The sequence below is a fragment of the Micromys minutus genome (assembly GCF_963924665.1).
Source record: "Micromys minutus genome assembly, chromosome: 1".
Lineage (NCBI taxonomy): Eukaryota > Metazoa > Chordata > Mammalia > Rodentia > Muridae > Micromys > Micromys minutus.
In genome coordinates this window covers 43,695,022-43,767,110 of record NC_137969.1, presented here as the reverse complement: position 1 = coordinate 43,767,110, position 72,089 = coordinate 43,695,022, and the positions used below count along the sequence as shown (strand labels likewise).

Below are 72,089 nucleotides of genomic sequence, written 5' to 3'. Positions count from 1 at the left end.
CTTGGTCACAGACCTGGAAGGACTAGCTAGAGTCTGTTCAACTAAGACCTGTGCTTTACAATATGGAAAGGTCTCGGTGTTTTTATGTTTGGCTGGTGAGTCAACAGGGTCCTACAACACAAACCAATTCCTTGTTTAAGGAAAAATATACTTACTTTTTAAAAAATGTGTTGGATGGCTCAGAGGCTAAGTGCACTGACTGTTTTTCCAGAAGTCCTGAGTTCAGTTCCCAGCAACCACATGGTGGCTCACAACCATCTGTAATGGGATCTGATGCCCTCTTTTGGTGTCTGAAGACAGCTACCGTGTGTTCATATACATAAAATAAATAAACAAAAACCGTGTAGGAGTGTTTTGCCTTCGTGGATGTCTATGCACCAAATGTGTGTCTGGTGCCCACAGAGTTCAGGAGGCAGGCTGGCCACCTGAAACGAGTTACAGATGGTGGTAAACTGCCATGGGGGGGTGAGAATTAAATGCGGTCCTCTGGAAGAGAGCAGCCAGTGCTCTGAACTGCTGAGCCATCTCTTCAGCCCCAACTTATGATTTTTTTTAAAAACAATTATTTCAAATTTAAGTGTAATCTTTTCTGTATTTTCTAAATAATTTCTGAGTGTCAGCTTGACTCAAGCTAGGGTCATTGAGGAAGAGGGACCTCAATTAAGAAAATACCTCCATCAGGTTGGCCTGTCAGCAAGTCTGTAGGGGACATTGTTCTTGCTTGGTGGTTGATGTGGGAGGGCGCAGCCCACCATGGCTAGTGCTACTCCTGAGCAGGTAGTCTTGGGCTGTATACAAAAGCAGGCTGAGTAAGCCTTGAGGAAAGTCAGCAAGCAGCATTTCATCCCGGTTTCTCTTCAGTTCCTATCTCTAGGTTTTTGACTTGAGTTCCTGATCTAATTCTCTCAGTTGTAGACCTTTAAGATAAATAAATCTTTCTCTTCCCATGTTGCTCTTGGTCAGAATGTTGTATTATAGTAATGGAAAACAAGCTAAGAAAATATTAGATGTGGGTTTTTTAAAAGATTTATTTATTTATTATGTAGACAGCATTCTGCCTGCATGTATGCCTGCAGGCCAGAAGGGGACACCAGATCTCATTACAGATCGTTATAAGCCGCCATGTGATTGCTGGAAATTGAACTTGGGACCTCTGGAGGAGCAGCCAGTGCTCTTAACCTTTGACTTATCCATCTCTACAGCTCCTGATGTATTTTAATTTATAGCCACACGATTAATTTTAAAACATGGTTTAGACCAAATAACTCTAAAGCTTCAGTCCATATTTTGATTCCTTGTTGCTCTGTCTTCCTACAGAAGAACCAGCATCTCCCTAAACAAGAAATCCTATCTAACGGTAGGGCCATTGTGTGTCTGCTCAACCGAATTGATGGCAGTCTCTCATATTCTTGGAAGAAACAAATCCACTTCACAATTTCCATAATTTGTGAGAAAACAAACTCTTCAGTCAGGGATTCTGTAGCAATAAGATACCCCACTTGTCTGAGACCCCAGCCCCGTTTGTAGCATTGCTATGCCTCAGTTTGCCACAGAAGACAAAATTGAAAACTCTAAAACAAAACACATATCAACAAGGGTTCAACCAGAGATGCACAGGGGACCTTCAACACTGAGTCCCAGTAATCACAGCATCAGGAGGGAGCACTGAGAGGTCAGGCTATTGGAAACTCACTCGGGTTGTAGATTTTTGTCATGAAAACTTAAAACATTTACCATATCAGAATTCCTTTTGGTGGATGTAGTAAAGCTATTTATTTTTGCTTAAGTATCTTTCAGGAAAGATTTATGATTTTCCTCCGAAGTTCCTTGTCCATTTTCTGTTAATTTATTCCTAATTGCTGATCATGGTGACTCACGCCTGGAATGCCAACACCGAAGCAGAAGTATTACCGAAAATTCAAAGCCAACCTGGGCTACAGAATATGATCCTGTCAAAACAAAATAAAACAAACCATGGTCTGAAGAGATGGCTCAGTAGTTAAGAACACTGGTTGGTTTTGCCCAGGATCCAGATCCAGTTTCCAGAACCTACATGGCAGCTCACAATTATCTGAAACTCTAGTTCCAAGTGACCCAATGCCCTCTTTTGCCCTCCATTGGCACCAAACATACATGTGACACAAAAACATATAAGAAGGCAAAGTACTCATATGAATAAATAAATCTTAAAAAACAAAACAAACCCTATCTAATGAATCTTGTACTTAGTGAGTATGTGTACATACACACATGCACACACACATGCACATACATGCTAATACACATGAAGTCAAAGGTAAACAGCAAGTGTCTTCCTCTATTATACTCCACTTCATTTTTATTTTAAACTTATTTATATGTGTGCACATGTTTATGTGTACACACACACACACACACACACACACACACACACACACACAATGGAACATATATAGAAACCATAGGACAACATCTGTGAGTTGGTTCTCCCTCTTCACTATGTGGACACTAAGGCTTGAACTCAGGTTATGAGAATTTCCTGCAAACGCCTTTATCTTCATTTCCCTTCCCTCTACCTCGTTTTTTGTGTTTTTTTGTTTGTTTGTTTGTTTGTTTTGTGGTTTGTTGGGGTTTTTTTGGCGGGGGAGGGTAAAGATCTCTCACTAAACCTGGAGCTTACAGGAATGAGCAAACCCCAGGCCCCTCCTGTCTGCCTTCCCTGCCCTGGGGCTGCAAGCACATACTGCTGTATCCATCTTTTTACATGTGTATCAGGGAGTTGAATTCATATCTACAAGTTTCTGTGGCCAACATTGTATTGTAGGCTTAGATTTTTTCCAAAACCTATTTTAATAAGGGTTCTTAAATCCTTCAACCTCTCTTCTAGCCCATCTACCAAAGGTAGAAGTGAAGAAAGGTTAATAAGAAATAGAGAATGTGGACCTGTTTAGAAGTAGTTCTTTGGAGCAATTCCAAATACAAATAAGTAGTGGCAGTCAAGTCTAACTGCAAATACCAAACTTGAATCAGTAGCAGCAGCTCAATCCAAAAGAAACCAAGAGACTCTGCCAAATCAGCAGGAGTATTTGGAAGTAGCAGCCAGAATACTATGAGTTCTTCAGAGTTCTCTCTACAAAGTCACAACAAGCAAAGACCAGTGAAAACCAGCAAAGTGTTGCAAGGTGAACCAATGCAAGACTGTCTTCTCACTCTCTGTGAGGTTTATATTCTTTCTAAACATCATTCACCCTCTCAAACATCTGCTCCAGCAAAACATCACATGCCCTTTCACAAGACTGCTTCTAGAAAAATGCTATGTGTTTGTTCTTAGCAAAACATCCTCTCATAAAACAGCTTCCAGAAAAATATCACATGACACAACTGAGTCTCCAAAGAAACCAGAAATTTCCACTACACTGTATCTGATGAAAAACTTCCTATGATGGTTATTCCTGGTTGTCAACTTGACTACATCTGGAATGAACGACAATCCAGAAATGGAGGGCACAACTGTGATCCAGACCTTGAGGCTGGAAGACACAGGCTTCTAATCCCAATATTGATCACATAAGCTTTGGATCCAGATCTTGAGGTTTAGTGGCCATAGATGGTACATGTTGTGGATTTGGTTTATTGCTTGCATTATATTATTTGGGAATTGCACGAGAATCTCCCATGTGAGATGCTGAGAGTCCCTGCCGCCACTTGGTTCTGGTTGGTAAATAAAGTTGCTGGAAGCCAATGGCTGGGCAGAGAGACAGAGGCAGCACTTTAGGATTTGATGGCAAGGAGACTGAGGAAGAGGAGAATCACCACTGCCGAGAAAGGCCATGCTAATGTCAGTATCTCCTAGTCCCTAGTTCTATAGTTACCTGCTCTCGAGGACCTTAGTTACATGATAAGGGTTAGCAATATGTCCTTGGCATAGGACATTCTTTAACCACTGAGTCAGAACAGTTTTTCAAAGGGGGTGACAAGTGAACGAGTCTGATAGGACTTGAAGTCATTAACCAGGTAAAAAAGCAGGGGATCTAGGTAGAGGGACTCAAGTGGGGAAATGTGGGTGAGTTAGAAATGTTTAGAGCAGTGGTTCTCAACCTCTCCAAGGATGCGACCCTTTAATACAGTTCCTCATGTTGTTCGGACCCACAACCATAACATTATTTTGTTTCTGCTTCATAGTTGTCATTTTCCTGCTGTTGTGAATCATAAACATATATGAAGGATACCTGATATAAGGTTCCTAGCTCTACCTTCACTTTCTCCCAAGACCCTAAATATGGTTGGTAACTTGGATTCATTTAGACATGTGCCTGTGTTAAGATGAGCACTTGAAATTTTCAGGGTCTACACGGTTCCGCAGATGGTGACGCAGACAGAACACAGCTAGTGCTTTCTTGACACATGTGCTCATTGCTTCAATAACCCTCATCTATGAAACCGTAAAAGTATCGTGTGACACCCAGAAAAGAGTCCAAGGTCTGGGATCCCCAACCCTATCTCCTCGGGTCATGGATTTTACAGGTGCTCTCTCACATGTCTGCACTGACTTCACTAGCTCATAAGACTAAAAGCACGATGGAACACATCTATCCTCTCCTAAAGTGAGTTCTCTCATGCAATTCTTCTCAAATAGTTAAGGGACTCTAGGGAATATTATCTAAATGGATTTTCAAAGCCACACTCCCAAAATTTTCACATCAAAAGAAATGAAAGTAATTGCTGAAATAACAATGAAAGTCTTTCTGGCAGTGCACAAAGGGGGAACCATTACCAGGTTGAGAAAGAATCCATTAACATCATAGAGAGGGGTAATTTCCAAATAATTTGTGGTTGATACTTTACAAAATCAGCGCTCTAAAATTTGCTCCATTTTATTTACTATATCCTCACGGTTGCGATATTATGACAAGAATGTTAATGGTCTTTTAAAACTCTGAAATGATGCCTATTTACAGAAGAATTAGGGAACACAGAATTCTATACCATTCATCTGAGCCATTTGGTTCCTCTTCCAGTAAATCCACAATGCCAGCAAAACAGAGATGAGACAGAGCAGATCTTTCCTCTAAAAGGAAACCTCCAAGTTGTCAATGTAGTGGAGAGCAGGCACTACAATGGGTGTAAGCGCAATCTTGTAGATGTGCACAAGTTACTGTGAGTGTTTCGAGGAGCAACAAGAAGTGGGTGGGAGGAAGTAGGAAGCCATAGAAAGCTTCCCAAAGAGTGTCTGGAGTTGGGCATTCTTCATTGTGTGGTCGATGCTGTCTTCTTCTTCTTCTTCTTCTTCTTCTTCTTCTTCTTCTTCTTCTTCTTCTTCTTCTTCTTCTTCTTCTTCTTCTTCTTCCTCTTCCTCCTCCTCTTCCTCTTCCTCCTCCTCTTCCTCTTTCTCCTCCTCTTCCTCTTTCTCCTCCTCTTCCTCTTTCTCCTCCTATTCCTCCTCCCCCTCCTTCTTCCTCTTCATTGTCATTATTATTGTTTTGATTTGGTTTTTATTTTTGAGACAGGGTTTCGCTGTGTAGCCCGGTTGTCCTGGAACTCACTCTATAAAACAGGTGGCCTCGAACTCAAAGACTGGCCTGCCTCTCTCTGTACACCACCACTGCCCAGCTTGATTGTCTCTTCTTAAAGAAAAACTAGGAGAGAGCAAGTTGAAGGGTACCTTTCAGAATTCTTAGCTATAAGCCACATAGGTCAACATTAGTCAGTTAAACAATAGAGAAATGACCTCAAGCCACTCAATAATGTTTCAGAGTAACAAATATAAAAAGGCTCAATATCTGCACAGTCGGGAGTAACTCCCAAAATCATGTCTGGTGAAGATGCTATAGAAGTGCCACTGGCCCTGGGCATCAAATAGCAACCAACCCCTGACCTCAGAAACGTAGTCTTGTTGCAGCTGCTAACTTCACCATCAGAGGACACTCTCTATTCTTCTTTCTTCCATGTATCAAAGGCAGGGCTTTACAACCAATATGTGGTGTCTTCAGGAATTGGGTTTTATCATCTAGTTCTGGTTGGTAACCAAGAGGACACCATAAGAACCTGTATTGTTCTGAAAGCCTATTGGAACTCCTTGACTAACAGTGACAGAGGTACCACATCTAAAACTACCATTCTTGTGAGTAACAGTGTCCAGTCATGCAGAACATAACTCTCTTCTCTTAAGTCATATTTTAAATTGGGTCATGAGGTTTCCATATGCCTTTTTCATACATACCCCTCATCTCCCTCATCTGAAGTATTCTGCCACTCCTCTCCCTACTTAAACCTTTTCCACCTCCAGTATTCTTCTTCTCTATTCTCATTGTACAAACGTTTTACTGTCATTCCCTGTGATAGCTATTTCTGGTTGTCAACTTGACTACATCTGGAATGAACTATAATCCAGAAATGGAGGGCACACCTGGGATCCATATCTTGATGCTGGAAGACACAAGTTTTTTAACTGAATCTTTTTTTTAAAGATTTATTTATTTTATGTATGAGTACACTGTCACTGTCTTCAGACACACTGTAGATCCATTACATCAGATCCCATTACAGATGGTTGTGAGCCACCATGTAGTTGCTAGGAATTGAACTCAGGACCTCTGGAAGAGCAGTTGGTGCTCTTAACCACTGAGCCATCTCTCCATCACTCTGACCTAAATCTTGATATGGAGATCTTGAAGCACTGTGGCCATGAAAAGTTTATGTGCAGACAAGGTAGTATGAGCCTTTAATTCCAGGAAACTGAGGCAAGCAGATCTCTGAGTTCAATACCAGCCTGGGAATAAGCACATTCCAGATCCAAGTGTGATGGCACACACCTTTAATCTGGGCCATTCTGCTGGAGGCCTACATAAGGACGTTGGAAGAAGGAAGGCTCACACTTCTGCTCACACTTCTGCTTGCACTTACTTGCCAGCACATCTGTTGGAACCTGCTTCTTCAGGATTCCAGCTTCTACAGAAGACCCGCTGAAACGCCCAGCCTCGTGGGACTGAGCAACAACCAGATTTCTGGACTTCCTATTCACAGCTGCCCATTGTTGGGTTAGTTAGACTACATTAGCATTAAGTCATTACAATATTCCCTTAATATATAGAGACATTCAAGTTCTGAGACTCTAGAGAACCCTGACTAATACACTCCCGCTCAGAGCATTCTTACCACAATGGCCTCCTCCTAGTTTCCTCATTTCACAGTCACCCCAAGTTAAACAAAGAAAGCTAATGATTCAAAGCTCGAGTCTATATATGAGGGAAAAAAAACATGGTGTTTGTCTTTCTAGACCTAGATTGTATTATTCAGTTTCCAATTCCATCCATTCACCTGCAACTGTCACAATTCCTTTTAAAACTATATTGTTATTATTGTTGTTACTATTATTATTGTTATATGTGTGGGCACGTGTACCATGGTATGCATGTGGAGATCAGAGGGCAATTTAGGGGTGCTCTCCTTCCACCTTTATGTGGGTTCCAGGAACCAAATCAGACCATCAGGTTTGCACAAGTACATTTACCATCATACCAGCCCCAGATTCATTTTTATTTATAACCAAATAAAAACACATTGTGAATAAGAACCACACTTTTATTATCCATTCATCAGTGGATGGATATCTGGACTGACCCCATGTTCTACATATTATGAATAGAGAAGCAATGGACATAGATGGATGTGTACTCCTTTGAGGATGTGTGCAGCAGTGATACAGCTGGTCCGTGTAATGTTTCTCTTCCTAGTTTTTAGAGAAATTTCAATATGGATTTCCAGAGTGGCTGGACCACATTGCCACTACCATGTGTAAGGCTCCCTGCATATTTCACACTAGCACTTACTGTCATTTGTATTCTTGATAATGAACATTCTGGCTTGGGCCATATGAAATCTCAAGCAGTGTTAGTCTGCATTTCCCTGATAGATAAGGGTGTTTGTTGAACACTTTTAAAAGTGCTTGCTAGCCATTTATACTTCTTCTTTTGAGAACAATCTATTTCTATAACTAATTTTTAGTTGGGTTGTTTAGGTTGGGAGGTGCACTTTTGAGTGTGTGTGTGTGTGTCTGTGTGTGTGTGTGTGTGTGTTGGACAGTAGAATCATGCCAAAGAAGATTAGTAAGGTAGAGCAAGCAGGTAGAGCAGGTTGAGACCTGAAGACTTGGTGGGCACACACCTGAGACTTAGGTGACTTCCTCTGAATCCAATGATGATGTCACACACAGGCAGCAAGGAACTCTGTTGCCATGGCAACTGCCATACATGCCCAGTATTCACCTGCTGGCCCTTACCTGTGCCCAGCAGGTACATGTAATTATGTCACAGCCCAAATAAAAGGCAGAGCCCCCCAGACCTTCACTTTTTTTTTCCTTCCTCTTCTTTGTTGCCCTCCTTTCCCCTTTCTCTTTCCCCCGTCTCCCCCAATAAGCCTCTCCCGTAGAACTGTGCTGGCCTGGTGTAATCTGTCCAGATAGAACACTTCTCACATAAGAAAAACATGACCTATGGTCACGTAGACCCAGAACATTGTTCTCCAGGCTAATGAGGTACCTAGAGGCCCAGAGAGCTAGGCCAATAAGCTTCACTTCCCAGACATTCCTCCCTGCAAAAGGTATTTAATCTCAGATCCACACTGAGAAGTGGGTATGGGGGGGGGCTAGAGAGATGGCTCAGTGGTTAAGAGCACTGACTGTTCTTCCAGAGGTCCTGAGTTCAAATCCCAGCAACCACATGGTGGCTCACAACCATCTGTAATAAGGTCTGATGCCCTCTTGTGGTAAGTCTGAGGACAGCAACAGTGGGTATGGTATGGTTCAGTATGCATCTGTTTTCCACCATGAACAGCCAATAAGCAATGACTGTCTCTTTCATCAAGATCTACCATGGGGAGGCACAGCGAAGACACTTAACTATGGAGCCGGAGCTTAATTCTCTGCAAGCAGCATTTGCTAATGAAGAATGAAGACAAAGCCGTTCTTGGAAGAGTGCCCCAGAAGACACTGTCACAAGACCTAGTAGGTCCCTTTCTAAGGTCCCTGAGAAGAGCAGCCTGGGAGCAACTAAGACTTTTAAAGGCTGACAAGGCACAGGGTGGATGAATGAAAAGATTAATACATGGAAAAAACTTTGGCTTATAAAACTCCAACTCGAGGCAGGGGCAACAGTGTCAGCCAGCATGCAAAAGCAGCTATGAGTGCAGCAGAAATGGTCTCAGAGGTTGTCAGCACCCCCACACCACCCAAATCCCAAGCCCAGCTCTCCCTGCTCCCCCAGCACCCCAGTAACACATACATGTACACATACATGATCAACTGTTTTCCTTCTTTTCGTGAGATCCCTTTATCAACTGTTGGTCTTATTTCCTTGAGTGACCATAGTCCTATTCAGAAAGTCCTTTTCTATGCCTGTTTGTTGAAGTATACTCCCGAATTTTCCCTTCAGGCTTCAGAGTATCAAGTCTGATGTAGGGGGTCCTTGATCCATTTAGAGTTTTGTGCAGGGAAAGAAATAAAGATTTAATTTTATTCTTATACATGCTGATACACGGATTTCTCAGAGCCATTTCTTGAAGAAACTGTCTTTTTTCAGTTGTTACTTTTAGAATATTAAAAATCAGGTATCTGTGGTTTCTTATATGGACTTATATGTGTTCATTATCCCACTCTATAAGTATATATCTGGCTTGTGTCAGTACCATAATGTTTCTATTATGGCTCTGTAGTATAACTTGAAATCAGGTAAGATGATACCTCGTGCAGTATTATTTTTGTTGAAGATTACTTGGTCTTTGGTGCTTTCATATACGTTTTAAGATTGTTTTCCAATGCCTCTAAAGAATGGCTCTAGAATTTTGATTGAGACCTCATTTGATTTACGGATTCCTTTGTGTAGGAGGGACATTTTTACAATATTATTTCTTCCAATTCATGAGCATTGGAGGCCTTTCTATCTTCTAATATCTTCTGCTATCTTTCTTCAGTGTCTTAAGGTTTTCAATGTAAAGATATTTATTTATAATGAAGGACATTATATTTACTCCCAAGTGTGTGAGAGAGAGAGCATGTGTGTATGTGTGTGTGTGTGTGTGTGTGTGTGTTGTGTTATAAATGGGATTGCTTCCCTGGTTTCTTTTGCAGCATCTGTGTCACCTGGATACAGGAAGTCTGACTTTTTAAGTAGTTTGCTCCTCTTTAAGTAGATGAGTCCTGCAGTCCTCCTGTGAAGAGTGAGTGTATTAGCACTGCTCCTCACTGAGCAGAGCTGGAATTCCACTGTGTTTGTGCACATTAGGCAGTCTAAACTAATTACAATTGATTCAGGAGTTACAGTCATCATTTGTTTTTTTCCTTTCTACATCTTTAAAATGTGTTTCAAGATCACTATTTACAAGGTCTGCTCAGGGCGAGAAGAGCGTGTTTTATCACTGTGTACAAATGGAATCTCTTTCCCTGAGAACATTTAAAACTGAACTATACCTTTTAAATGCTTAAAAATTGTGGCTTATCATTGTACAAATCCGTAATTTTATTAATATACCTAAAAGTTAACAATACATTCCTAAGGCTATATTTCATCTTATCATCTATTCAGAGTTCCTCGATTGTCCAAGTACCTTTAGGAACTGGGTTAAAGGCCCCAAGATTAGCAGTGTTAGTGGTCTGATTTAGTGGAGGCAGTATCAGCAGCCCGAGGATGCTCTAGGGATAGATTTCTCAAAGTCGGTATGACTGACATTCTGGATAGTCGTTTGCTATAGAGACTGGCATCTTCTGCATTGTAGGAGGTCTCACTGGATCCCTAACTTCTACTATCAGCTTCCACTTGCTCTTCCACCTCAACTGTAATAACCAAAAATGTCTCCAGATGTTGCTCATGTCACCGGCTAAGGAGTAAGGGTGGAGAATTGAAAACCACTACTCTTGGGGAAGATATGACAATAAGGTTTACACTATGGAACAGATTTTTAGTATTTTGGGGATATTTTACATACATTTTAATGTGCATCTCCTTTGGATAACAGGTCTGTGAGGTAGGGATCCTTCTCTGATTTTTGCAAGACCTGGTCTATTCCATCTCAAAGACAATTCTTTGTCCAAGCTGTTTCTCTGTCTGACAACAGAGGATGCCGGTATCCCAGGTTTAAGTGCAGAAGTTCAAGGGTCACTATTTGCTCTAGGAGGGAAGAGGATTGATATGGTTAGAGTATCCAGAGAGAACAGGAACTTCACCGGTAGTCTTTGGAGGCTCTATTGTGAGTGAATACTTAGAGAAGGGATAGCCCTGAGAGCAGCCTTAGAGTGGAAGGAACCAGACACTTAAAAAAAAAAAAAAAAGCTCATTTTCTCTTACTTATTTCTTTCTTTAGTGTCTTTATTTTAGAGATATTTTATTTACTTACTTAAATTTAAATGTAGTTGGGTATGGTGACACCCACCTATAGTCATATCACTTGGGCGGTGGATCAGACGTTCAAGATCTTCATTAGTTAACAAGTTGAGGACTAGCCTGGGTTACAGGAGACTGTTTTTTTTCCCCCTGTTTAGCATTCTCTATTTTAGGTATGATTCTCCTCCCTCAAAGAGCTTTTAGAGGTCAAAGAGTAACTATGAGGATAAACAATAGTACTACAATGTAACATTTGACTTAAAAGGGTAGATAGGTACAAACGTTACTATTTACTCTGATTTCAGTTTTTTAAAAACTCTGAAAAACTAGAAATAAATGGCCAGGCTTTTTTCTTTTCTTTTCTTAATGCCAAATATCAGATAATATGGTCATTATGTATTTTAAAAGACAAGCAAAAATATGCTGTTGTTTTCAAATGCAATGACTTTTTAGAAGAATTTTCCCAGACTTGCCATCTTAAAAAAAGAGTTCAACTGATTTTCTTTTTGTAATATACTGTCTAAGCATTAGAATGTTGACTCTGGGATCACATGTAAGAGTATCCAATTACTGATAGGCTGATTGTGCTCCCAAGTCATTTGAACAAATAGCAACCTAACTTCCATGGATTAAAAAAAAAAAAAAAACTTAAGTAAACAGGGTGAGCCTCTTCACTTACCTAGCAAAAATAATCATTTGGTAATCATATAATCTGTGAAATCAGGAAGATATCTTCCCAAACAGCACGGTTTCCTCTTTATGTTTAGAATCACTATTTTAAGCATATTATTGGTTTAGGTTATTTGAAATTCGTCATTCAAACGTTTTCTTCGGATTTTATTCGGTATTTATTTGGTAGGTTTATCAAATGAAAACAAAAATAAATTTGTCCACGCAGGTTTTTGTTGTTGTTGTTGAATTTTTTTTTTTTTACTTTCATTCGGACAATAAACAAGTTTTACAGTGACATACTTTTTTCTTTTATTATTAATTTGCACACGAGCTACACCAGCAGGGGGCGAAATACAAAAAGAATAAAATTGACAAGCCATCTAGATTTTTTTCCCACTTCAGTGACTGGGCAATAACAAAAACATTCAGCATAACCACAAAGCAGTAATGCACTCTCCCTTATCTTGCAATGACTAAATTGTGAGGAGACAAATGAGGGTCTATTTTAGTTCTTCAAGTTAATTTGTCTAGAACATTGCGTAGGCGGGCTAAAGCATGATGAATTGCTATTGTCCTTATCTTTCCCGACGTGTATAATTCCCCCAGTCAAAGGGGTGGACAGTTCTCTGTGGTGACGGGTGTTTTCAGTCCTTGTTTCTTTGAATTACTGCTGAGCTCTGTGGTTTTGGAACTACTTTAAATAATTCAGCGTGGGCAGAAAGAGGACCCAGCAAGGCTCACGGTTTGTAGGGTAGAGTCCAGGGTTCACCATCTGAGACAGCCTTGTAGTCTGAGTTTTACAGTGGAATGGGTTCTAACAGAATCATAATAAAGGACGGGGAAAGGTTATAAAACAAAAAGACCAACTGCTCAGGACTGATGGAAACAAAATTTCTTATGACCTCTATTGTACAGAATCGTCCAAATGCACAAGTCAATTTGAAAAACGTATGAAATCGATCGTTTCCAAACACCAACAGAATTCTGGACTGATTTTGCCTGCTGACTTAAGTAGGACAATCACTTCTCGTTTGTTAAATAACAGCTTCCTCTTTTGTTGGCTTACATAAAAAGAGGAAGGGAATGAAAGTCTCTTTTCCGGGCAAAAAGGACGAGCTGCCGAAAGTGGTCCAGCCGGTTTTTCAGTAGAGATCTGGTTCCGTATTTCCATACGTCTGCAGTTTTATTCCAAGTCGAAACTTAACCTGCTGCCCGGCTCAAAGGTAAAGTAATGAGGAGCTCGGGTCTGTGGCCCCGAGCGCTGCCTCAGAGGGTCAGGCAAGGAGGAAGGACGTCCCTAGCCCGCACTTCAGTGAGTACCAAAAAAAAAAAAGACAATTTGCCCGCACCCAAAATGGCGAACGTCGTTCCGCGCGACGGCGCCTGCGCAGAAGTAAGAATTCTGTGACACTAATTCCCCAGGAGTGTCCTCCCCCACCCCGGCACCCACCAGCGCCCGGCCCCGACCTAGCCACCTGCGCCCGGAAGTGACGTATCGACAGCAGCGGTTCCCCGCTGCATGATGGGAGAGTGTGTGGAGTGGGCGGGGGTCTCCGCGGAGGAGGAGGAGGCGGAGGCGGCGGCGGCGGCGGAAGAGGGCGGAGGGTAGTGGGATGGGGGTCCCGCGGCAGCGCTGAAACTCCGGGTGGGCGTCCATGGCGCCGCGGCGCTGACAAGGCTGGGAGCAGCACCCCTTCCGCCCTCATAGCTCAGCGTCCGAGTAACCGGTCCTTCCCCGGGGAGCCAGTTCCTCCCCGGGCCGCCGAGCCATGCCCATCGCGGCCGCCCGGGACGAGCCAGGTGAGTGCTGCCGCCGCGCTCCCGGGGTGCGGAGGACCCGGCCGGGCTAGTTGCCCCGGCCTGGAGCACCTGCCCGCGTCGGCCCGGATGCGGGCCTGAGATCTCCGGCGCGGGCTCTGCTCTTCTCCGCGGGTGCGGAACGCTGCTGGCAGCGCCTGAAGCAGAGTGGCACGGCGCTCGGCATCCCGGGCTCGGCCGAGGAGAGCCAGCGGTGCCCACCCGGCCGCCGTGGCCCGCCCTGCCCCACGCCGTCCACCTGCCCCGAGCTGCGCGCCGGGGTTCCCTCCCGGCCGCTCTGCAGAAGTTTGGGGCTCTGCTCCGGCTTCCTCCTTCTCCCACCTCCCTCGTGACAGGTGTAAACATTGTCTGCCTCGCGGAGGCCCGAGGCCGGCTGCTGCAGGGGTATGTCGCCTAGGAGGGGTCTCTGAATGCTCCAACGGGCAGGGACGGCCCAGAGCCGTGTCCCTGGCGGAGAGGACCTTTTCGGCACTCCTCAGGAAATCATCTACGTCTTCTCCCTCATTGCGTACGAAAGTTGAGCCATTATTCTTTAAGCGCCCGACTTGGCAGGTGCTGCGGGGTGCCGGGGACGGAGGGTGAACGGTGGTGGGTTCTTTTCCCCTTTGGACACGGATTAGTTGTGCCTCCCACCGCCCCCACCTTGTTGGTTTATTCAAGTTATAGTGTGATGTCCCTCTGAATCTGTTGCGGTTGAGGAAAGAACTGACTCATACATGTAAATATTAACGGGGAGGGGGCAGGGAGCGTCAAAGGAGCGATGGTTCTGTTTCAGAGTTCTCACTAAGAGAAGTAAAACTTTACTCAAACTTCAGGGCATAAATAACTTTCATGAGGTACAACCTTATACTCTAAGGTAGGTTTTTGTTTATTTGGGGGAGAATAGTGGTGAGGATAGAGGCTGTGAAACGGTTTAAATCAGATTTTACATTTGTTGAACTATTAGAGGAATATATGCTAAACTCTAGAGGGAACTATGCTTCGACTCTAACGCTATAATGTGAGCAGCCTAGTTTACCCACGTTTAAGTTTCTAAACGTTGGTATTTGTAGTAATCATTTTTAGCACTCTCCAGAAGTTTATTTTTTAAAAACAAAGTACGTAATGGTAACCTTATACATGAGGGATGTATCGCACACGAATGAAAAGTTAGATCCAGCATCCTAATTTCTAGTTCAGCAAATAGCACCTCCTAGATTCTTATTAGATAGAGGGTGTGTATCAGATTTATCTATTGATGTTTAGAGATATATCTTTAAATCATTAAAAAGCTCCTGAAAAAAAAATTAGTAAGATCCGTAATACATAGGGCACTTGAATTTAATGTTATCTGAGCTTTTAACCTAGAAGCTGTAATAAAAATAATCCCATGTCAACAAAGATATATTCATAATGACACTGATAAATTTTGCAGAATCCAATTGTCTATGAAAGTCTCATAATCTAGGTGATTCTATTATAAAACATTATTTTAAAATTATTTTTAAGCTGTTCTGCTTATAGTTAGTAAAAAGCTAGATGAAAAAGAAGCAAAATTTGAGTACTGGTGGTTTATTTTTTTTTTTGTGAAATCTGACAGACCAGGAGTTCATTAAATAGTATCTCATTGAAAAATTCACAAACCTTCTCAAGTCTCATTATAGCAGTCTCATATATTTAGCTACTTTGTAAAGAATTATTTAAATTAAATGTTTATATTCCAATTTAATGTTATCAACAATTTGTTTTTAGTTTTTGAAGCAGGGTTTCATGTAATTCATATGTAGCTCAGTCTGCCTTCAAACTCCTAATCTTACGTCTCTGCAGCTCAAGCTCTTGGATTACAGGTGCATGCCGTTATGTCCAGCTTCCATCAGTTTGTAAATTAAAAATAAAAGCCTTTCCTCTTTAAGCACTTTCAGTTCCTTATGTAGGTCAGGAAGACAGCCTCATTTTGTTGTTATTGATTTTTAATATGACTTTGAAAATATTCAGCAACTATGAATTTTATGTATGACATTTTGCTAATTTTTCTAATTTACTATACAAATGTGTATGTGCATGCAGAATCCTAAGTCCTTTTTGCAGCTTTGCATAGTAATTGTTAACACTGATACAAGTTGCTTTCCGTAAGCTACTACAACCTTGACCTTTTCTATTTGTTTTGTGTTGCTGAGGCATGAACCCAGGGTGCATTCTAGGCAGGTATTATAGTGAGCCCAGTCCCTAGCCCAACAAGATACTTTAAAAAAATGTCTTTGTGAGTCAGTGAGATTGTTCAGTGAGTTAAAAAGGCACTTGCTGCCAAGCCTGGTGTGACTTAAGTTTGATCCCCAAGATCCATATGGTTGAAGGGGTGCACACATACACACTCCTACACAAATCTACTTTCATACAAAAGGATACATGTACGTACTGAATAGAAAATAGACCATAGGAATGCAAAAGTAGAAGCAGCAGAATTCACTGAGGAACTGGGTACAGTGAAGCAGCTCAGACATAGTGTCCAGGACCAGTGGTACAGGTAATGAGAAGTGTTGGGACAGTATTGAGTTCAAATTTATAATCTCCCCATGGCTGAATGTGGAGAAAGTGTCATGACAGTCCTCTTTAAAAACTAAAGTCCATACAGCCAGTGTCCTAGCCTATTTGGATACTTCATTTATTCTACATTCTAATCGTGCCAAGTGTTTGTGAACCCCAAAAGACCACCAAGGAGCCATTCCAGTGTAATCACACTAGGGCCTCTTTATTCAAGCTCAAGCTTGGGCCACACCACCATCTCTGAAGCAGCAGAACGGGAGGATGCAACCCCAAGCCCTCATCAGGATAGGGCAAGCAAGCAAGGGAGTCTGAGTTTAGGTCAATAGGTGGTTGCTTTGAAACAAAACTGTGAACAAATACAAGTGGTCTGAAAGTATGTCTGAAATAATCAGACTAATCTTTGATTGACTGTTGCTAGGAAGTAGCTAGGGAGTTACTCTGGGCATGGGCCAAGGATAAGCCATGGGGTCCTTCCTAGTGCTTGGGTATAGCTTGGGTTCTGCCATAGGTCAAATTCTCAGGCTTGTTTTCCTTTTAAGATGGAGGCTGGTCCCAAGATGGGTAGGGTTAGCCTCTCATGATCAAATTCCATTACATATCTTCCTGCAGAGCAGCTCCATGTATTATCCTTAGTGCTAGCTGTTTTCTCTGTTAAACCCTTCAGAATCTTTCTTACCTGGACATGATGCTGGACACCTTTAATCTCAGCATTCAAGGTTTGAGGCCAGCCTGCTGTATGTATAGCGTTCCAGGTTAGCCAAGGTTACATAGAAAGCCCTGTCTCAAAAAAAAAAAAAAAAAAAAAAATCTTCTTAACCTCTCATTTTCACTATTTTTCTTCTTCTGAATCAAGTGCGAGCTTGAGCTCAAAGTCCTGTTAGACCCTTTATTTCCTCCATCACGTGCGCATGTGTGTACAAGCACACACAGTTTTACTGTTTAGCCCTTCTCATATCAATCCCCCTTATTAGTGTTGCATTTTCTTTACTCTGTTACTAGCATATCAGACAAGCCAAAACATGCCCACTCTAAAAAAAAAAAAGGGGGGGTCCAGAAAACTGATCTTTTACAGTTTTGACTTGGTTTGGGTTTTTGCAGTGGGGTCTTACTATAAAGCTCTGTAACCCAGGGTAGATTCATCATTTCTTCCTCATCCTCTTTAGTAAAGGGATTTATAGCCTTGTGCCACCATACTTAGCACCTGGTCTCCTACTGTTAGTAACTAGTGTGTGTCTGTGTGTGTGTGTATTTTCCACATAATTATATATTTATACATATATGTATGCTTTTTACCTCAATGATAAAAACCTGTTAAATGTATTGTTGTGGGGGTAGCAAGGCAAACATGCCATCATGCTTGCTTAGAGGGTAGAAGATAATTTTGTGAAGTTTCTTCTTCCTCCTTCACATGGGTTCCAGGAATCAAACTCAGGACACCAGACTTTTACAACAACCCCTTTATCTACTGAGCAATCTTCTGGCCCATCAAAATGGAATTTTATACATACTGCTTAGATTGTTTTGTTTTGCCAAGTCATCTAAACTAATTTTCAAGGCTATGTATATATAAATAAATTCTTCTCTCGTTTATCCAGAAGTATACAGCTGATTTGTTGAAAACGTTATGTTAGTTTTTCTGGTTTTTAAAATTATGAAATTATGGAAAACTAGGGAAAATGCTTCTTAGGGCAGGAATCCATCTGTTTAATAACTTACCAAAGTAAGACTAAAAACTAGGTAGAAGAGGAATAAAGGAGATGTCCCCTAGCCATTGTATGTCTGTGAGGCCAGTGCTTGTGTAGAGGCTGGAGGGTAACATCAAGTTGTATCTACCTGGTTCACCTTTTTACTCCCTTGAGGCAAAATCTCCCAGGGAACCTGGAGCTCACTCAGTTGGCTGGGCTGGCTGGCCAGCAAGCCTCCCCCCCCACCCCCCTGTTTCTAGCTCCTCTGGGCTGGGATTAGAATCAACTTAACCTGGCTCTGAACTCTGGTTCTCATGCTTGTGCAGCAAGCCCCTTACCACTTGTCCTCTTCACTGGCCATTTGCTTCCAGAAGAAAGCTGTTGACATTGTGGGTTTTCTTAAATTCCTTCCCTTTCCTTTTAAGACAGGGTCTCTTGTGACCCAGGCTGACTTAATCCTGCTGAAACCTTTACTTATATATGGAGTTACTCTAGCATCATTTTTTAAAAAGTCAAACTGTCCTCTGCTTACCACACAGTAATGGTGCTTTGTGTTCTCATATGACCATTTGGCTTTAAATCAAGTCTTGATATCTGGTAGTTTAATAGTTTCCTTGAAAGACTATTTTTAAATAGCCAAGTAGTTTAAGCTAATAGTACCCTCTTTCTTTCCTTTGTTTTCCTAAGCTCATTTTGCCTCTTAACTTTAAAGGTCTCAGCCTACAGGCTCAGTATCTTCTCTTTCCCATGCCCAGTTCAGACTTGAAGCCACCGTCTAAGCAAGTGCAACCTCTCTTGGGTAAAGATTAGTACCAAGATGTCTTCACACAATATGCTCTGCTGCCCTGGCTACCAGTTTGCCAAAGGGCCCCAGTCTGTGCTGACTGCAGCTTAGACTTCTGGATTGTTCCTCTGGCTCCTTTATATCAGACCTTCCTTACCAAAATTTCTAAGCCCAGAAGGTATGCTTTGCCTTGCATTTTTAATTAACGTTTCTCACCTCCATTGGCCTAGCCTTATAAGGAGTGATTTCCCATGAAAAACTTTGCAAAGTTCAGAATTCCTGCTGAGATTCTCATTCCCTTGCTCTGACTACTGTTTGCACACTGTTTACTACCCCTACTGAGACACTTGTGTCAGCTCTTTGTGTTTACTGTGGTTTGACTGTTCCCTGACTGCTAACACAATACCCCCGTGTGCCTACTCCCTTCTAAAAGCCTTGGAACAAGGAGGAATAAAAATAGCAAGTGGAATACCTACCCTCCCCCACTATTTGCTCTAGTAACATAAAGAAATTGGATGGCTGGTTGGAAATCTTATGGTGCTAAAAGTCATCTGTTAGGAAGGGTGAAGAAACAGTGTTGTATGCCAGGTATAGCATACCTGAAGTAGCTCATTTTCTTTCCTATTAAACAGAAGCAGATATTAAACCCTGTATTTTCAGTGTTTAAAAAACAATGGATTGTTTAAATACAAATTTTACATTCATTGTACAACTGCTACTTTAATAAAACTTGTTTTAAGTAGAGTTGACCTGGGCACAGCATAATTTTCTTGAAGTGTGTGAACCATCCCCAAACTAGCTGGCTAGCTGAAACATTTAGAAGCAGTGGCATGATCATTCTGAAAGTTGCTGAAGGGCAAATGAGCCAGAGCTAAGACCTTCTGGAGAATAGCAATGTATGTTCTTTTAACAGGTAACTCAGGATTCAGACCTTTAGAAGGCTAGGAGAGTTTATAATCCCTAAAAGATAGAATACCTTACCAAGATGTGACAGGAAGAAAACCTACTATTTCCTGTGTTGTTGCCTTGGTTACAAATATCCTGGTTCAGATTTTGTGTCTGTATTGACAGCTGACTTTGAAATAGGCCTGAACCAATTAATTATTCCATTTTCAAACAGTGAAAGATTCTGTAAAAAGCAGTTTAGTTATGAGCAAATTCTATAGAAATGTAGAAAAATGTAGAAACATACATTGTTCTTTAAATATCAGATATTGTTGGTGTCTGACGTCAATATTCAAAGAACCAAGAATATAGAAGAATTAGGCAGCAGGATTGCCATAAATTGAGGCCAGCCTGAGCTATAAAGCAAGGCAGTTGAGGAGGAGAAGGAAGAGGAGGAGGAAGAAGAGTCCAGCATTGTAGGGCAATAAAATGATACATTCACTTGAAATGTCTTCGGCAGCATTCATAAACCTAAATATGCACTTACCATGGGTCCTCGAATCACACTCTTGGCATCTTAATTTCAAAAGTACCTATGTATGGGTGTTCTTAGCATCTGTATTATAATTCTGTTTATTACAAGAAAATACTAGAAACAACCCAAATGTTACTCAGCAGGTAATGGTTGCACAGTATATATCTGTACAGGGAAATACTACTGCCTTTGTGACAGATGTGATAAACAGGATGGATATTATATGGAGCAAAAACGAAATCAACTTTAATGGGTTTTCCTACTATATGGTGCTGTTTACCTAACACTCAAGCTGGAGCTGGTACTGTGGTCTGAACTACTGCCTGCTCTTGAACCTGAGGAAAGGTGCTTTAAGCTCAAGACCTCTCTAAGCTACAGACTCATCGACAACCTTAACAACTTAGTGAGAGACCATGTCTCAAATACAAAGTGAAAGATGAATAAGGTCTGTTATAATGTTAATAATGTAACCAGTTTCTAATTTTGCTATATTAAAGCTATACAGATATTATATATCTGTGTATATATGTGTATGTATATATGTATGTATACATATATACATACACACACACAGGCTTAACGGATACATAGGATCCCATATTATTTTTGCAACTGTTTAAATTTATTACTTCAAAATAAAAACTTTTAAAAAGAAAGTATATTATATATTTGTGTTCATGGAAGCATAACCAAAATGCATAGTCAATCCAAGAATTCACTGACAATGACAAACTATGGCATATACACACAATGGAAGATTATTTAGCTGCAGAAATTAATGAGCCCTGAGATCAGCTACAAGAGATGAACTCTAGAGACTGTGGCTATGTAAAGTAAGCATGAGGAATAAGGTAGGTAGGTATAGATAGATAGATAGATAGATAGATAGATAGATAGATAGATAGATAGAAATAAGTTATTGTTTGTATAAGTGATACATTAATTATATATCCATTTATTTGATTGTTTTCAGTGTGTGAATGTTTTGTATGAATGTGTGTGTATGTGCACCATGTATGTACCTGGTGCCTGAGGCAGTCAGAAGAGAGGATGTCAGATCTGCCAGAACTGGAGCTATGGATGACTGAACTACCATGTAGGTGCTGCAAACTGAACATAGATTCTCTACAAAGGCAACCAGTGCTCTTAACTGTTGAGCCATCTCTCTAGTACTCTTAATTTATTTTTTAAAAAGGTTCATTTGTTTATATGTCTGTGTGTGTACTAGTACATGTGTGTAGGTGCCCGAGGAGTCTAGAAGAGGGTGTCAGATCATCTGGAGCTCACAAGTGGTTGTAAGCTATTCAGCCAGGGTGCTAGAAACTGATCAAGCCCATGCTTTTAAATGCTGAGTCTGACCTTGAAATATTTATTTATATTTTATTTATTTCATTTTGAGAGCTGGGGAAATGTGTCAGGGTAAAATCTGCTCTGCAAATACAAATATGAGGGCCCAAGTTTAAATTTCTTGTACCCATATAAAAAGCTAGGCATGACTATGTTTGCCTATAACCCCAGCATTAGGGTGTAGAGACAAGCAGATCCCAAGAGCTCATTGGCTAAGTGAGCTTACCTAAAGAGGTAAGCATCCAGTTTAGTGCAAGACATTGTCTTAAGGTAATGTAAAGAACAAAGGAGGAAGAAGACACCAATGTACTGCTCTGGACTCGAGCTTGCACAAGCACACACTCGGGACACTAGACAAGTAAAGAAAATCAGATTCCTTTTAAAACTAACAGAAGGCTGGGAGGTTCCCAGCACTTTGGAGGCAGAGGCCAGCCTGGTCTACAGAGTAAGTTCCAGAACAGCCAGACACTGCAGAAAAACCGTGTTTTGAAAAACAAAAAAAAAAACAGAACAGTATATCAGCTAATGTAGTTATTTTCTTCTTTAAGGTAATTTCATAATGAAAATAATTTAAGATAAATATGCTACAGGGAGGGCTAGAGAGATGGCCCATCAGTTAAGAGCACTCAGTACTCTTCCAGAGGTACTGAGTTTGATTCCCAGCAACCATGTGGTGGCTCACAACCATCTGAAATGGGTTCCGATGCCCTCTTCTGGTGTGTCTGAAGACAGTGACAGTGTACTTACATATATAAAAATAAATAAATCTTTAAAAAATATGACACAAGGAGTCTTTTTTCTGACTTGTACATTTCTGTCATGTAAGGCTAATAGCTGACCAGTCCTTGACCTGGAGTTTTGGTTTTCACTTTCTTTACTAATGGGGTAGGTTTCTTGCGTGCGGCATATTGATGGATCTTGTTTTAAATTGTGACTTTTAATTGGAGAATTCATGGTTCTTGTTGAAAGATGTATACTGCTACCTCCTATCATTTGTTGTTTTTCTACTGGTTATTTTGAATAATCAACATCCACCTTTTCAAATTCATCCTAAGGTTTGGAGGTTTATTGAATCAACTGTGTTTGATTCCTTTCTAATTTTCATTGGCTCATTTTTATTGATCTCCAAGGCTTATTGCTTTTTTCATGCTTGTAATTATCCTCCTCTTTTTGTATATAGTTTAGAGGTCATGAGTTTGGTTTAGACTTATCTTGGAAGGTCTTTATCTCACCTTCAATTCTGAAGGGTAACCTTGCTGTATTCAGTAATCTTAGTTGACAGTTACTTTCAAGACTTGAAATACAGCATTCCATGCCTTCTAACCTTTAAGGTTTTTGCTGATAATCTTGCTGTAATTCTGGTGGGCTTCTTTATAAGTGACTTAACACTTCTCTCAGTAGTTTTCAATGTTCGTTCTTTATTATGTACTTTTTGGCAGTTTAACTATAACATGATGTGGAGAGGTTTTCTTCTGAGCATGTCTGCTTGAGACCATAAATACCTGTAGGGTCCTTTATGACAGTAATTCAGTTGTTTAATTATTCCCAAATTTATTGAACTATTGTATTCTCTTTGAGTTCAGTGATCATTTTTTTCATACTTTTTTATTCTTTGTGGATTTCACCTCTTGCACCCCAACCTCACTCATTTCTCAGTCCATTCATATCTGTTCTCCAGACTTATAATCCCTCCCACCAAAGGAAAATATAAAAAAATAAAAAAAACTGTCTTACCCTGGAAGCTGTTGTGTGTCACACAGTATACCCTTTTGTCCAAACAGCTTTCCTTGCAAATGTTTATTGCAATGAGTCATTGGTCTGGTTTGAGGCCTCTGGCTTCTGGTACACCATCAATACTGTACCCTCACCAAGACTCTTCTCAGATAACATGCTTTAGCCTGAATCATGGAGATCCTGCAGCTTTGGATCTGGAGGACCAGTCCTTTTCATGAGCTCCAGCAGCTCATAGGTGTGGTGGATGTTTGGGTGAGTCAACTCAAAGCCCAGGATCTGGGCCTGGGTGGTGGCTGAGTTGGTCAGCCTGCAGGTCTTTCCCACCCACACCACTGGGGCCAGCTCTCCAGTACCTGCTGATCACTTTTTAAAATTGATCTTTGTAATTATTTGCCCAGGATTACATTTGTTTTATACAGTATCTCATGGAATTAAATTTAGTTACTGATGAGATGAATTTTTGCAGAAATATTGCCTTGCTTATTTATAATTCTTTAATTTTTCTGTTGGTATTTGGGCATCTGTTGGGAAGACTATCTCTCATTTTTATGTGAGTCTCTTTAGTGAACAGCTTCTTTTGAGGCTCAATCCTCAGCACTGTTCAGAAAGAAGAGAGACAACAGTAACAAGTTATACTTGCTGCTCTGGACTTCCCTCCTGAAGCCAGGGCTGCTGACCTGCATTTCTGCTTTTCAGTTTTCCTATTTATGTTTCATTCATATTCACATTCTCTCTCCCCACCCCTATCTTTTTAGGCAGGGTGTGACTGTATGACCCCAGTGGGTCTGGAACTCCCTGTGTAGTCCTTTCTGGCCTCAAACATGAAATCCCCCTGCAGCCTCATACATGCTTAGATTGCAGGTGTGACCCACCATGCTGGCTGTTCTCAGTTCTTTCTTGATTCCTTGAGTTCTTTCCAGAATATGAGTACCCTTTCTAACTCACAGAGCTGTGCACAAGATAGTTCTATCATCTTCTCCCCACCCGACCTCTGCTTTTTAAATTCATTAATTTTATACTATGTATGTGTGTTGTTGCTGAGTGTTTTGCTTACATGCATATGTGTATGTTTGGTGCCCAAAGATATCAGAAGAGAGCATCAGATCCCCTGAAACTGGAGTTACAACCGGTTGTAAACTAGCTTGTGGATACAGAGAATCAAACCTGGGTCTTCTGCAAGAACAACATATGCTTTTAACTGCTGAGCCATCTTTTCAGTCCCCAATATTTGCTTTTAATATCAGGTCTTACTTGATGGTCCTCACACAAAGAATCAGAATAATGTTGACAAGTTCAGTTTAAGAATTAAGTCCATAAAATACTCATTATAAATCAACGAGTACAGGAAAGCATTTCCAAAAATTTTACTTGAATCTTTTTTATTTTGTGATTATATTATATACAGAAAACTTAGTGTATATTTAACCCAGTTTAGTGGCAAGTTCTTTAGCTTTTAACAGCTTTGCAGTGTAAGCCACAGATTTAGGACCCAGGACATTGCCTATCCAGTGGCAACAAATCTCGTATCTGCCTTTGTAATTGGTTCATATAGCTTCCACCAACTTAGTCAAAACACCCTCGTTTTCCAAGTTAACCTGTGTGAAGGCAAAAGTGGTAAAAGTTCTGTGGACCAGCCACCCCAGCCTGGCCATTCCCTTGATAACGAGTAGGGCACCCCCATCTTTCAACACAGGGCAGGCAAGACGACCACCAAATCAATATGGTCTAAGTTGTGGGCAGTCAACACCAGCTGAGACTTCTTGTTCTCAGGATAGTGACTGTATTGATCCCTGCTGAAGGACAGGGTCTCTTAGGTGGGTCTTCCACCTTTGCCAGTAGCTTTCTTCTTAGCATGGACTTAGGAAGTCTTTGCTTCTTCTCCTGCTTTGTCTGTGTCCTGTACTCTTGGGCAAACTTAAGCACCTGGTAACTATTTGTCAGTTCAGGACCTGGGTGAACTCGTCAATGTCAGGCAGTACTTTGAGCCGCTTACAGAAAGGATGGCCCTTTGCTGTTGCAGCCTGATATAGCCAGGGCCATTTGACAAAGTGTGTGAGATCTCTTGGGCTAGATGTCCTACCCCATGCTGAAGTTCTCAAGCCTTTTCTCAAACAGAGGACTGACGACCTTTTCAGTCTCCTGTTTTACTGTGGCAGGCATGGGCCCCCTTCTTCCCCTTGCCTTCTTTCCCTTGCGCACTGTGCCCGACTGGAGGAGAGGGCTACTTGGATCTTTAGATTAGACAGCAAAATAAGTTTTAAATGTGTTCATTCATAAAGTGAATATTATTAAATCTTAAGCTTATATGATAACAAAATAAAGAAAATTGAAAATAAGATTGCACATTGATTTGTTATTATAGAAATCAGAGAAAGTAGTTTTTTGGGTTTTTTAAAAATGAAGTTGAACATACCATATGACCCAATATTCATAATAGCTGTGTGTTAGAGAGAGGAACGCTTAGATTCTCGGAGCAGTCTGCACACGTTAAATGTATTTCTTGCTCATGAACTGATTCATTCAGCCTATGATAAGGTTATGACAGTATAGCCCATGCTAAGTCAAGAAACATCTGTATTGTGGGTGCTGACTGTGCTACCACTGGGAGAGCCTGTGCAGAGTTTCAGTATGAGGACTATTTTCACAGCATCTGAGTTTAAACTACCTAAGAAGGAGTAGTTATCAGAAGGTTAACCCGGGTCAGAAATAAACATTGAAAAGGAAAACGAACAACATAGTTAATAGCAGGTATTAAAGATAAAATAGTTATTTTATTATATGATACACAGACACATACATGCACATATAAAAGAGAGAACACATGCAAATCTATATTAGGCACACAGAGTCCCCAGTAATTGTGAATGAGGATTTTTTAAAGACAGGAAAGTACCCAAGAAAAAATTTTATAGGTATACTTTTATATGTTCAAGATTCTGACATTTCAGCCAGTTGGTAGTGGTGCACACCTTTAATCCTAGTACTCTGGAGGCACAGGTAGGAGGATCTCTGAGTTATAGGTCAGCTGGGTCTGCAGAGTGACGTTCTAGGACAGCGAGGGTTACACAGAGAAAACCTTGTCTCAAAATTAAAAAAAAGAAGAAGAAGAAAAAGATTCCAAAGTAATAAAAATAAAAAGCAATAGGTCATAACTTTTTAATTCCACCCAAAAGAAAAATAGCTTTAGAAATGCATACAGCAAAGGACTGGAGAGGTAGCTCCGTTGGCATTGTTTTAAAGTAACTTGAAAACCCTTGTTTATGTAATCTACTTTCTCAAAAAAAAAAAAAAAAGCAAAACAAATGCTTTTTCTTTTTTCTTTTTTAAAGGTATACATTAACAACTGGAAAGCTGCTGAATAATGGAGCCAGACATCATTCGAATGTACTCGTCATCTCCACCACCTCTGGACAACGGAGCAGAGGATGACGACGAGGATGAGTTTGGGGAATTTGGTGGATTTTCAGAAGTCAGCCCTTCTGGTGTAGGGTTTGTTGATTTTGACACACCAGATTATACTCGTCCCAAGGAAGACTTTGTACCTTCAAACCATTTTATGCCAATTCATGAATATTCAGAAAATGTAGGTAGCCTTACAAGCTTTAAGTCTGTTCACAGTGGTAAAGATGAGGATATCACCGCCGAACTTTCTACTCCTGTGAAAAGTCAATCTGACTTAGTTTCTACCACCAGCAAAGAACTGATTCGCACTACAACTTTAGACGCTTCCATCGATGGTATGGAAAGCCTGGGAGACTTAGATAAAGTTGTGGTGCAGGGACCAAGCACCGAGCAACTCAGAAGTTTATCTCCAGGAGATTTTAGAACTGATATGAACATTGTTCACCAAACCAAGCAGTTAGAGAGCTGCAACGGTGAAAAGCCTGCTTGTCTGGAAATTCTGACAAACGGGTTTGCAGGTTTGGAAACTGTAAATCCTCAGGGAACAGATGACCTAGACAATGTGGCAGATTCAAAGGGATCGAAGCCTCTTAACACTTGTGGCACTGAGTGCATTTTAGAGTCTACAGCTAGTTCTGCTACAGAATTTGCAGATTTTTCTACATTTTCCCAAGCAGAAAGGACACCACTAGAAGAAATAGAATGTGCAGTTTTAAATGATGATGATGCACTGACCATTCAGGGAAACAGCAAAAGCCACAGAGTCAAGGAGCTAACTTGTATGAAAGAAGTGACTTTGAGTGGAAGCCTTGAGGATACAGGGGACAATGAAGAAGAGCATGAGGTCTGCGCCTCAGAGTTCCATCCCATAGCCGACAGAGGGCTCAGTGTTGAAAAAGAAGACTGTCAAACACTGCAGCAGGATGAGTTTCTAAATTCAAGGATTCAGTCTGAGGCTTGGCACTTGGTAGACTCAAATGAGAATTCAGAAGCCATTAGGAGGGAATGGTGTAAAACTGAGGAAAATGACTTATCCATAGATTCTATTAAAACTTCTGATGTTGATGAAGTTGGTTCTTCCAAACAAGAAAATAGGAAGTTGACTAATCCCAAAAGCCCAAACCCTGATCCCACGGAAGAAAATGTTTTGGATGATTCTGCTGCAAGCCTGAAAAATGGTGACAGTGGTAACGGCTTTGTGACTTACCACAATACCAGTGAGGATGATTTTGGTGATTTTGGCACAGCCAGTGGCACCACTCCACCCTTTGTTACTAGCACTCGAGATTCAATGAGTGACATCACTTTTGAAGACTCCTCAGAGCATTTTCTACATTGTAGTGAACCAGGTGATGATTTTGGAGAGTTTGAGGATACAAATGCTGTTTCTTGTCAAAAGGAAATGATATTTACTGAGTCAGACCTCAGACAGACTTCTGATGGCTTATTAGCAGGAGAGTCTGGTGGAAAACACAATAAACCGGACTCAAAACTGAAAAATGGTCAAGACAGTGAGTTTGGAGATTTTGATTCTGTGCCAAATATTCAAGGTAGTGCTTTTCAAGACTCAGATGATTTTGCAGACTTCAGTTCAGCAGGTCCTAGCCAAGCTGTAGACTGGAATGCTTTTGAGGATGAACAGAAAGACAGTTGTTCTTGGGCTGCCTTTGGGGATCAGCAGACTGAATCTCATCATCGAAAGGAGGTCTGGCAGTCACATAGGACAGAAGAAACAATGGGCACCCTGGGGACCCCTAAAATGCACAGTGTCTCTCCAGCAGCTTCCAAAGGAACAGTTGCTGGTGACCATTTGCAGGAACCCGCCACTTCAGTTCAGGTATGTACTTATTTCCTCTGATTTGTAGGACATGTTAATTGTCAAAGAGACTTCTAAAACAGCTTTAAACAATGTTAACTGAGTATCTGTTAAAGGGCTTTCAGTGTGATATATGACATTTGTTGGCCTGATTTGCAGATTAGATTTTTCACAACCCTTTAAAAAATTGTAAAACTGCTATCACATGGAGTGTCCTAGTAGTTAACAGAAATTTACCAATTTGAATTAGCCTCAGAAATATCTGTTCTAAATATTAGCCATTTTTCCTTCTGTTTTTATCTTTTAAGAAGGCTAGCTCCTTTTTTTTTAACTTTAGAGGTTTAAAAAAAAGTTAGTTAATTTTATCTTAAAAATTAGATTGAAGGCTGGAGAGATGACTTAGTGATTAAAAGCACTGACTGCTCTTCCAGAGGTCCTGAGTTCAAATCCCAGCAACCACATGTTGGCTCACAACCATCTGTAATGAGATCTGATGCCCTTTTCTGGTGTGTCTGAAGACAGCTACAGTGTACTTAATATATAACAAATACATAAATCTCTTTTAAAAATTAGATTGAAGTACAGTTTTGATTGCAGAAGAGAGCTAATGGGATTTAAAACCCATGATTTAACAGTCACAAAAAAGGTCTGGCATGCAATAAATTAAGTTTAGCCCTGGGAGAAGTGATGTGGGTTAAATTGTTGTTGTCATTAATTTATTTATATCATTTCTTGCTTACTTATATATATAGCTTTTGCTTTGTTTATGATAGTTCTTACAGAGTAGAAATATCAGGGAGGACATTTTTACTACTCAGCACCTGTGTACAATTCTTTCTGGTTCATTCTCCTTCAGAAAAGATTCATTAATATTTATTTTTATTTAAACAGTCTCTGTATTTGTAGCTTGAAATCATTGTTTCCCAATCCTGAGTAATACTGTGTACTGGTTTTTACTATTACTTAGCCCAAGCGGTGAAGAAAAGGGGGCAAAAGTCACTGCTTTATAGCAGTGATTGATGCACACATCCTGTCCATAGGCTTGTGTTAATATACTGTGAGTATGTTAGTATGCTCTAGTTTTCCAGTTGTCTTTTGCCTAGACACCCACTCGCAGCTGGAAGTATTTCTCTAGTCTGTTAATTGAAATAATTGTACTTCACTGCTTTGATAGCTTGTCATTGGCTTTGAGAATCTGAATAGTTTCTTTGCTAATTCAATTATTGCATGGCTTAGCTATGTGTAGTATTAGTGTTTAATAATTCATCATTGAGGAAGAGCCTTATAATTCTAAGCAAGAAATTAAATAATTTTAATACAAGATAAAGACTGTTGCTTTAGCCTAACCTTTCCTATTTAATTTGATCTCTGTAAAGGATAGGGTGACAGTGGTATTGGATGGTCTTTAGTTTGTAGCCTTAAAACTTTTAACATTATCAGATAATGAATTTTTTATAAGTATGGCCACTTCAAATGGAAATGGAAATTTCTTACATTGTTCATGTTATAATTACTTATATGTAATTTAATTGAGTACACACAGACATACATGTATATATGGACTTCATTGGAATGTGACTTGGGATTTTGCTTCTTGACAGCCTCTTGAAAGCTTTATGGTTTGGGATAATGAAGGCTGTAGAAACAGGATTTCTCTGGGAAAATAAAATATAAACTACATAGAGCAAAAATACTTCCTAAAACGTGCTGAGGTCTTTTGGCCCAGGCTGCGCACTCTCATCTCTGAGGAAGGGGACATGCAGTAGGCCTTCTAGCATACTGAGTCAGAAGTGAGAACAGATTAAACTGCCTTACCTGCTGTTCTGAAGAAACTAGCCTGGACTTTCCTCCCAGGACTTCATTTCTGCTGAAAAAGTACATTAGTCCTAATCTTGCCCTTTGAGAGAGGATTAGATTTGTTAATGTTTTTCTTAAAATGTCTCCTGGCCATAGCTGTCTTTCTTTCTTAGTCTGTACACCCTGGGTTGCAGGCATGAGCCATCACACCTGGCTAGCACTCTTGATTAAATAGCAAAAAGGCCTTTTTAGCACAGTAATTTTTAGCTTAAGCATTGATTTAACTGTGAACTTCTATAAAACTTTACATGTTACTCAAAATGGCACTTGAGAATTTAAGTCATTGGTAAATACTAAGATTTTCTTCTAGAAGGGAGGGTATGCTTTATTTTTTGTTAGTAGCCATCTAACAGGTATTACTGAATAATGTTATTAGATGAAATTTGAGAACTTTAAGAATAAAGGGTATACAGGGGCTGGAGATAAGTCTTAGCAGTTGAGAGAGCTGCTCTTTTGGAGTATACAGATTCATCCCCAGCATCCATGCCAAATGACTCACAACTGTCTGAAACCCCAGGTCCACAGGGAGCCAGTACTTCTGGACCCCTCGCTTGCATCTTCACTTATGTGCACTTACCCACACAGGGTCAAATAAAATTGTAAAACTTAAGGATGGCTTAGTAGTTAAGAGCACTTGTTGCTCTTGTAGATGGTGCAGATTCAATTCCCAGAACCTACATGTTGGTTCACAACCATCTGTAACTCCATTTCCAGGGACCCAGTGCCCTCTTCTGAATTCCACTGACACCAGGAATGCACATAGTTCACAAAAATAAATGCAGCTTAAACAAAATCATGCCCATAAATAAATCCTTAAGATTTTTAAATAAATAAAATTTATTGTGTTTAATTTAATGGTGTTCTTTAATTACTGCCATGCATACCCCTTGCAAGTCTACCAAAAAACAAGCTTCTCTGCTTTAAAAAAAAAAAAAAAAAAAAAAAAAAAAGATATTATAAAAAAGAAAGGGAGGTGGTGAAAAACATTTTGGCTTATGCTATTTTGAGATTAAATTACTAGTGTTTCACCAGAAAATCAGCATTCTCAAATTGAATATAATAAATAGCTTTTCCTTGTAATTGTTTGTCCACCATTATGCAAAGTGTTTGACTTTTGCATGCACATTTGAGTTTATTGCTGGAAATAGAAGTATCAAAATAAAGGAATTAAGGTTATACGGGATGGCTCCATCCAGTAATCCCAATACCCTGGAGGCTAAAACAGGAAAACCAGGGGGTCAAGGCCAGCTTGATCTCTATAAAGAGTTCCAGGCCAGCTTAAGCTTCATAGTGAGATCCATTTCAAAAAACAAGCAAACAAATAGTAAGATTTATCCATCTTTGTTTACTAAGTATCTAGTTGAATTGTATTTCTGTTTTACTGTTTCCCTCACACATACTTTGGCATTCTGACCTTTAATACCAAGTAGAAACACTATGTTAGGTTTGTCACAGACTGAGAGGGAGCAGAGCCTGGTAAATAATACAGTGACCATTCTCTTTGTAGATTGAAATTAGGAATTGGTAAGTGTACAAGTGTAGCTTGTATTTGATATATTACTTAATATTTAATGATGATAAGGCACAGGTATCCTCTGAAGTGAAAGACTAAATTACTCTGATTTTAAGTTTCTTCTGTATAAGATTTAGTGTTATTAACAGCAAACTATTGGCAATAGAAAGAACAGTATTTCTTCAAAAAAAAAAAAAGAAAAACTAATTGGAAATACACTTGAGATTTTAACATGTCTTAAATTCAAGATATTGTAAAGAGATGTGCATTTCAGTAGCAGAAGAACCAATTCTAAAACCACAGGGGTCCTTCCACTTACGCCATTGAGAAGCTGAGCAACACTTGCAGTACACTAAAGTTGGTAAGACTTACTGATGATGGCTTCTGACAGTTAATAAAGTTTCACAGCAAACTTCCTATCTTCTGTCTCTTAAAACCATCTCATACCCTCTTCTGTACTGCTTCTGAGACTAGGTGTTGGAGTTATATCCAGAGTGTTCATTGAAACTGGGCTCTAGGCTGCATTTTGATCGGTGTGGTATTCTGTAATGATCTCTGTTGCAAAAAGGAGTTTCCTTGATGAGGGATCAGGTAGTACACTTCTGAGGGTATAAGGACAAATACTTAGAATGTAGTTAGGAATTGTGCTGGTTTAGTAAAGTAGTGGCTGCATGTTCTCATCTAAAAAGCATGGCTTCACAATCCAATTCTGTTTCTGTGAAGAGACACCATGACCAAAGCAATTCCTATAAGGACAGCATTTAATTGAGGCTGGTTTACAAGTTTAGATGTTCAGTCCATTGTCATCGAGGCAGGAGCATGGCCTCATCCAGGCAGGCCTGGTGCTGGAGGAAATCGTGAGTTCTACATCTTCATCAAAAGGAAGCCAGGAGCAGACTCTTGTGTTCAGATGGCTAGGAGGAGGGTCTCAGAATCTACTCCCATAGTGACACACTTCATCCAACAAGGCCACATACCTGTTTTAACAAGGCCACACCTCCTAATAGTGCCTCTCCCTGGACAAAGTATATTCAGATCACCATAAGCTTGGGTTTTTTTTTGTTTTGTTTTGTTTTTTAATTTTCATAAGCTTGTTAAAACATATGAGTTTATGGGGGCCAAACATAGCACAATGCTAAAACAGAAAGTCCAATTTCAAAAGTCCCCATAGACTATAACAATCTCGATAGTGTTAAAAGTCTCTTCTGATGTTCATCCTCTATTAAATCAAAATAAGAAAATCAGATCACATACCTCCAACATCACAGGATATATATTATCATTCCAAAATGCCATAGTGAGGAAACACTGGACCAAAGCAAGACCAAAAGGCCACTGAGCAAACTCTAAACTCAGCATTTCTGTATCTGATGTCAAAGTTCTTTTCAGATCTCCAACTCCTTTCATCTTTGTTTCATGCAACACACTTCTTTCTCTTTGGCTGGCTCTACTTCCTGTTAGCAGCGCTCCTCGGCAGGTATCCCATGGTTCTGGCATCTCTAACATACTGGTATCCAAGGCAACTTCAACTACACAGCTTCTTGTTCCAATATCTGGAATCCACACACAGTCTTCTGGGCTTCTCAAAAGGGCTTGGGGTCATCTCCAGCTCTGCCCTCTGTAGCACTCTAGGCTCTGGTTGATTCCACTCCACTGCTGCTGCTGTTCTTGGTGATCACCCCATGGCACTGGCATCTCCAGTACACTGGGGTCTTCTGCTGTAACTAGGCTTCACCAATAACCTCTCACAGGCTCTCTCTGTGGTGCCAAGCCTCAACTTCTTTCCATGACCCTGTCAGTCCTAGGCCATCATCTATTTGCAACTGAGGCTGCACCTTCACCATTGGCCTTCGTGGCCTCTCACAGTGCCAAGCCTCAGCTGCTGTTCATGACCCTTCATGCCTTCAAACCAGTACCACCTGGGTGATCCTTACCCATCACCAAGTTCAGCTACTGCACAAGAAACAACCTTGGCTATCTCTGGAACACAGAGTCTGTGCTCTCAGAAAAATCTCACCTTAATGTTGCTGGTGTCTTCTTAATCACTGCTAATTTCTTGGTTCCAGTTAGCCAGCAGCAATTGTCAAAGTAGTCTCCTATTCTGGATTCTAAAGCCAGAGCCACATGGCCAAATCTGCTGAGTTCTGCTGCTTACTAGAGCTGGAACATCTCCCCCCCAACACCCTCCCTTGTTCTATTACATTATCACGCGCTTTCAGTTTTCTCACTTCTTCACTACCTAAGCTTAGCTGTCCTGGAACTTGCTCTGTAGGTTGACCTTGAACTCAGAGATCTGCATGTCTCTGTCCCCTGAATGCTGGGACTAAAGGTGTGTACAGACCACTCCTAAACCTAAGCTTTTCTCTATTGGGTTTCCAGTATCAGGCATGATTTCTCTGTTGTTAGTGGCCCTAGTCCAGTTAGAGAGATGTTGGTTACTGTACTACTACAACACTGTTACACCCTTTATACTATTGTGCCCTGCTGGTGATTCGTGTGCTTCATAGCTGGTAGCACTGTGAATTGCTTCCCTCTTTTGAAAGCTTATATGGAGCCTGCTGGTACCTCAGGGAGGAAACATTTCAGGTCAGTTCTAGCATAGGGGCCTCTGGGCCCTTCATCTGAAGTGTATGGTTGTTTCAACGATAGAGACATACATTACATCTCTGGGGCCAAACAAGGGCAATTGCAATACATAACCTGTAACATTTGGAGAACCTCTTGAACAACCCTGAGGAACAACTCAAAATAGGGTTTCTCATGCCTGATGTTGGCATTTTGTTTGATGGTCTTCGGCTCACAGCCAGGATGAGAATGTTCATTTAAACTCTGTGTGTGTGTGTGTGTGTGTGTGTGTGTGTGTGTGTGTGAGAGAGAGAGAGAGAGAGAGAGAGAGAGAGAGAGAGAGAGAGAGAGAGAGAGAGAGATGCATACATATATATGTGTGTATACATACATGTATATATGTACATATGCATACACACGCACACACACACACCCATGAAGATTTTAGGGCTATTTAGGTAGATAATTAATAGTATTACTCCTTATGATTTTTTTCAGACATCCCTACAACATGTTATTTTACTCTCTTTTGTATTTATCTCCCTCTTCCTATTTACAGCCCCTTCTTTCTCCCACCCTGATATTCCCCCTTTTGTTCCTCAATCCTCCTATTCTGGCCAGTGGTCCCACTTTACTTTCCTGGTTTCTGCAGTGATTCCATGGTATGTATTTACATCTAAAGATTTGGAACTAGGAACTTCCTGTGAGGGAGAACATGTGACATTTGCCATTCTGGGTCTGGGTTACCTCCCTCAGCATAGTTTTCTAATTCCATCCATTTATCTGCAAATGTGACTTCCCTTTTCTTTATAGCTGCATGTTATTCCACTTTGTATATGTACCACATTCCCACTATTCCTTCATTGAGTAAAGGACATTTAGACTGCTGTAGTGAGTAAGGCAGCAGCAAGCATGGTTGAACAAGTATCTGTGAAGTAAGAAAAATATTAAGTCTTTTTGTATATGCCAAAGTGGTTTAGCTGGGTTATATGGTAGATTTACTCTAGGTTTTTGAGAATTCTCCACACTGATTTTTAACATGGCTAAACCAGTTTGCAAGCTTATGGGATTTCTTTTAAAAGATTTATTACATAATTCATTGCTAATATAAACATAGAGCAGTACTAGGAGTGCATTAAGCTGTTGTTACCAGTATACGTTGTAATTGGACAAACATGCCAACATGTGAAAGATTGAAATAGCTTACAAAGAAACTGTCTTGAAAAAAAATCAATCAAACAAACAACAAAAACCCAGCTTTTATGGCCAGACAAGGGTAATGTATACTTTTGATCCCAGCACTTAGGTGACAGAGGCAGGTAGGTGTATCTCTGTGAGTTCAAGGCCAGCCTGGTCTGCAGAGTGAGTTCCAGGACAGTCAGGGCTACACAGAGAAACCTTGTTTGGAAAACAACAAAGCTGCTTTTCTCCCACTTAATATTTATGTGACCTGAGCAAGTTAATGTAACTTCTCTGTGTCCATTTTTCTCAACTAGCAAGTGGATATAATTGTTTCTCTTGGAGCTGGAGAGATGGCTCAGTGGTTAGGAACACTTGCTGCTTCTAGAGAGAGGACCTAGGTTTGGTTGGCTCCTAGCACCCACACCATGTGGCTTACAAACATCCGGGCACCTGCATGCACATGGTACATATATTCTGGCACATACTAAATAAATAATGTATGATTCCTTCCAGAATGCTTCTTATATGCTTAAATGGGCTAATAATTGTAAAACATTTAGAATAATGTCTGGCACGTGGCAAGTACTATGTAAGTATGATTTATTAAGCAAAAACTATAATGTATCAGGCCTATTCCATGTCTGTGTTTAGAAAATGAAGACCTTTGGTCTTTTGCTAAATTTAGTTTCTCACATTTCTAAACTGAGCTGTACTGATTCCGTTTGCTTTACAAATGTCATCTTATATATGGAAACTAGAGCCTAGCCAGTCGGAATTTTTGTAGTTTTATTCTTTATTCAGGTCCATATGTATTTGAGTATGTTAGCAAATGTTCAGCCAATCATAGTGGTATATGCCTATAATCCCAGTACTTGGGAGGCTAAGAGAGAATTCCATATTTGAGGCCAGTCTGAGCTACTTGGGAAAAAAAAAGTTTGGCCTATAAAGATAGTTTCTCTTCTGGAGGACGTGGGTTCAATTCCTAATATCTATATGGCAGCTTACACTCATCTGTTACTCTGGTTCTGGCCTCAACAGGTACCAAGTATGCATGTAGTATACAGACATGCATGCAGGCAAAACACCCATGCATATAAAATACAATTTAAATATTCTTAAGTCACAATTTAGATAATAAGTTACAATTTTTAAAAATTTGGTGGTGTCCCATTAAGTCAGAAGTAGAAATAAATGTTCTGTTATAACCCATTGTATTTGGCTTTGAAATATAGATAGGTCAGTAAAAAGAAAGTTCCTTTTTACTCATTAAAATAAACCAAATACAGTGTTTCACTTGGGCAACTCTAGCCTTTAATGTGATAATTTTTATGCTCAAACTATAATGGTTAAAAAAAAATGGTTGTTGGTTTAAGTAGTGTCTGATTATAGTGTCTTAAAAAAATCAATTTTTTGGGGGAAATACCTGTCTGGTCACAATGAAGCTATTCTTTTTCGTAGGTTTTTTTTTTTTTTCTGAGCATTATGTTGGTTATATTTTTATGTTTCTTTTCTTCTGAGCATTACGTTGGTATATTTTTATGGTCTGGAGAATTGTCTCTGCAATTAAGAACATGGTTGATCTTGTATAGGATCCAAGTTTGATTCCCAGCACGTATTGTGGCTTACAACTGTCTGTAACTCCAGTGCCAAGAAATCTAACTCCCTTTTCTGACCTCAGGAGTCGCCAGACAAACACATGGGTCAATTACATACATGTAAGCAAAACACTAATACACATAAAATTATACATTTTTAAAAGTTAATTTTAAAGTTAAATATTTTAAACATATATACTGTATGCTTTGTACACTTTGTGTTTTATAATATAGTAAAGACAACTAAAAAAATCACACTAAGTCATCCACTGGTATCCAGACTTTAGAATCTACTAGGAGTAGTAGCCCCTTCAAACAAGGATTTAAACAAGAGGCTCTTAAGAATAGGCATTTCCTTTAATCCCAGCACTTGGGGAGGCAGAGGCAGACATATCTCTATGAGTTCTAGGCCAACCTGGTCCACAGAGTATGTTTCAGAACATCTAAGACTGATACATAGAGAAATTCTGTCTAAAGAAAAAAGAAAAAAATGTGGTGGGGTGGGGAATAGGTACTTAAAAGCTAACCTCTGATTCTTGGGGAAGATACAATGTAATTGGATTTAATTTAGTTACTTTTTTTTAATGGTAGGACTTTATTAGGTGGAGCCAAGTGATTTCATTATGCTTTAGAATATTAAATTAGGGGTAGAAAACATTAGTGTGAGCAGTGCACCTAACTTTGTCTCTTTTCTTTAGTATGTGTCTGTTATGTGTATCTTCTGTATACTAACAGTAACTGTCCTAGTCAGGGTTTCTATTCCTGCACAAACATCATGACCAAGAAGCAAGTTGGGGAGGAAGAGGTTTATTCAGCTTACACTTCCATATCGCTGTTCATCACCAGAGGAGGTCAGGACTGGAATTCAAGCAGGTCAGGAAGCAGGAGCTGATGCAGAGGCCATGGAGAGATGTCACTTACTGGCTTGCTTCCCCTGGCTTGCTCAGCCTGCTTTCTTATAGAACCCAGGTCTACCAGCCCAGGGATGGCACCACCCACAATGGGCTGGGCCCTCCTCCCTCTTGATCACTAGTTGAGAAAATTTCTTACAGCTGGATCTCATGGAGGCATTTCCTCAGCTGAGGCTCCTTTCTCTGTGATAACTCCAGCTTGTGTCAAGTTGACACAAAACCAGCCAGTACAGTAACCGATAAAAGATTGCCATTTCTGACTCACACTGAGTACCAAAAGTAGTTGGTAGTCTGTTTCTTCATCTGCTCTGTGCGGCAGGTGCTGACATGTCTAAATCATACATGTAGAGTTGCTGTCACAATTGTGTCCGCTCTGTAGCACTTCGGACATTTGGCATTGTACTGACAACAGCCTTGCTCTCATAGTTGGAAATCAATTATTTTAAGATTAGTGGCACATGCCTTTAATTCTAGTACAGAGGCAGAGGTGGGGGTGGCAAGGTAGGGAGTGTCTCTGTTCAAGCTCAGCCTGTTCCACATATTGGGTACCAGGCTAGCAAAGTTGCATAACGATACTCTCTTTAGAAAAAAAAAGTAAATGTCACAACAGATTTAATTAAATCAAAATCTTTAATTCTCTTAGCTAGTTTGTTTTTTGATTTTTTGTTTGTTTGTTTTGTACTGGGCTCTTCCCCTGTGGCTGATGCTGTTAGCTATTTGATATTTATTTATTGTTCCAGTTCAGGGGTTGGCAAAGAATGGCCTAGGGGACGAATCTGTCTCTTACTTCTTGCTTTTGTAGGAAAGTTTTTCTAGAGCCCACTCATACTTGCTTTTTTTAGAGATGGACTACAAAGCCTAAAGTATATATACTGTTCTCTGTTGAAAAGTTGATAAACCCTGTGTTGCCTCGTTTAACAAAAAATTGGAAGCAAATGTATTTTATGTCTTAATTTTAAAGATATGTTAAGCTTAGTTTTATTTTTATTTTTTGTATCTTATATTGTTTGTGGGTAAATGCAGAAGAAAAAGGTTGAAGTAATTAGGTTAATGAACTTTCCTTCCCTCTAACACACTGCAGTCATTTGAGTACTTGTTCATGATGATACTAGTATTCCTAAGACCTGCATTACATATAGTTATTTCCTAGCCCGTTGTATGTAAAATTCCTGTTCTCTTCTGGTAACAGGTTGAGTTCTTTCCCCCCTTCACTTTAAAAAGATAGCAGAAATGATACAGTAAAGATTTAATTTCCAGATAAATAAAATGTGGCCCTGGGTGAGTTTTTATTTACTTCCCTGCCCAGGAGGGAAGTGCTCATCAGGTTTCCAATTAGATAGTTATCTGATCTCTTTCAAAGTCTTGTCTGTCCCTTCCCCTTGTTGAAGTCAGTCAGTGCTGGGTCCCCTTGACACGCTCAAGTTTCAGGAGCCTAGGGATCTAAAGTCTACCTATCCTTGGCTTTAGGGTCTCACATGAATATAATGAGGGCATCAGAGAACTTTGGCAGAGATGGCAGAGGAGTGGCTCCCTGAGACTAATTATAAAGTGATGAGGGTTTGCTCTAGTACAGCTTCCAGAGTGAAATTTGGGTTTGGGAAATGTGATTATGGAAATTATGCCCTCTGTGTTGTTTCCAGTTACTGACAACTACAAAGGAGAAATCAAGTGTTGCCATGTTTGTGTCAATTGCAGGAGGAACTATTGTGCTGTAGTATTTTCTGTTACCAGTTTTAGTAGCACCTTTACTCTTCCAACAGGCTTTAACTTACAGCAGTTTGCATTCCTACTTGATGTTTAAATAAAAAATTGTACTTGGTTTAAATATCTTACATGTATATGAAAACAAGAAAATGGGAGTAAGGTTGCACATACTCAATAAATACAGTGACACACTCCCCCAAAAATCATCTTTCTAAACCCAAGAAGTTTTAATTAATAATAATAATAACTCAAAATGCTAAGTAAATTTATCTGTTTATTTTATGGGGAAAACCACTCTAGTAAATATGTAGGTTTTACCTCAAGTAGAGAAATGAGGCTTATTAAAGATAATATAGGATGTCAAAATAATAAAGAGCTGGTGAATTTCATATCAGTAAAAATTGAGATGCTCAGGCCAGCAAGATGGCTTTGTGGGTGAAAGTGTTTGCTGCCAAGCCAGAAGAGCTCAGTTTAATTCCTGGGACCTATCTCCCAACAGTTGGCTTCCCACCACAGCATACCCACCACCACTATGCAGGGAATAAATGCACATAAAAATTTAAGATTTATCTTTAAGTATGTGTACATGTGTGTGTTTGGGCATGTGCATGTCAGTACAGGTGCCCAAGAAGCCCAGAGCAGGAGTTGTGAGCTTGTGGGGATTGTGATTGTGGGGACTGAACCCGCCTCTAGAAGAGCAGCAAGTGCTCTTAATGACTTGAACCACCTCTTCAGCCCCCCAATTATTTTTTTTCATTGAGACACCTACTTGTACTGTGTTCTGCGTTTGTTGAAGTGGTGATATTTCAAAATGGCTTTCATAGTTGAGTGTTTATGTTGAGAAAACGGTTCTTATAGCTGTGGACGGCCTATTTTTGTGCTTACTCTGCCATGGGTAACAGAGCGAAGATAAATGATGCTTGAGGCTTTGGTTGTTGGGGTTTGGTTTGTTGGGGAGTTTTTTTTTTTTGGTGGGGGGGAGAGATAGGTTTGGTTTGGCTTTTGGAACATTATTCAGACTTGGAAGTTACTATCTTTACACAACAGAGTATGAGTTTTCCTCTGTAGAACTCTGTAACAGACTAAGTCTCTACATGGAAAGTACCAGTGGATACCTAGTGGTTCCCTACAATTACTTGCCACCTGCTACAGCAGCAACACTGTGTGTGTGTGTGTTTGTGTGCACTAAAATTAAGTCACCGTTAAAACTGAAGAAATGAAAGTGAACTTTTTGGGGGTTGATTCAGACAGCTTTACTCAACCGGTTGGAGAGAATTTTCGAAGCCTGTTTTCCTTCTGTATTTGTCCCTGATGCCGAAGAGGAAGTCACTTCCCTGAAGCACTTGCTGCAAACAAGCACCTCACCAGTAAAAGCAAGAGAGGCCTTAGCTGAACGTGGGTAAGTAGAACCTGTTCTTAGAGAACTGTGACTGTTAGTTTCAGTGTTATAATTTGTAAAGCTGTCTCACAGCATTGTTTCAAATACTATAATTATAGCAGCCCAATCATGTGCAAAAAGACTTAGGAGAGAATCCCTGTTTCTCTACTTCTGAGATGTTTCTTTTGATGTTTTTAAATCAACATTTGACTCAGCCTATGTTACATTATTTCCCAACTATGTAGTATGATAAGTGAGCTGGGGTTTGTTTTAGACAGTGTCTGACTATCGGACTATAGCCCAGTCTGAACGAAAACTCAAGAGCCTCCCATTTGAGCCTCCCAAGTGCTGAGGTTACAGGTGTGTCACACACTTGATTTTATGACCGAGTAGACCTTCTGCTAGTCTGTTCCCACCAGCTCCATATACATCTATCACATCTTTGATAAAAATTTTAAATCTCATATTTTCTTTTAACTATATAAGTGTGATACACTCCTAAATACACACTTGTTTTCTTTTATACAGTGTCTTCCTGAAGCTTAAGCAAGATGAGCATCCCTAGTTTGGAAATCCATTCTTTGAAATGCTATGACATGTACAACTTTGGGAGCTGTGTAGAGGTGTAGAGCAGCTTGTAGATCACGTGCCGGGATGCTGGTGCAAGGCCCTGGCTTTCATCTCCAGCACTGAAAAAGGAAGGGGTTGTTTTTTTTAATCTACACATTTTTTAATATTGACATATTTTAAAAGTTTCTAATTTTGGAGCATTTCAGATGCCCGCCTGATAAAGTCTATACAGGTATTCCAAAACCTAAAACACTTCTGCTCCTACATAGTCTTTTTATTTTCTACATTTTTCTTTGCCCCCTAAGAGCCTATTCATACAATCTTACTTACCAGGCTGCCTTCCCTCCTCACCCTCCAGGTTTTAGAATAGTTCAGCATAGGCTTCTTTGTAACTGTCACTGAGGACTTCCCTCCATTGGGTGAATGCACTAGAAACTGTTTACTGTCTTCTGTTAATAGACATGGATAAATACATTGTTGTTGTTGTTGTTGTTAAAAGTCATAGTGAACTGCCTTGGTGTGTCTTTCTATTCATTACACTGAGGCCTTGCTCTTCAGAAGCAAACACTTCCTTATTGTTTGAGCTTTACAACTGTTGTCTTTCCTTGGCCTCTGTGTTCTCTTCCTAGGGGCCCTGTTAATTATTTGATTTCAAGGTCATTCCATTTCTGGCTAGACTTTTTATACTTTCTTATTCTTGCCTCTGGAAATATCTTTTCCTTCTCAAGTGTTTCCTCACTTCCATTAACCAAGTCATGTGTAACTTGTTTGTCTCTCTTTATAGCTTCAGTATTTCTTGTCTTGATTTCATTCAAGATTGAGATTGTTTTTGTTCTTTTTCTTCTTGTTGTTTACTGATTTCTAAGGAAAAGGGGGGACGGGGTGTACAAATCTCTTTCTAAGAGATTTAATCTAAGGAAATAATATACCATCCAATAACATACAAAATAAAATACTAAAAGATGGTCACTGCCAGCCTAATAACATTATCCAAATAGTAAAAGACTGAGAGCTGTAGGTTGTAACTAAACAAATGATGGTGCACTGACCTAACCGACTCTCATGTAGCCACTGGCAAAGTCAGCAACCCTCCTACATCCACAAGGAGTGTGTTCTAAGATACTAAAGATGCCTAAGATACTGAGTAGTGCTACTCTCTATTCGTGCTGTGGTTTCCTGTATATCTATAAAGCCTCACTTAAATTAAACATAGTAAGAGATTATCAGTAATAACTAATAGACTATTGTTGCACTGTAATAAGAGTTAGGTGAATGTGCTCTCTCAGCAAACCTTACTGCACTGTGACTGTGAGACAGTACAGATGGTAACATGAGGTAAATATCCCTAATAGCACCTCATTAAATATTGACACATTATGTCTTACTAGAATTTCCCCTTTAATATTTTCCCACCATAGTTGGCCATGGTAACTGAAAACCATGAAAAAGGGAATGAGTGACAGATGTGGCAGATGCACTGCTGTCCCTATGCGGGCCAGAAATATAACCTGGAAAAAATAGAAAACTGTATACTGTAACTGCTCCTTTGTTTGTGGAGAGTGGGGCATGGGAGCATGTAATTCCAGCACCTAAGGCTGAGGCAAGAAGATCCAGAGGCCAGGCCCACATGAGCTACATAGTGAGACCTGTCTCAAACCACAAAAATAAAGACCAAAATATGGAGTAACTATTACATTAAAATGGTGGATGCCAAGTGATTTTTTTTTCTTTTAAATGTAAATTTTTTGAAACTGTGTACCAAAGGATGAGTTTGAACTTCTGATCCTTTCTCCTAAGTCCTGGAATCGTAGACCTGCACCACCATGCCAAGTTAGTCAGTGCTGGGGATGGAACTTGGGGATTTGGGCATGCAAGGCAGAACTCAACCAATAAGCTATAGCCCTAGCTCTTAAATGTTGGGGTTTATTGTTGTTTGTTTTTACAATGAAAAAGAAAAAGCTGGAAAGATGGTTCAGCAGTTAAGAGCACTTACTGCTCTTGCAAAGGGCCTAGTTTACATTCCCAGAACCAAAACAGTGCTCACAGCTGACCATAACTCCAGGTTCAGGGCATCTGACAGGCTCTTCTAGACTCTGAAGGTATGTGGTGCACATACATGCCTTCGTGTAGACAAAACTCTAGACATACAGAATAAATAATACACAAAAATAAAAAAATAAAAAGATAAGCCAGCTAGTTTCTGGGCTGTACTCCTTCATATGAATTTAGCTTACCTTCCTAATTATTGTTAGTGCTAGCTCTTGATCCAAGTGTAGCAGTTGTTACACGATAGGTCAGATATGATATTCACTACAACACATAGCGTGTCATCAGTGTGCCAAGTGGGAAGTTTATGGTGAAAGTGCTGGAGTAACTGTTGTCTTCTTTATGGCCTTTACAGTGAGCTGAGGGATGTATGGACCGAACTGCAGGATATTCATGATGCACATGGTTTGCGATACCAGTGGGGTGGCTCTCATAGCAACAAGAAACTTCTGTGCTCCTTGGGGATAGACACTCGAAACATTGTGAGTTTGTTAGACTCTTGAAAACTTCTTTAATATATCTGTGTAGTTTTAAATTTATTGGTTTCCTGTTTAAGCTGTGATTATCTAACTCTACAGAGAAAGTATTGGCTTAAATTGTAATTTGCTTTGAATATAGCAACTTTAAGACTTCATAATGTTCTCTAAAGTTAGTGGTTCTCACCTTCCTAATGCTGCAATCCTTTAATACAGTGCCTCATGTGGTGACCCCAACCATAAAATGATTTTCATTGCTTCTTCATAACTGTAACTTTGCTACTGCTATGAATCATAATGTAACTATTTGTGCTTTCTGATAGTCTTAGGTGACCCCTGTAAAAGGCTTGTTCAACTCCAAAAGGAGTATGACTTCCAAGTTGAGAACCACTGCTCTAAGTATTTCTTACTTTTGAAAATTTTTGTTTTCTCTTAACTATAAAATGAAAAATTGGACTGGGTTACCTATATATACACATGTAGCATGCACATACATATGAGCCCATATATAAAGCTTAGCTTATTGAGTTCATTATTCACAGTATAATAAAACATCGTAAGCATGCTAGAAACAATTTTATTGTATGACAGACAAGTAATTTTCTAAATACATGTTTTTCTCTCTAATATAGTTATTCACTGGCAATAAGAAGCAGCCTGTTATAGTGCCCATGTACGCAGCAGGATTGGTGAGTACAGAATATTTCTTACATAGTTATTGCATTTATTCTATAAAATCATCTTACATAACATGACAAGGAAAAAAAAAGTAGTTGTTTATCTTGAGATGTGGTCTTTCTATGTAGAGCCGGCTGGCATAAGACTCTCAATGGAAAACAGTCTGGCCTTTGTTTACAGAGATTTATCTGCCTGTGTTTGCCTCCAGGATGCTAAAATTGATGATGTACTTCGCTACACTTGGCAGAAAGTGTACTTTACAGGGCATTTAAAATCTGGGTGTGATGCCTCTTACCTATCATCTCACCCCTTGGAAGGCTCAGGCAGAGATGGCCACAAGTTTGAGCTAGCCAGGCTATATAAGTTCTAAACTATAAGTGACAAAGCTCTGCTTGAGAGCCCTTGAGTTTGTTTCTCAGTGCCCACAGCTCACAGCCACCTGGACTTCAGTTTCAGGGGATTCAGTACCCTGTTCTGGCCTCCATGGAACCTATGCTTATGTGCACATACATGCATACACACATGTAAATCTAGTTTTTAAAAATGTTTAAATTTATCTGGGTAATGGTGACACGTGCCTTTAATCCCAGCACTCCAAAGGCTCTTCAGCCTCCTAAATCTTTTAAAGATTTTGTGTTGTAATCTTAGGGGTACATATTTATATAATATATGTCATCATATCATATATCCCTCATGTCTTTACATGAGACATTTTTTATATTCCATTATAGATCATGTGTTGTTTTAAATGAAGATTATTTTTATACGTAACTCTTTCTAAAATACACTTTTGTTGGATTTTCTTTCTAAACTTTTTTTGCATGTGTATGTAGTGTGTATATATGCATGTATATAGGTAGGACATGTGTGTCTGTATTTGTGTTCGTGCATGTGCATGTATGCGTGTGCATGTGGAGATCTGAAGTTGAAAATCACGTATCTTCAGTTGCTCTTCACCTTACATATTGAGGCAGAGTCTCTTACTTGAACCTAGAATTCACTAATTCAGCTAATGTATCTAGCTAATTTGCTCTAAGGATTTGTCTCTGCCTCCTGAGTGCCGGGATTTAAAGCATGATTTCCTACCTGCACATATAACATGGATGCTGGGATCTAAACTCTGGTTCTCACCCATATAAGGCAAGCACTAAAGCTGAGCCATCTTTCTAGTCTGTTTTTTCTAAACCTTTAAAAAGAAAAAAAAAAAATGGAAGTTTAAAATGCCTGGCACCTTAGAGATATGTTTTAACTCAGTTATTAATTTTAAATAAAACAACACAGAGACTGTGGATGTCCAGAGAGCTTGAAAATACCAAATTAGAATATATGGAAATAAGCCAAGACCTTACAGTTTCCATTAATATTGTTAATGTAGCTTTTTTCCAGATGTTCTAGCACATGGACATTTTTTCATTTTACTCTTTAACAAGATTCAGTCACATTTTGTTTCTTTGTGGGGAGTGACCAGGTCTGCATGTGTGGTCAATGTGCATATGTGTGTAGGTGTACCCGAGACCAGGGGAGGACACCGGTGTCCTGCTGGATAACCTCTGCCTTGTTCCTTTGAAGCAAATTGCTCATTGAACCTGGATTAGGCTACAGGCGCAGCAGGCTCCAGTTCTCCTCTGTCCAGGACTCACAATGCTGGGGTTACAGGCATGCATGAACATCTAACTACACCCATCTTTTTTAGGTGGGCCCCAAGAATTTGAACTCTGGTCTTCAAGTCTTCCTAGCCTCTCAGTCATATCTTAAACTTTGGGGTTTGTGGCTTGGGGGTGAATTATTGCTAACTGAAAATGTTCTGTCTATTAAACTAAACATCATGTTATAAGGAACCAGTTGAACGTAAGGGGGAAATGTGGTAAAAACTCAGGAAAGCTTAGTGTGGTGGTACAGACATTAATGCCAACATTAAGGAAGTGGAAGAAGGAGGATCCAGAGGAAACTCCAATGCATCCTTCTCTCACCTAGTTCAAGACCAGCCTGGGCTACATGAAGCCCTATCTCAATGAAAAAAGTAAGGAAGTGTAAACCTGAAGCCTAAACCCTATCACTTACATGTGCCTGTAAAGGGCAACTTGATTTTTTTATTCCACAGTTTATTATCTGTGAATTGGCACTGGTTTTATTGGCATGGAACTGAACCATTATGATTTCTTCTTTCAGTTTGTTGTGGAATTTTCTGCACCTGAACTGTTTTTTTTTTTTTTTTTTTTTTTTTTGTTTGTTTGTTTTGTTTTGTTTTTGGGGGGTTTTTTTGTTTGTTTGTTTTTAAAAATCAGTTGCTGTTCCCTTGTTTACCTTGTATTGTTTGAGTTTCTGTTCTAGATACAGTCCAAAACCTTAATTTATTGGTTATTTGGATTTCTTTTTTTTCTCAAACAGTAGTATTCCAGAGGTTGTTATATAGTCCCTTGGTCTGAGTTGGACTAGGAATTTCACTTATAGACAGTTTGGTAAACTTGCCAGCAGTAGCTTACTTCATCCATATTATCGACTCAGAGCCCTGTAAGGAATTAGTGGTAAAACCTAACACTTCATTTTTGAACTATTATTGCCTATAATAATAAAAAACTTACTGCTTTTAAGATTTTAACATACTAAATTTATTTAATAAACATAGACTTTCCATTTTTACTTCTGATTTCTATGTGTAGATGTGGGTGGGTAGTGGGGGTATGAGTTATATCTTCCCAGCCATGGAATTGTAAGCAAGTGTCACCACGCCTACCTTTTTTACCTGAGTAAACATTGAACCAAGTAAGGCAGTAAGGCTCCTCATGCTTGCAAAGCCAGTACTTTATCCAGTGGTGTCTCTCATACAAAAGTTTAATTATACCTATATTTTTTCCTATGGTGCATTTCATATGTTTCATTTATGTTTCTGGTTCTCCAACTTCATTAGAATCATTTGAAAGATTTAAGACACAGCTTTCTGTGGTGGAGTATTGTGATGTGCTAGGGAGTGATCTCCAAGATCAAGGCCAGCCAGTCTAATCTACAGAATGAGTTACAGGACGGCCTGGGCTGCCCAGAATAAATACTGTCTTAAAAAGAAGAAGGAAACAAATTAAACAAAAAGACACACTATCTTAAGCTTTTTATATTCCAAGGCAGAGCTTGAGAATTTATACATTTGATCAAGATTTAGGTAATGTGATTGGTAACCACAACTTGGGCACCACTGGTTTAAATCATAGTTTAAATTAAGAAATTTGGCTGACACTAATAATTACCAAATAAATTTTCTTTTATAGAAGCATGTTAAAGACATATAATATACATGTAGTGCTACATTGACCATAAACTTATTTTCATCTTTCTACTACATGGAAGCCTGTCATATGTATTAATATTAGGAATTGGGTCTGTTGGGGAGGAGTTGAGTGTGTAAATTGCTTTTTATTGGTTTATACCTTTGTGAGAGTAGGGATTCTCATAAAAGGCAGTCTTAGAAATTCACAGATTCTGAGATAACTGGTTAGTAGCTTTGATCTCACACATATGTGCACACATAGAGTTAAAAGTGATTTTGGGGTGGAATATAAACCAATAAATATTTAAGAGCTTATCAGGCTGTTTGGTTTGTTTGGCTGGTCTCCAGAAGACGTAAGTATCAGCACTTTACTCTGGTCCTCCACTATGATCTGTATCTGTCAAAACCTTACTGCTCTGTGCTGTTAACCTGAACTTCCAGTTCATGTTTGGTGGAGTCTGTTTGTTTGTATTTTCATTTTTTTTACTTAAAAAAGGTATGTTTGAACTGTTTCAGATCCAGTGGAGTGCACAGTGTCTTGCCTTCTGAAATGGCAGTCTGTCTATACTTTCTTTGCCAGACCCAGAATCTAAGTACTGAGACACCAGCTCAGACTTAACATATGACATTCACACTAAAAGACATAGGCTTTCAACATACCACTATGTTAGAAATATTGCCTCTTCGTGTAATATTAGTATCTTAAGTAGCATAATGTAAAATAGTATTAAAAATGGAAGATTTGACTTCAAAAAATTTTATTCTAAAATAATCTTTTATGTTATTTGAAAAAAATTCTTTCTCTTACATTGCCATAATTATAAGCTTTGTGTTGATTCTTTTTCAATTAATGACTAAAATACCTTTTTCAGGGTATGTTGGAGCCCACCAAGGAACCACTGAAACCACTATCTGCTGCAGAAAAAATTGCTTCTATTGGTCAGACAACCATTATGACACCAGAAATGAACACGTGTACATCTGATCCATTCCAGGTAAAATATGTGTGCAAGTGATTATGCATTTATATAGACACATAATCACACATGCTGGTTTCTTTTCTTTAATGTGTCTTTTGTTTTATATTTTTAAAACTTGAAGGTGGACATGTTTTTTATTGTTAATTAATATTCCTAGACTACAAGGAACAAATTATCTGTAGTTTTCAAAAATAAAAAGATAAACAAAACAAAATGGTTATTATTAGTAAGTTTTAAACCAATCTAAGTCACAGTCTTCATTTTTATGATCATAAATATAGTAAGTTTCAAACACTAAGAAAAGCTACATTCATACTAATCTTATGTTATATCTAACAAGTGGGTGTTTGCACAGTTCTTCCCAAAATGTGTAATCTATAGCAGTGACCACTAAAGCAGGTTCCAGGGTAAAGTAAGCTTGGGAAAATATTATACCTCACAACTGCCCTTGGAGATTCACAACACGTTTATTACCCCCAAGCCCTGCAGTAAATGTTGCTATTTAATTTTAATTCATTTCTCAAAGTTGAGAAATAAGAAAACGGGACCTGTTTTGCAGGGTTCAAGAGAAGATCATACTTTTGTAGAAGTCGTGTTTTGAAGAACATACCTTAGAAAATGATGTATAAATATAGGTCCAATTCTTTCAAGGATGTTTGAAGAAACATCTTTTTTTATTATTATATGCCTCTATGGGTTTTGTTGTTTGGTTTTTAGAGACAGGGCTTCTCTCTGTAGCCCTAGCTATCTTGGAACTTGCTTTGTAGACCAGGCTGTCCTCAAACTTAGAGATCCTCCTGAGTGCTAGGACTAAGGTATGCACCACCACCCCAGGCACTGTGGTCATCCTTAGGTGCAGCATAAATTAAACTTCATTTTCAAGCTAGAACACTGCTGGCTCAGTGCTAGCAGATGGCCAGGCTGTCTTGCATGCAGTGTCTTGGCCCATCCTTTCCCTGCCCTCTCGGTCTGTGCTTCCTTCACACACTTCCTTCTGCCTGAGCACCATCCTCATCCCTATAGTGGTAGCTGCTTCCATACATACTGAAAATTCCCCATAGCTACTGCTTGTTTCATCGTTAGCTGTTGCTTGTCATTTAGCTCTACATCTTAGAAGCACCTTCTAGTCACAACCTTATACCATGTTATATTCTTACATAGCTTAATTCAGACTTAACCAAAACCTATTTCAGATGACCAAATGAAATGCATATATTTTAATTTAGAATTTTGTGCTGAGCTGCTTAACTGCCATCACCAAATTGCACAATCATTGCTTGGCTCCTTACCTATGGTTCAGGTTAAAATAAGCACCTGACTGCATTATTAGGATTTTCTTCATATAAAACAATGTGTCTTATGTGGTCCTTAGCATGTCGTGTGTAATATCTAAGCACTTTCCTGGTTCATAGAATAACCCAGTTGCATCTCATTGTACTTTTCAGATGAATGGTCATTCACCTGAATAGCCTATAATAATGGAAGTGTGCAAATTATATCAGGAAATACTTGTTCTGTACCTCATTTTTCTTTCTTTCCCCCCAGAAACCATGTACCTCACATTCCTTGTATGTTTTCATTTTTAGCACTACTAAATAGCACTGTTAAGCATACCACAGTTGCATAAATCCTTGTTAGTTACCTGCTCTGTTCCAATGTAAACACTTGTTTTATGGTTGGGATTTCCCCCTCTCAATATGAGCAGTATTTGTTAGTCCTACAACCATTGCTTCTTAGGTTAAGGGATTTTAAAACTTTGGAGCCAAGTGTATTGACAAACCTGTAATCCAGCACTTGGGAGACTGAGACAGGTAAATATTAAGTTCAAGGTGAGAGGGAGATTAATAATTTATTACATCATGAGTATGAATTCAGTAGATCAGGAATAAAACCAAACAAAAGGTAAAAGTATTAGAAGGGACACCAAGATGAGGTTTTGTTGTTGGTTTCGTTTGTTTTTTTCTCAGAGGACTGGTGCCTTGAACTCATGTTTAATTTTATACAAGCAAGTCTGACTGATAGTTATCCACCCAATCGCTAGTAGCAGCTTCAGCCTCTTGGTGGAGCTATTTTAGCTGTGGATCAGAGTTTGGGGATGATTGTCTTATGTCATGCACCCATTTCAGTAAAAAAACATACTCGGAAAGGTTAATGAACTTGCCCAGACTTGCGCATCAGTGGGTCAGCAGGACTAGAATGAGGTCTCCTTTCTCCAGCCTCATTTCTCTAGTTCTTCTGCTCTGCAGGAATTGTTCATTGTACATTACATAAAGCTGTTGCAAAAGCTTCTCTCCACAGGCTTCTCTTTGGGTTGCCTTACTTGTGAAGTCATTGTAGCTCACCACCTTGTTTAAGTATTCTATTTTTCATCTTTCTCGTCTCCACTAAATGTTGATTCATACTTAGCGGTTCATTATCTGTCCTCAAGATGTCATAAACATCCATAAAAAGCCAAAATTTCAGCAAATCAGTGAAATATTTCTAATTATCCAACTCATTGATATCACTTATAATACTGTTTATAAAAGAACCATTTGTCCAGAAATGGTGTTATTGTAGAAACTAGGTTCTGCCCAGTCCCTCATTGTTGAACATAACCATTAAAGGTTTCTTCTTTCCAAAAGTAGAGTAAGTTAGATCTGCTCAGGTATGTTTGCTCTACAATTAGCTAAGAAAGATTTTGTTCCACAAGTGTTTATTAATCTTTAGGTAGTTTATATAAACTAAGGTTTCCCCAGCATTATTTTTTACTTATATGAAATTATTAGATATTCATGGTATTACAAAGACCTGTGTGTCCACCTATGTAGCCCTTGGCTACCATTCATGTAATTACCATATAAGATATAATCAGGAATAAGATACTGATTCATCTTTAGGTAGTGGATGCAGGTAATCACCCCACAGTCAACATACAAAACAGTGGCTGAGGATGTCGTGCAGGTTGAGAGCTACTGCATAAATGCACTCCCTTCTGTCCCACAGTCCTTCGCCCCAGGCTTCTCTTGATATTAGCCTTTTACTTGGGTTTATACCTGCCTTCTCAGCCTCCAAGATGGACAGACTGAACTTGATTTTTATTAGTCTGCCTGTCCCTATTTTACCAAAACAATTATAATATTGCCCCCAAAGAACTAATTCATGTTCCTGTCCTACAGGTAATAGTGTTGTGTAATGTCGTAACAATGCCTTCCTCACAGTAAGCATGGCTACAAGTGCCAATGGCTGAACATAAATAAGCCGCAGTTTGCTGGTATTTAAAGCCCAATAAAGCACAGGTTATCTCCCCAATGTTGTCAGCATAGCCACCAAAAGAGAAAATACAATGTCTTAAAGTGAAGAGACTGGTCATTAAAGAATATTTGCCAACTATCCTTTATTCAGTATTTACCGTTGTTCAGTTTATGTTGTGAAATTGAAAACCCTAGAGTAGTCTGATCACTTATAAGAATTTATTTCAGTGCATTATTGGATAAATCTCCCAAGGCATGGCCGTGTGCTATGATCATACTTGGAGGACAGAACAGGAGGAGTGTGAGTTTAAAAACCAGCCTGGCTTTACATAGTTTAAAGCCAGCCCAAGCAACTTAACAAGACTGTGTCTCAAAATGAAAAAGAAAAAAAAAATCTGATTACAAGTAATTTCTAAGTCAGAAAACTTGACTAAAATAAATACCTGACCTGTTATGGGGACATATACCTACATCTATTGAATAGCACGAGGACCACAGGTTTGAAACTATCCTGAGAAATTTAACAGGACCTCCTCTCAAAAAATATACTAATTGGGCCAGAGAGATGGTTCAGTGGGTTAAAAATATTTGCCTGTGTGCAGGCATCCAGAATCTCCCATACTCAAATAAAAAGGGGGTGTGTCATTCCGAGGAACCCAGGTACTATGCAGGACAGAGACTGGAGCATCCTGGGCCTTGCTAACTGGCAGTCTAGCTCCAGTTTAGTAAGAGACTAGACCCTGTCTCAGAAGTAAGATAGAGGAAGGATGTCCAGTCCAGTGTCTTCCTCTGGTCACAACACAGTCTCTCTCTCTCTCTCTCTCTCTCTCTCTCTCTCTCTCTCTCTCTCTCTCTCTCTCTCTCTCTCTCTTCTCTCTCTCTCTCTCTTCTGGTCACAACACAGTCTCTCTCTCTCTCTCTCTCTCTCTCTCTCTCTCTCTCTCTCTCTCTCTCTCTCTCACACACACACACACACACACACACTTAAATATCTGAAAAATGAACACCTTAAAAATGTACATTCCATCCAGTCATGGTGGCACAGGCCTTTGATCCCAGCACTTGGGAGGCAGAGAAAGGTAGATCTCTGAGTTTTGAGGACAACCTGGTCTACACAGTGAGTCCCAGGCCAGCTGTACTCAGAACTATATAGGAAGACCTTAACTCAAAAACAGACCAAAAACAAAAAAGTGCAACCTATTTTTTTTTTTTTTTTTTTTTTTTTTTTTTTGGTGCACAGTTTCTTCTCTTTTGAAATTGGGAAACTTGTAAAGAACTAGAGACCTTGGACTCTGTTCTCTATGTTATGAGACCAGCTAAGTTAATAAAGACCTTATATAACTAGTTAATTAGTGGTCACTCCCATCTCCAACTATCTAGATGTCTAGTTCAGTGTAGTTTCTTCTCTGCAGTATTGTATTTTATGTTAGTGTTAAATGACTAGTATTTAAATGTAAATAAATGTAATCAACTAAGTTTTAAAAGTCTGTTTTAAATCCTTTTCTTGAAATTTAGCAATTTAAAACCCAATAAGCATTCTGTTTATAAGTTTTCCAGTTTCAGCTTGTTAATACTGCAAATAACCTGAAGTTATAGTTATCCAGAGTTTGTCAGTAGGTACATTGTTGCATAATGGGGGAGTTTTGTACTTTTGGGGGAGTTGCTTTGTTTTAAGGAATCTTTATGTTGCTACTACCTACACTGATTAATTTTGATTGTTTTTGTTTTTGTTTTGGTTTTCAACTCCAGGAGTCTCTCCCACCTGTCCAGTTTGACTGGAGCAGCAGTGGCCTTACTAACCCTTTAGATGGTACGTCTCTCCGTAGAGCCTCTACCACCAGGGCTAGAGCTAAGAAAGCTACCCAATTCAGACAGACCTCTCTCTGCTGATTTCCTCTTTTGTTTGAACATAACTTCTTATTCTTATCTTTGGAAATTCAGGCTTTCTTTCTAAATAGTAATTGCTCAAGATACCAGCCATTACTGTTATCAACAATATTAATGCCCAAGTATTGGTAGTAAGAATAAGGTAAAGTTTTAGTTTCTTTATCTTAAGTCAAAATTAGATGGTTTAAATGATATTTTAGCTAGGACCATTATTTGAATGTTTTATAGCTTTATTTTGTGAAATTTTCTCGGATACAAAGTCTTGTGGCTAGCTATTGCTCCAAAGCATAAAGCACAATTACTTATTTAACCAAAACCAGTGTGCAGATAGATCCATATTTATTGACTTAATGTAGTTTTAAGACTCATAGCATTTTATAGAGTACCTATATGCAAATGGAAGATGAATGATTTTCATGATTATTTTTAAACTTATCTCCAAATACTAACAGATCAGTTCCAGAAATCAGTGGTTTTTCTTACAACTTTTAAACAGGAGCTTTAATACACAGTGCTAGTTTAGAGCCCATGCTGTGGGTTTCTGTGGACCCTGGTTTATAATTGCTTTATAAGTGGTCGAGCCATTGAAATCTCAGTGGTACTTGCTGTGCCATTTCCTGAGACACTCTTACCAGCTTTTCCTTAGAGCTGGGTCCTAGGATACATGGAAACCATCAATTGAATATCCTGCTGAAGGAAAGCCTGGATGCACCTTTTGCTGTTGTCTGGTGTCTTTAGTCAAATCATCATGCTTTTTATTAACAATTTCTTTAAAAATGTATACTATTTGTGATTACTGTTGCAGAGTTAAAGGGGAACAGTACAACTTACGCATCAGGGTAGGGCAGTTACTACATCTATATTAATGTTGTTTTAAATAAGTTAATGTATTGGTGCATGTCCTGAAACTCACAACTTGTCATTTTTTTAAAAAGCATTCATTAGAAATCAGAAATTGTTCATAGAAACCAACATGAAAGATCGGGCATGTAGTGATTTAATGCTGGGTTAAGACTAAATATTGTTTCCCTTTAACTAGTATGCCTTCTCTGGTCTTTCTGATACTTTTCAGTTTTGATTGAAAGAACTGACTTCTAACTAAAACCTAACAAAGTGTTAAATTATTTACATTGTACACAAGAAAATCTACATTGAGTTAAATTGTTACTTTAGTTATGAAAACCTAATGCTGTACACATTGTTTTAATGTTGATTTTTAAAATGTGTAATGACTACTAATTATAACCTGCATGTTCAAGTGTGTGTCTTACCCCTTTTCACACGTAACCCCTCCTCCCTTGGCTTACCTTCTGTGTGGCTGCCCACCAACACGGTCACTGAATTCCAAGCTAGTGGAGGTTCCACTCTTCTGAACCTTGATTTCTTTGGGCCCGTGGATGACAGTAGCTCTAGCAGCAGCACAATCCCAGGTCAGCAGAGCGTTTAACCATGATGTGGTTATCTACTAAAAGCATGACACATTGACTTTCCTATAAACAAGGAGACAGGTAGACTGTGCTCTTCAGTACCTTCCTTCCTAACATCTGACTGTAAGAAACTACTTACACAAAATACATTTTTTTAAGAAAACTTTCTCAGAGGGTTATATTTAGAGCTGAAAGCAGTTTCTACAATAATATAGCCCTAATGGCTTTAGACAGCTAAGGATGTTTTGGTTTTCACCCCTTCTAAATGGAAAATGTATTTATATGCTTATTTTGAAAGCATATTCTATAAAGCCATTTAGAAATAACACTAGCAAGATAATGTTTTTAGTACACAAAGATGGCTTCATATTATAGTGTGTATAATAATATAACTTTTGCAAATTCTAACATTTTAATTCTTATTAGTGCTGCTAAATACATAATTGAATCCAAAATGTTGGAATCTAGCATGTAGTTATATAGTCCCATATTTTAAAAATTACTATTTTTATGTAGCTCTTAAATAAAAAGTATACTGTTAGTTTCCATGGAGAATAAACTATGTTAACAAAAGTTAATAGTAGAAAGTAATTGCTATGAACCTAACAGCTAAAAATTGAGCTTACTAGTACCTGTTAATGTTCTACCTTAGTTCACTGACCAAAGGACTAATGTACTTTATCATTTTCTAACCAAATAAAAGATGGAAATTATAATGGCATTTTAGTGTTTACATTTTATTGAATATGATTCTAATGAATCCCTGTCATTCCAAAGTTGTGATCTGGTAATCATTGATCATCAGAAGCTACTGGACAGAACCTCTGGAATGCATATTGAGTATTGATTACCTTCTGTGCCCATTAGTGGTCAGCTTTGTAGCTGGCCGGGGTTCCTGAGAATTGGGGGGTGTTTTGTTTGGGGTGAGCCTATTAGGTAGCCCAGCCACTCACTTCAGTGATTTGTTAGCTAAGGGCAGTCCTGCCCCAGGGTGCCCTTCTTTTATATCCAACTAGGGAAAGCCCTCCTGCCACAGGGCAGGCCCACCAATCTCAGGGGAATGACTCGATTTCTTAAATCTAAGCTCCTAGTTTTCAGTTTTGTGGTTTTGTTTTTGTTTTTGTTTTTTGTTTTTTTAATTCTTGAGAGTATATGGGGAGAAAAGTCTGTATCTCGTTTTGCTACTTTCTGACTGATGGAGCAGCCAGGGGGAGCTAAAATTGTCAGGATATTTACTGGAGGTAAAGGGGGAGCCAAGAGTTACCCAAGTTCTCTCTCAGCTAAATTTGGTCAGTCTGCATTAGAATGAAAAAGAGGTCACTTTTTCTGGCTGTCAAAAGCTTGGATTAGATTTTCAAATGTGCTTATATTTTAAATGTTTAAAAGCCTTGGTGCTTAATCTGGCTGCTTAAAGAAATGCCGAGATTGCCTGGTAATTGGGCTCAGGGTGCAGCTGCAAGACAGTCAGTGTGGAGAGTTTAAGGCTGCAGTGGATGGAGCACAGGGTGGTCCAATGCAGTCTCTGCTCTGGGAAACCTTTAAACTTTGGATTTTCAGCAGTATGCTCTAGCTGCTGTGTAAATTTGTTTACAATAAAATTGCCTTGGCTTTCTATTGTTATTGGGTCTCATTAAAACTTCCCCCAGCTTCAGGTACCAACTCCTTCATTAGTGTTCCAGCTTACCACTTGTTTGTCCTTTTTTAAACTTGTTTATGGGAAAGTCATTTTTTTCTAAGCTTGCTGTTAACTATTGTGTGTGTGACTTTAGGAGCTTGGCATAGAATTTGGCTGGCTACTTTAATTGTGTAATCAAGCTGTGCCTCATTAGGGTTCTGGGTTTTTGGGGGTTTTTTTTTGTTGTTGTTGTTGTTGTTGTTTTGTTTTGTTTTGTTTTTTAACTTGCATTAAAAACTCTCTGTAGTGTATAGTAAACAATTGCCTTGTTTCTGAAACCATTAACTGTAGTTGTTACAGATCTCATTGTTTGGTTGGGGGCAGTTTATAGAGGGGTGTTGTTTGGGGTAGAAAGGTGATTTTCTGTCATTGCCAGTGCTGTTCTCAATCTACCATTTACTGCTTGACTGTGTCCAGTACTGTGTACAATGCTGTTAAAACTCAGGATGCAGTTCTTCTGCATCATACACAGATCCCACCTCCAGCTCTCTGGGGACTTGGAAGCTAACCTTAAACAGTAGAAGAGAGAAACAGTTTTGGTGCATTTGCTCTTTATTTAGACATCTACAATTTCATACATTTTAACTTTGGCCTGTATGCTTATTGTAGAAAAACAGAAGTTTTAAAAGTATGTCCTGAAAGTGTACATTAATGAGCTACTAAGACCTTGGGAGTCAACATACACCTTCCTCCCTTGTTTTGGACTTAGTGACTTTGGAAGCTGTTGCTCATTTGATTTCTATAATATCTGAGATCCATCTGTGCTCATCAAAGAATTGGTTCAGAAAGGAGAGAACTTGTTCATGAGTTTATTATACTTTTTGCCTAATCTCGTAGGCTTTCTTAGAAAAGAAGGTTGAACCAAGTACAGCCATGCACATTTATAGTCCCAGCTGAGGCAGGAGGATCACCTGAACCTAGGGAGGTTAAGACCAGCCAGAGTGGTATAGTAATGCCCTGTCTCAAAGAAGAAAGAAAAATTGGAGAAGCTATTAATCATTTTTGTAAACTGATGCCTAACTATATAGCCCCAACTTAGCTTCCTTTCTGTTCCTCTTAACTTCAGGCTACCAGACTTAAAGTCAAACTATGCGTATGTAACGGATCCTGTAAATAAGCATTTTCATTTCTTCCCAGAGTAGTGCTCTTGGACACGTTCTGGAAGTGTTTTACCTGTTCCACCTGTTCCTGAGGAACATGCAGTCACGTTTTAGTAATAATTTTATGCTTTAAATAATTATTCATCTCTTTAGTCATGGCTAAGATAACCAAATTATTACCAAGTTATTTTCTATACTAGAGACTTTATATTCTCCAAGTCTCTGACATGAAAGAAAATACTGGAATCTTAAAAGAAAAATGTTTTGATGAGATCAGAGCAGGGTTCAAAATTAGATTCAGTAGTCAGTTTAAACATTGAGGATGTTGAGCTGAGAGAGCGGTTAAGAGCACTGGCCACTCCTCCAAAGGACCTGGAATCAATTCCCTGCATCCACATAGCAGCTCACAACAGTCTCTAATTCCAGTTCTAGGGGATCCAAACACCTTTACACAGACATACATGCAGGCAAAACACCCATGCACATAAAAATACATATTTTTTTAAATGAGACTGTTGGAGGTTGGATGTGGTGACTCATACCTGTAATCCCAACACTCAGGAAGCTGAGGCAGGAGAATTGTCTTAAGTCAAAGCCAGTGTTGGCTACAGAATAAAAAGACCTTGTCTTAAAGTAAGATAAAAATGTTGAGAATATCATAGCATGCTCGTTCTATTTATAAACACTATGAGTCAAAACTGAATACTAAATGGAGTGATAGAAATTCTTGAAGCATTTGAAAGGCATCAGCTACATATAACACTTATTTCAAAACAGGATTTTTATGTATTCCTTTTATAGATACTTCAAAGCCTACCATTTTATAAAGAAAACCATGAGGCTTAGTAATTGGCTCAGTGGTTAAGAGCACTCTGGCTGCTCTTGCAAAAGATTTGGGTTCTATTCCCACCACCTACATGGTGGCTCATAACCATCTGTGCCTCCAGTTCCAGGGACTCCTACATCCCCTTCTGGCCTCCTCAGGCACTAGGCATGCATATGGTGTGCATACATAAACGTAGACAGACACACGTAAGCAAAATAAAAACAAACACAGCTCCATGGGGAAAGGTGCTTGCTGCCCAAGTTGGTAACTGAGTTCAGTCCCCAGACACCCTGTAGGGGTGGAAGGTAAGAACTGACTGCACAGTTATCTGCCCTCTCCCACTTGGAGGATGCATGCCCCTCATGCAGCACGCTTAGTAATGACTCCTCTCATTCAGAAGGGCAGCACTTGCTCTGACAGTGACAGGGACCGTGATGACAGTGAGTGGTGCTTACGCAGACTCGCGTGGATAGGATTGCTGTTGCAGCTTGTCTCAAATGACCCGTGCAGCTTGCCCTCACTCACTGTCCTTCTGTGCTGTAAGGTGTGGATCCAGAGTTGTATGAATTAACAACTGCTAAGCTGGAGACCTCCATCTCAAGCCTCAGAGTGACTGATGCATTTGCGAAGCTCATGTCTACAGTGGAAAAGACAAGCACGTCAACCAGGTAAATGAACCTCAGCTTCGCCCTAACTTTGTATTCTGGTTTAAATGGCCACAAGCAAAGCATGCAAGAGGTAGTGCTTGTGTGTTAAACTGACTTTGCATCTTAAAGCCAGTAGATGGCAAAGCCTAGAAAACATCGAGTGGATGTTTAATGATGGGCTTTATTGAAAAAGAGTGACAGATGAAGTTTTCTTCTGCCCATCCCCATAGAAGATGATTCTGATGACGTATTGATGCTGATTCCACTGGGAAGCATCCCTGTCCTTTCACATTTTCCAGAACCAGTTTCATTCTCCTGGTGTCACAAAAGCTACTGTGTTCACTTTGAAGCTAAGACAGAGTAAAGGTTTTTTTTTAATTTTCAGAACTTTTGCAACTGCACCCCTAACTTGAGCTATCATGCCCTCATTTCCCAGACCTATGGGGTCCTCTCTAGGGACAGTTACCTCCTGCTGTCAGAGCCAGAGACAAGGAATGTCACTTGGACCTTGTGTTTTGAGCACACATTAAGCAGATAAGCCAGTTCCTAGAAGGCAGTTCAGACAGGACACCACTAGTGCCAGGCGGGGCCGATTGGTCAGCTGTCTTCTCTGATCCCCGGTCACCATCATCCATCTGCATCAAGAAGGACGTTTCTGTGTCACTTGCCCACTTTGGGGATTTTAGAATTTCCTATTTAATAACAGACACCACTTAGATTTATCTTTTAAAGTTAATTCTTTCATAAGAAACATCTTTTTTTTTTTTAATTTAAACTTGAATGATTGCAAACTCTTTGGGTTGTTGGTTAGTTTGTTTTTGAGACAGGGACTAACTTGTTATCTAGGCCAGACTGGCCTTGAATTTAGAGAGAACCACCTACCTGTGTCTCCCAAATGATGGGATTAAAGGTGTGTGCCACCATGACTTAATGATTGTAGTGTCTTTTAAACTGAATTCCCTACAGTGTCCATTCAGCAGACATAACAGTTGATAAAGGCTGCTGCTGACACTCATTTAATGACTAAATCCTTTAACCGTTCCAGCACACAGATTTGGAGCATGTAGGCCCTTTGTCCACAGGTTCACCCGTTGCTGTCATCGCCTAGCGTTGGTCCCTGACACTGCTGCCCTGCTGGTACCACTGCTGTGGGCGGTGTGCAGTTCCCTTCTGTGGCTCCTCTGCTGTTTCTGAGGCAGTCCCACAGCTTCCCTACCTTTCCTGCAGTTCCACCTCCTAGCCAGTTCTGACAGTTCATCCTCTGTGCCAGTAGGAGGAGCTCTACTCCACTCTGTTAGCCCTGCGCCTTCATTTTTTAAGGCTCCTACAAGTAGACTGACTGTATTGCCCAACTTGTTAATACTAAACTTTCTTCATCTTCTTCTAAAATAAAATAATAAATTAAAATTGCAGCACACATCTAGGACAAAAGCAGTAGCTGCCAAAGAAAATCTCTGTGATAATTATGTGACCTTTCTGTTGTTAGGGTTAGAGAACAAACCCAGAGCCTTGCAGACTATAGGCTCTAGCACTGACTGGGCTATTTTCTCAGACCCATTTGGACATTTTAAATGAAGCAAGTTGGAAAAAAAAGCTACCACTTTGGGGTTCATTTGGAAGAATGTTTTGTTTGAAAATAGTGAGAAAAATATCCACATCTTAATAATAGAATTTAAAGTTACAAAATATCACCAGAGGAGTTTGAGGTGGTGTTTGTGGTTTTGTTTTGCAGGAGCGGAAGTTGCCCCTCCCCCCATCAAACCAAAAGCCTCAAGCATGCTAGGCAGATGTTTAAAGGAGAGTGTCAGCCCTAGCCTGGTGTGAGCAATTCTTAGTTGTATGCACAAGACAGGTGGCACACATGATTCCAAAAGGCTTTCTCAGAATGTTGATCTATAGGATTTATTTCCTTTTCTTTTTAAGTAAGGTTAGCAAAATTATCTTGGCTCTTGACAGTGTGTTGAAGGTAGAGTGGAGAAACTTTATGAACAGCTCACGGATAAAAAGGGTTAAACTGATAGTTGCAGTGGATATGCTACAAAGCCTGTAATTTCAGCACTCAGAGAGCTGAGGCAGGAGGAGCACAAACTTGAGACCAGCCTGTGCTACAAAGCAAAGCTCTGTCTCTGAGAGCGAGGAAACCACAGCTGGGTTACATTTGACGTGGAACGCTCCTTTTTTTTTTTTTTCCATCCCTAAAATTGTGTTTATTTTTGTCAGGGATGATGGGTTCTGTGCTTGAGCCTTGGTGCACACGGGAAGGTCAAAGACTGTGGGAGTCTGTTTTCTACTCCTCCGTGTGGGTCCCAGGGACCAAACTCGGGCTCTCAGGCTTGGTGGCAAGCTTCTGTGCTGCTGAGCCCTGCAGGGCCCCCCTCACACTCTTGTCTAAGAGCCTTTGAGTGTGTGAGGAGACTTGATATGGTCTTCTGTTCCCTGTGTTGTTAAATAAGTCTCCCTTATTTTCTTGTTCATTTGTGGTCAGTATTTTGACATGCTCTGTTTCTGACTGGAGCCAGTTTGTCCCTCCTTAGACAACCTGGTACCCAACTCTGGAACAGCCACCAACTGATGTCAAACTTGTACAAACCAAATTGGCCTAGCACACTATGGCCCAGAAGTCCCAATCCTCCTGCCTCAACTGTCCCCGTAGCCACCAGGACTACAGGCATGTGCCGCTGAGCCTGGCTGTGCTGGGTATCTCTCCCTGTGCATACCAGGCCACACTGTACCACTGACCTACATCACCAGCACTCACTGTGCTGCTAGAGAAATCCAAGTTCTTAGTCGGAAATAGTTCCATCTTCTTCCTAACATGGAGAAAGGCTATTTTCTAACTTAAATTACTGTGTGGCCAGCCGGTTAGTAGCTGCAGAAAGGCCACTAAGTGATGTTTGTACAAGCCAAAGAACTAGTGGATAACAGGGATACTTTGGGGCTTTCAGTTTGGGGTTTTATTTGTTTAATTAACATCATGAAACCTGTCTTTCTCACTGGTGTAAATTCACTAGCTTTTAGTAGGTTCACAAAGTTGTGCAACTGTCCTCATTAAATTACCCCAGAAAATGATTATTATCTTATTCCAGTCTAAAAAATCCCCTGTACGTGTTTGACTATTGCAGTTGTAGGTGTGGGTGTGGGTTTTCTGTTCTGAGTTAAGGTCTCAGGCTGAGGTTTTAGCCCAACAGTAGCCTTTGCCTAGTATACACAGACCCTGGGATTGAGCCCTGGTACAACATGGCCAAGTGGAGCCCAGGGAAGGGGTGGGGGAGCACTCTCAGGCTCATCTCAGGCTCAGTACTCCTCACCTCCTAGGTGCTAAATTGCAGGTGTGCACACCACGTGCTATGTTGTCTGGTTGAGACAGGGCTCCTGTTGTCCACTGGCTTTGAACATCTGACTCTCTTGGCATCCACCTCCAGAGCTCCTAGACATAATGTTCTATATTCCACCAGTAACAGGAGCTTCCCAGTTTCTCCACATTCTCTCCTCCAAATAGGTTGTAAACCATTGGGTATGAAGCTGTAGCTCATCATTTTAAGTAGCGGAACTACTGAGCATCTTCTGATGAGTTTACTGGCATCCATGCTGCTGTCTTCCAGAGTCCGCCTTAGAGTCTATTTTCAGTCAGATCATTTGTAATCTTTCCTTATGTTACAAATGCCACACTTTTGTCAGGTACATCATTTTCAAGTATTTGCTACTCTGGTATCTTTTCATTTTTTTTATACCATATACTGACACTCAAAAGCTTTTAATTTTGATGAAACCTGGTTTGTTTGTTACTTGTGCTTTGGTTGAAGAAATGATTGTCTAAGAACCAAGACGATCTTACACCTCAGAGTTTATAGTTTCACTTCTTACATGCAGGTTTTTGATGCATTTTGAGTTTGGCTTTGGGGATCTTTTAGCTGCTTAGTTGGGTTTTTGAAACTGGGTTTCTTTGTGTCGCCCTGCTGTCCTAGAACTCACTCTGTAAACCAGTCTGTCCTTGAATTCAGAAGCCTGACTGCCTCTGCCTCCCATGTGCTGAGATCAAGGACAGGTGCTACCTCCTTCCCACTTTTTAATGATTCTAGATTAAGATTAATATAGTGAAAGGTGGGAGAAGTCTACATTCTGCACCCCTCTTTGCACCTACCCAGGGCTGTCCAGGTGTCCTGGCCCCTTTTTGAAAGGTCTTGGGGGGTGTGGGGGGGGAGCACGAGAGCACGTGGACATGTACATGCTTGGGAATTGATCATAGGCCACTCTTTTGGTTTTATTTGTATGCAGTCCATTGACAAAAGGGGGTAGGTCTTGGCTAGAAAGCAATAGTAATCGACACAGTTGCTTTCAGGTTCTCAAGCATAATTATATTTATGTATCTGACAATATAACTACAGATGCATGCACAACTGTTGTGTAAACTTTATACTCGGTGTCATATTTCCTCCGAAAGCCACTGGTGGAACCTGGAGCAGCCTGCACTGTTGCCTCATGGTTAAGGACGTTCCTTGTGCTTCTCTCCTGGACCTGCCTGCACTTGGCAAATGGGGGAATCCATGCAGGGCTCGTTCTACTCACACTGTCTTATTTAGTCCCCAGTTTCCTGTACACTGTAAATTATACTTAACGACCTGTGAATGCAGGGGCAACATTTTGGCTGGAGTACATCAGAGGTCACATCAGAGAACTGTGACACCCACTGACAGCATGGCTGCAAGCTGACATTTCACTCTCTAGGCCATGTCAGTGATGCTGAGATTGATGCTGGGAAGCAGTGATGCAGTTATCCACTAGTTCTCAAGAATCCACTCATTTATTGGCACTAATTGCAATCTAAAATGTAATTTTTAATATAGTTTTGTTATTGTGTTCTCCTAAGAAACACTAGAACAGGGTTGAATGTTGATTCATCTGCTGGTATGATTACCATAAAAGAAAGAATTGGGCTTTCTGTAGTTGATTTTGAAGTACCCTTGGTCTGCAGTTGCCTATGTGACTATAATGATACTTTGAGCACACATAACAGCCTGCGTGGGCTTGGCTAGTGTAGGCAGCTTTGTGTACTGTTTGTCCGCACTTGATGTTCATTGGGCATTTTCTCCAGCCTGCCCACTGGTTCACCAGTTTTTGTGCATTTTGTAATATGCTTCAAACTACTTGTTAGAGTGAGAGGAGCTATGGTTCAGTAGATATTAGCAACAAGGCCAGAGGCCTTTACACATCCACCCCCCCCGACCCCACCCCCAGGTTCCTACCTGTTCCCCAGTTCTCATGCTGCTGCCTGTATCCCAGTCTGGCTGAAGGCTTTCTCAGAGGTTAAATGACTTCCCATGCTTCACCACACCTTCCAAGTTAGGTAATGCTGGTAGTTTTTGCAATAGGCAGGGGAAATCCAGGAGGGCAGACTGTTATTGAGGCTTTAGTGTGATCTTGTGTTTGGTAATATGCTTGAAAATTATTGCTGGGTAGATGGTTCCAGGCGTAAGCACACGTGTGGGTAATTGTGTCTACATGCTTGACCTCAGGAACAACAGAAAGCTGATTTTTCACTCAGCAGCTTTCAGAGGAGCAGCTGGTCAGGTGCCCAAGACCACAGACCTGGACAACAAATTCTTTTCCTTGTGACCTACAGCAGTCCCCTTAACACATCTGTCTTTTCTCATTGGCTGATAGGAAACCAAAAAGAGAGGAACACCTAAGTGAAGAAGCCGTGAAGGTGATTGCCAGCCTTCCCGATCTGACCTTCATGCATGCCAAGGTGTTGATGTTCCCAGCCACACTGACACCTTCCACAGGCTCCCAAGAACATGCAGACGCGTAGCTGGTTGAGTCGGACAATTTTAAATACTCTTTCCTGTCCTCTATCCCTTCCCTACCATCAAAAGCATATCATCTGTAATTTAAAAATAAAAACATTCAAGTTCAGCTAATTGGTTGGTAAGCCACACTAGAAAGGTATACATAGTAATGTATATTTATTTACATACTGAAGTCCTAAATTTATATTAGAAAAAAAATGTAAATAATTGGGGATGAACATTTTTGAAGATTTATTCTTTTGTGTTGCTGGGGTGTATACATTTATGTCTTTGTGAAATACACTGGTGGTGTCCTTCTTAAAAACTTTTGAAATAAAAAAAGAAAATTAAAACCTCAAATCTCCACCGTCTGAAATCCCCTTCAGTCTTTCCCTGCACTGACAGCTCTTAACTTCCCTGTCTTACATTCTGTTGCTCTTACTTTCTCAAAAGTTCTTCAAAATTCTTGTTTGATTTTCAGTTTTATATGTGATGGTTTGTTTCAGACCTGGCTTTTGTTCACTTTCCTGGGCTTTGTTTTCAGTCTTTTCATCAGGCATATTGCTGTGTGACCTTCTCAGGGGTCACTCCATCCATGTTGCTGGTTGTGGGGTGTGGATCACTGCTAGGATGTGATTGGAGGCTTGAAAGAGAATGTGCCTGTTCTAATTGGTGTGATTTGGAGAAGGACCAAATTATATGAATGTCGTAAAACTAAATTTGTAGAGATCTTTCTGTTCTGTCATACCACTATTTTTTGAGGGTTTTGCACAGTGTAAAATGACATAATCATAGATTGCTATGGTTTAGGCTGTATATACAGTAAAAACAAAAGACTATGGGTTTTAAAAGCTTGGGGAAATTCCTATGGAAAAAAGAGAGACATGTAGAAGAGCCTCTGACAAGGTTAATGTGCATGCCCAAGGTTTTTGAGATTTTGGTGTGTAAATTTCCTTTTAGCTTATACAATAATAAAATAATTTAAAAGAAATCTAGCCTTTTGTCTTTGTACTTTATTATCTCAGAGCAAATATAAATGCCTTTGAATATAAGGTTTTAATTTTGTTTCTAAAATGAAGTAATTTGGTGGAACTTCTCCCTGGTTAAAATCAGGAAGAATTAGAATCTGGTCTCCAAGAACTGAGTCGTGAGACTGCCATCTGTAACTAACTGTAGTGTTACACAGGCGTACATACAAGCAAAATATTCACAACACAAAATGAAATCAATTCATCAGTGAAGCTTCAGACCAGACAGCCTGGTTTACACAGTGACAAGGTAGAAAAGTAACAACCTGAAGGTCTTCTGTGGTGACACACATGTACCTCCCCCCAACACACACACCAAACAGGATCATGTTTTACATATACAACATGAGACCATAAAAGAAATCCCCCTGGGCTGGAGAGATGGCTCAGCAGTTGAGAACACTGGCTGTTCTTCCAGAGGTCCCAAGTTCAATCCCCAGCAACCACATGGTGGCTCACAACCATCTGTACCATCCAATGCCATCTTCTGGTGTGCATGAAGACAGCATACTCGTATACATAAAATAAATGAGTTTTTTAAACGCCATTATTCATTAGAACGTATCTTCAGAATGTTGAGCAAGTTAAGAATTTATAGGAGTAACCCCCTCTAAGGAAATATTTTCACAAAATTTCTAAAAAAGTAAATGGGAGGTAGGTGGAGAGATGGCACAGTGTTTGCAATTGAAGAGAGCCAGAGTTTGATTTACAGCAACCACGTGGTGGCTCACAAACACCTGAAACTCCAGTTCCAGGGATTCAGCACCCTGGTCTGACCTCTGCTAGCACCAGGCACAGGAGTTGCTCATGCATACATGCGGGCAAAATAACCATACATATGAAAATGTGAGTCTAAGACAAAAGTAACCTTATAATATTGTGATTTTAGACATTTTCCAGGAAAAAAAAAAAAGAGGAACATGATATTTGCTAGAGAACAAGCTGTCAGCCAATAGTGCCCTACAATGACCACTAGAATGTACTGGTGGAAGGCTTGACGTCATTGACAGCTTAGCTGCCAGGTAAGTATGGCCAGATGCTTCAAGTCTCTGCTATTTCAGTTGTATAACAAAGAACTGGAATGCTGGACAGCACTATCTCCCCATCCCAGTCAGCCACCAAGTCCACAAGTTCAGCTGTACCTACTCAGAACTGATCACCACTGTGCTTGCGGACTATGAACATCTCTCACAGGATGGAGGACGGGGAGTTACAGAACCCTTAACTGAGTACCAAGCCAGTTGTGTGCAACTTGGTCTTAACTGCACATGGCCTTTGGGTCTTGAGGCGCGCCTACAGTATGTAGTCTGAGGAAGACAAGGGGAATTGGGCTCTATCTATACAGCCATGGGAAAGACATCATCTGTCCTGGGTGAAGACATTCTAGTGCGGCTGTTTTGGGATCATTTATGCTCCAGTGCCTAATAGACTCATTAAGTGCTTGGGCGGCAGCGGAGAGAATCTGGGATTTGGTGGAATCAAACTGTGCTTTGTCATTGGGACCTTATAAGGAGGAGGTATATGTTACATGGTCTCCCCACCCAAGATGAAAATTCTCATAACAGGAGTGTGGTGACATTTTAATTGTCATCTTGGCTATATCTAGATTCTTGGAATGTCTATTGGTAAGCAGCCATTGTTGGGTTAGCTCAACTGAAGTCGCAAGTCATTCTAGTAAATCCCCTTTTAATAGCGATTCATTCTCTTAAGTTCTAGAGCCCTGACCAATACAAGGGGCTATAGAATCGAAAGTGATGGGGTATGGCTCAGCAGTCAAGCATATGTTTCACATACATAATGTCCTGAATTGGACCTCAAGCATGTATGCTTGTAGATCCCACACACAAAGGAAAAGAAAACTGAGGTAGAAGCAACTTTAGAGTCTGTTTTTAGGGCTGAAAGATGAACTGCTCAGTGCACCCCTAAACCTCTCCCAGGAACCCCAGAGGCATCAGACACACACACAGCCAGGGGTTGCCTTGCAGTAACAACCTAGGCTAATATTGGAGCTGAATGGTTATAGAAAATTCTGTTCAATAAAAGGACTCTGGGGGCTGGATAGATGGTTCAGTGGTTAAGAGCACTGACTGCTCTTCCAAAGGTCCTGAGTTCAATTCCCAGCAACCACACTGTGGCTCACAACCATCTGTAATGGGATCTGATGTCCTCTTCTGGTGTGTCTGTAGAGTTACAGTGTACTAAATACATGAAATAAATACATGAAATAAATCTTAACAAAAAATAAAAGGACTCTGTTGCTGCAAAATATTAAGAGCCAAGAATGATTCTCATAGCTGAAGAAACTAAAGCATAAATAAGGAATCTGACATGAGCAGCAGCACATCTGTCTCCAGAGGCAGGCACACATCTGTCTCCAGAGGCAGGAGCACATCTGTCTCCAGAGGCAGCAGCACATCTGTCTCCAGAGGCAGCATCACATCTGTCTCCAGAGGCAGGGGCACATCTGTCTCCAGAGGCAGGAGCACATCTGTCTCCAGAGGCAGCAGCACATCTGTCTCCAGAGGCAGCAGCACATCTGTCTCCAGAGGCAGCAGCACATCTGTCTCCAGAGGCAGCAGCACATCTGTCTCCAGAGGCAGGAGCACATCTGTCTCCAGAGGCAGGAGCACATCTGTCTCCAGAGGCAGGAGCACATCTGTCTCCAGAGGCAGCAGCACATCTGTCTCCAGAGGCAGCAGCACATCTGTCTCCAGAGGCAGGAGCACATCTGTCTCCAGAGGCAGCAGCACATCTGTCTCCAGAGGCAGGAGCACATCTGTCTCCAGAGGCAGGAGCACATCTGTCTCCAGAGGCAGGACCCAGCTTTGTGGCTAGCATTGTGTCACCTTGGTTTCAAGCTGCCCCCTAGTGTAGGATAAACCTAATCCTTAGCCCACATCAGAAGGTCACTGCCAGTCTTCCCAGGCTGTCTTCCTCCCCACATGATCTTCAGTTCCCCAGGCTGGACCAGGTGTCCCCACACCACAAATCTGCCTCTCTACCTCATGCAGGAGAGCATCTTTCCCCTCCAACTGCCATCAAGTCAGACTTTGTCATCTACTTCTATTGATGAGTTTTTAAAACCTAAAAGTGGGTTTTACATTTATCCTTTTTCACCCTCATGTCAATTTCAGACATTGCTTCAGATGCCCACGGCCCCAAAATGTCTTTGTACCCACGGTATACAGCCTTCCTTCTTCTTCCACCTTGTTATCTGTTGACTGATAAACGGTCACCAAATCGAACATTGGCCAGTAGGAACCACTACAAATGCCTGCACACAGCACCAGGCAGGCTCTTGGTGCTGTGACTCCTCAACAGAATGTCACCAAGCTCCTTCATCTTGGCCAGAGATTACAACAGGGCTTGGCTGAATCCAGCTACAGGACCAATGATACCACATGGGCCAGTGTAATAATTCACGTGCACCAGGAGGCGATAAGCCCAGGATGTAAGGGTCAGCACCAGTGTGGTGCACAACCGTAATCCCGTAACTCAGGAGGCTGAGGCAGAAGGAGCAGAAGTTAAAAAGTAGTTTGGACTATACAGAGACTTTCGAAAGGATAAAATGGTATCTATTCAGGCTCGGGGGTGGAGGGTGGGGATAATCCACATCACCTGTGGCACACGGTAAACACTTGACCAATAATGTTTATCATCACTTATCTGGGTCAGCGTTCTGTCAGTAAGGATAAGGATGACATGTCAGAAGAAGAGAACGGCTGTCTCCTTAGCGGTACTTTCAATGTCCTCCTCCCCTCTGGGAAGCTAAAGCCACCCTTAAGATGAGTGGTAGTTTTCAGTTACCTTGAAACTCCAAATAACAACATAAACTGTGTCCTTAGCTCCTCACATCCCTCCATGGGGCCCCATGGTCCTCTGCCATCACCATCTCTGAGAGTCAGTGACATGGATCTCCAAAAACCAAAAGGGCCAAGGCATGAGACTGCGGGGGACACCTGCCTCCGTCCCGCATCCACCCTGAATGGGGTTGCTGCTTACTCTAGCCTTTAACCCGAGTCTGTCTCCTCCCTAGGTCCCTCAAGGAAAAGCTTTCCAAAAGACCAGACAGATGCGCACACCTGCAATTCCCGCAGTCAAAAGGCAGAGGGAAGAAGATGCCAAGTTTGAGACCAACCTCGACTACACAGTAAGATCCTGATTCAAAATATCACGAAAGCAGGAAGGGGGAGGAGCCCAGCCCCAGTGTTCTGGGCGGAGCCCTTTCCTGGCCCCTCCTCGGGCTTCGGGCCTCTTCTGCTACTGGCCAGCTTCCCTGGAGGTGCGGGACTCTAGCTTAAGGCCCCACTCACCATGTATGAATCTTCACGTGCTCCATACACACTGCCCTTGCTATGTCCCCTCTCAGTTCATGTTTTTCATGGTCACTCTTGTCCAGTCCCCTGCCTCACCTTCAGCTTGTGGGTCTAGACTCCTGTTGATTCCATTTCTTACACAGCCTCTTCCTCCCTCCAGACCCACTGAGGAAATCTGACTACCGTTCAGCCTTCTATTCTAACCTTCCCACTATGCTAATAGAATGTTCTTTTCCTACAGAAAATCCTTCCCAAAGCCCTCTGGACAAAAGTCTTAACCTCATCTGGACTCTGCCTCTTCTCTACACGTGGCCTCTTTGTGAGCTACTAAATCTCCCAGCAGCTGGCTGAAGCCAGTCCCTTCCCCCAGAAAACGGATCCTTGTTCATCTCCCACCATCAACTCCTCTGGAAACCTCACTGTCACCCACACTGGACAGAGCTGACCCTCCAGCATCCCAGGATTCTTTGCAAACCCTCTGACCACATAACACTTAAAATAAAACTAGCCACATGAGTTAAAGACTGTGGCTTGAAACTGAAATAGACCATACCACACCCCGACTCATATTTGAGCAGTGCAGGGATAAGTTGGCAGGTCTGGAAACTCTGGGAAGTATAAGTAGGGCAGTAGGTCACTGAGAACGGGCCTTCACACATTATATCCTGGTCTCTCCCTCGCTGCTTCCTAATCCACAGTGATTTCAATGACTGTTAGCACATCTTCCTACTGCTACAAATACATCTTCCCTACATACTGAGCTTGAAACAATGTTTCTTCACTAAGGTTGCTTCTGTCCAATACACAGGAATCCCAAATCAACTAATGCAAGAATACTAACCAGGGATAGTTAGTCTCTGTTCTTGTGAGGACACCAAGAGGCTCTTAGTATATCTGC

At 40.3% G+C, this 72,089-nt stretch overlaps 1 protein-coding gene across 2 annotated transcripts; it reads left to right on the top strand.

Annotated features, from left to right (window-relative positions):
• Positions 1-13,614: 13,614 nt before the first annotated feature.
• On the top strand, positions 13,615-66,759 carry AFTPH (aftiphilin). 2 transcript variants are annotated; one of them, XM_080938567.1, is made up of 10 exons: positions 13,615-13,823; positions 26,664-28,573; positions 41,127-41,278; positions 44,229-44,355; positions 44,982-45,038; positions 49,159-49,281; positions 54,249-54,309; positions 55,646-55,816; positions 59,959-60,082; positions 65,723-66,759. In XM_080938567.1, exons 2-10 carry the CDS (start codon positions 26,696-26,698, stop codon positions 65,868-65,870), a joined length of 2,841 nt encoding a protein of 946 aa, XP_080794693.1. In that variant the 5' UTR covers positions 13,615-13,823; positions 26,664-26,695; the 3' UTR covers positions 65,871-66,759. The 2 variants fall into 2 exon arrangements, with proteins under 2 accessions (XP_080794693.1, XP_080794692.1); XM_080938566.1 differs by lacking the exon at positions 55,646-55,816.
• The last annotated feature ends 5,330 nt before the right edge of the window (positions 66,760-72,089 follow it).

Excerpts from the sequence above, each read along its gene's own strand:
- AFTPH (XM_080938567.1), top strand. The coding sequence starts at position 26,696 with ATGGAGCCAGACATCATTCGAATGTACTCGTCATCTCCACCACCTCTG. Across the intron at positions 28,574-41,126 it reads AACCCGCCACTTCAGTTCAG|ACAGCTTTACTCAACCGGTT; the intron begins GTATGTACTTAT and ends GGGTTGATTCAG. Across the intron at positions 54,310-55,645 it reads CCTTACTAACCCTTTAGATG|TGTGTGTCTTACCCCTTTTC; the intron begins GTACGTCTCTCC and ends TGCATGTTCAAG.